General features: G+C 38.4%; 8 protein-coding genes across 11 annotated transcripts; all 8 read right to left on the minus strand.

Annotated features, from left to right (window-relative positions):
• Window positions 1-14,195: 14,195 nt before the first annotated feature.
• On the minus strand, window positions 14,196-15,999 carry LOC118366494 (homeobox protein Hox-A1-like). Its single transcript, XM_035749116.2, has 2 exons — window positions 15,305-15,999; window positions 14,196-15,201 (listed from the first exon to the last, which is right to left on the minus strand). The coding sequence occupies exons 1-2, from the start codon at window positions 15,867-15,869 to the stop codon at window positions 14,861-14,863; spliced, it is 906 nt and encodes a 301-aa protein (XP_035605009.1). The 5' UTR covers window positions 15,870-15,999; the 3' UTR covers window positions 14,196-14,860.
• A 2,837-nt stretch (window positions 16,000-18,836) lies between these two features.
• On the minus strand, window positions 18,837-40,653 carry hoxd3a (homeobox D3a). 4 transcript variants are annotated; one of them, XM_035750029.2, is made up of 4 exons: window positions 40,402-40,653; window positions 23,473-23,535; window positions 20,719-21,262; window positions 18,837-20,497 (listed from the first exon to the last, which is right to left on the minus strand). In XM_035750029.2, the coding sequence occupies exons 3-4, from the start codon at window positions 21,170-21,172 to the stop codon at window positions 19,758-19,760; spliced, it is 1,194 nt and encodes a 397-aa protein (XP_035605922.1). In that variant the 5' UTR covers window positions 21,173-21,262; window positions 23,473-23,535; window positions 40,402-40,653; the 3' UTR covers window positions 18,837-19,757. The 4 variants fall into 4 exon arrangements, with proteins under 4 accessions (XP_035605922.1, XP_035605921.1, XP_035605923.1 ...); XM_035750028.2 differs by lacking the exon at window positions 40,402-40,653 and adding an exon at window positions 27,844-27,963; XM_035750030.2 differs by lacking the exon at window positions 40,402-40,653 and adding an exon at window positions 27,840-27,963.
• hoxd4a (homeobox D4a) lies at window positions 28,808-33,400 on the minus strand. Its single transcript, XM_035750031.2, has 2 exons — window positions 31,887-33,400; window positions 28,808-31,460 (listed from the first exon to the last, which is right to left on the minus strand). The coding sequence occupies exons 1-2, from the start codon at window positions 32,353-32,355 to the stop codon at window positions 31,159-31,161; spliced, it is 771 nt and encodes a 256-aa protein (XP_035605924.1). The 5' UTR covers window positions 32,356-33,400; the 3' UTR covers window positions 28,808-31,158.
• Window positions 40,654-43,693: 3,040 nt separating the features above from the next.
• hoxd9a (homeobox D9a) lies at window positions 43,694-47,345 on the minus strand. The gene is made up of 2 exons (XM_035749117.2): window positions 46,563-47,345; window positions 43,694-46,260 (listed from the first exon to the last, which is right to left on the minus strand). Exons 1-2 carry the CDS (start codon window positions 47,116-47,118, stop codon window positions 46,016-46,018), a joined length of 801 nt encoding a protein of 266 aa, XP_035605010.1. The 5' UTR covers window positions 47,119-47,345; the 3' UTR covers window positions 43,694-46,015.
• A 2,605-nt stretch (window positions 47,346-49,950) lies between these two features.
• Window positions 49,951-52,260, minus strand: hoxd10a (homeobox D10a). Its single transcript, XM_035749118.2, has 2 exons — window positions 51,439-52,260; window positions 49,951-50,708 (listed from the first exon to the last, which is right to left on the minus strand). Exons 1-2 carry the CDS (start codon window positions 52,172-52,174, stop codon window positions 50,434-50,436), a joined length of 1,011 nt encoding a protein of 336 aa, XP_035605011.1. The 5' UTR covers window positions 52,175-52,260; the 3' UTR covers window positions 49,951-50,433.
• Window positions 52,261-55,679: 3,419 nt separating this feature from the next.
• Window positions 55,680-58,371, minus strand: hoxd11a (homeobox D11a). Its single transcript, XM_035749119.2, has 2 exons — window positions 57,639-58,371; window positions 55,680-56,972 (listed from the first exon to the last, which is right to left on the minus strand). The coding sequence occupies exons 1-2, from the start codon at window positions 58,255-58,257 to the stop codon at window positions 56,740-56,742; spliced, it is 852 nt and encodes a 283-aa protein (XP_035605012.1). The 5' UTR covers window positions 58,258-58,371; the 3' UTR covers window positions 55,680-56,739.
• Window positions 58,372-62,102: 3,731 nt separating this feature from the next.
• Window positions 62,103-63,849, minus strand: hoxd12a (homeobox D12a). Its single transcript, XM_035749120.2, has 2 exons — window positions 63,279-63,849; window positions 62,103-63,051 (listed from the first exon to the last, which is right to left on the minus strand). The coding sequence occupies exons 1-2, from the start codon at window positions 63,847-63,849 to the stop codon at window positions 62,813-62,815; spliced, it is 810 nt and encodes a 269-aa protein (XP_035605013.1). The 3' UTR covers window positions 62,103-62,812.
• A 3,150-nt stretch (window positions 63,850-66,999) lies between these two features.
• Window positions 67,000-68,308, minus strand: LOC118366500 (homeobox protein Hox-D13). The gene is made up of 2 exons (XM_035749122.2): window positions 67,651-68,308; window positions 67,000-67,380 (listed from the first exon to the last, which is right to left on the minus strand). The coding sequence occupies exons 1-2, from the start codon at window positions 68,228-68,230 to the stop codon at window positions 67,121-67,123; spliced, it is 840 nt and encodes a 279-aa protein (XP_035605015.1). The 5' UTR covers window positions 68,231-68,308; the 3' UTR covers window positions 67,000-67,120.
• Between the last annotated feature and the right edge of the window lie 3,482 nt (window positions 68,309-71,790).

Raw genomic sequence — 71,790 nt, forward strand, 5'->3', positions numbered from 1 at the left:
TCACCTACAGAGAGATTAACCTGGAGAAGCGTCCCCTAAGCAAGCTGGTCCTGAGCCTCTGTTCACAAACACAAACAGACCCCACAGAGCCCCAGGACAGCAACACAATTAGAACCAACCAAATCATGAGAAAACAAAAAGACACACTTAACACATTGGAAAGATTTAACAAAAAACCTGAGTAAACTAGAATGCTATTTGACTCTAAACAGAGAATACCTGGCAGAATGGCAGAATACCTGACCACTGTGACTGACTCAAAATTAAGGAAAGCTTTGACTATGTATAGATTCAGTGAGCATAGCCTTGCTATTGAGAAAGGCAGACCTGGCTCTCAAGAGAAGACAGGCTATGTGCACACTGCCCACAAAATTGGGTGGAAACTGAGCTGCACTTCCTAACCTCCTGCCAAATGTATGACCATATTAGAGACACATATTTCCCTCATTACACAGACCCACAAAGAATTTGAAAACAAACCCAATTTCAATTAACTCCCATATCTATTGGGTGAAATACAACAGTGTGCCACCACAGGAGCAATATTTGTGACCTGTTGCCACAAGAAAAGGGCAACCAGTGAAGAACAAACACCATTGTAAATACAAACCATATTTATGTTTATCTTCCCTTTTATACTTGAACTATTTGCACATCATTACAACACTACATATAGACATATGACATTTGAAATGTTTTTATTATTTTGGAACTTTTGTGAGTAAATTTTACTGTATATTTTTTTTGTTTTTTTCACTTTTGTTTATTATCTACTTCACTTGCTTTGGCAATGTTAACATATGTTTCCCATGCCAATAAAGCCCTTAAATTGAAAAGAGAGCGAGACAAAATGAGGTGGAAACTGAGCTGCACTTCCAAACCTCCTGCCAAATGTATGACCATATGAGAGACCCATATTTCCTGCAGATTACACAGATCCACAAAGAATTCGAAAACAAATACAATTTTTATAAACTCCCATATCTAATGGGTGAAATACCACAGTGTGCCATCACAGCAGCAAGATGTGTGACCTGTTGCTACAAGAAAAGGGCAACCAGTGAAGAACAAACACCATTGTAAACACAGCATATATTTATTTTGATTTATTTTCCCATTTTTACTTTAACTATTTGCACATCATTACAACACTGTATATAGAGATTGTATATAGACATAATATGACACTTGAAATGTCCTTATTCTTTTGGAAATTTTGTGAGTGTAATGTTTACTGTACATTTTAATGGTTTATTTCACTTCTGTTTATTATCTATTTCACTTGCTTCGGCGATGTAAACACATGTTTCCCATGCCAATAAAGCCCTTAAATTGAATTGAAAGAGAGAGAGAGAGAGAGAGAGAGAGAGAGAGAGCGAGACCTACAGAGATGGGGAAACAAGCAGTCTCTACATAATTTCCATCAGATTAGATTTAGTGTAGTCGTCGTTTCCACTGGAGAGCCAGTGGAGTGACCTTTTTGTAAAACAGTGCTTAATCACTCTAAAATCAAATCACTAATAGCGATTATGTGGGCCATAGCATTTAGGATTTTGCATGAGGTTTTGAGGTGAGAGAATATAGTAATATAGACCATATCGCACCGGACGTAGGTGTCCTTTAGGGAAAGGGGGAGACCTAGTCAGTTGTACAACTCTGAATCAGAGGGGTGCATGCAGGGGGCTGCCATAATCGACGTCCACGTCTTCGGCGTCTGGGGAACAGTGGGTTAACTGTCTTGCTCAGGGGTAGAACGACAGATTTTTACCTTGTCCTCTCTGGGATTCGATCCAGCAACCTTTCGGTTACTAGTGCACAATGTGTAGACATTTAGATGTATCCTTAACATTCAAACGGATATTCTACAGAGATAAATACTTACAAAACTCTACGCTCCCTATTTCTCCTCTATATTGCATCCTGATTGCTGAATAATTAACCAATGTTTTTTTACCTGATGATTATATCTCATACTGTCTCCAAGGTTTGGAAGGTGGCCCATGTACTCCCTCTTCACAAAGGTGGTGACCCTTGTGACCTATATAATTAAAATCGTCCTATTTCTAAACTTTCTTGCCTAGCTAAAATATTAGGATCCTTGATTCATTCTCAGCTAATATATTTTTTTAATCTTTGAAAGGTATTCTAAATGTACATCGGTCAGGTTTTAGTCCAGGTCACGACACTACCTCTGCTGCATCCCTAGTTATACATTCTGTGCTTAACTATATGGATAAAAGGAAACATTGTAATGCCCTCTTCATTGACCTGTCAGAAAACATTCAATACTGTTGATCACTCACTGCTAGTTCAGAGACTTTCATCAGTTGGCCTAGACCAGGCTGCGTGTAACTGGTTTACAAATGACTTGACAGACAGAACTCAATGTGTATCTACTGATGGTGTTAAATAAGTTTTCCTGGATATTATGAAAGGTGTCCCGCAGGGGTCGATTCTGGGTCCTGTTCTTTTTACTGTTTACATACAATATCGAGTTGTCTGTAAGAAAAAATTGTCACCTGCACCTGCACTGCCGAAAAGCCTGGTCAACAGTATCAATCTGAACTACAGTCTGCCTTCATTGTATTACAGAAACACTTTATTGACCTGAAATGAGTACTGAATGCAGGTAAAACTAAGTATATGTTGTTCTCTAGAGGGCATAAAAATAAGTCTGATTTAAGCATATGTACTTTGGATGGTATCCATATTGATCATGTCCCTGCTTGCATTTATCTGGGTAGATGAAAATCTATCTTTTTAAAAGCATATTGATGAGTTAGTTAAGAAGCTGAGAATAAAAATGGGCTTCTTCTATAGAAGTAGATCCTGCCTCTCGCTATATAGTAGAAAGCAGATTATTCAGTCGACATTCCTATCAGTTCTAGACTATGACCACATCATCTGTATGAATGCAGCTGTCACTTCATTAAAGCCCTTTAGATGCAGTTTATCATAGAGCACTGTTCTTTATTACGGGCAACAATTATAGAACTCATCACTGCATTCTCTACCAGAAAGATGGTTGGTCCTCTTTGATGTCACGTAGGTTGATACATTGCTATGTTTTATAAAGCCCTTTTACAAAAAGTCACACTGTACCTAAGATCAATACTAAACTTTAGACATATGAGTTACCACACGGTCTCAGGGATGGCTAAATTCCTTTGGTCTCTGCTGAGTTAGGTAAATCAGCTTTTAGTTTTCTTGCACCTTATTTGTGGAACAATCTTCAAAATGTTCTTAAATGTGATGTTCTGGTGCCTCTAGTGTAATTCAGAAACCTGATTGGGGACCTTATTTCTGATGAATGGGTTTGTTTTTTACGACCGTGTGTTCTTTCTGCTTGCATTTTGTATTTACATTTTGATGTGTGTATTTTCTGTCATTTCTGTAATTCAGGACTCCTCTGTTATTAAAGGGATCTTGGTTGTGGTATGACTCCCTGAAAAAATAAAGGTTAAATAAAAAAAATAAAAAAATTCAAATATGATAACATGCTACATATCAACACAAACTACAAGGCAAATGAAAACGCTGGATAGAGGTTGTAAAGAAGTAGTTATGTATTTTGATATATATAAAAGTCTGATCGATTTGTGCTCCAGTGTGGCTGGGCTGAAGATTGATGAATGTACTGTTGCTATGTGCAGTCTCTGCTGCCTGCCTGTTCATATTGAGGTATGTTCGTTTCTTGCCGTGCCTTCGCCTCAGTAAGCTAGACTATTGGTCCAAGTTCAGACACAACTTGATTTTCTCTGTGGATGAAGGGTACCTTAGGGGCAGTGGGGGAGGGGTGGAGGGGAGAGTGAGTGAGTGAGAGAAGAGGGCAGAGAGTGTTAGCATTTGTAGCTCACAGAGATGCTCAGTTCGAGGCAGAGGCCAGGGCATGAAATAAATCCATTGTAGCCGCTCAGCCTTACTGCTGACAGAAATTAAATTGTGTCCAATGACTTTTTATATAACACCACAAGGTCTGTGTCAATATTGCCACAGGGCTTCGGTAGTACTGGCCAGGCACAAACGGCTTTCAGTTGCTTCTGACATATTTAAGCTCTCATATTCTTCTCCTTCTCAACATCAATCCGGGGGAACAAATGACATCAGTGCAGCAATAGCAAACGGTGTCCTTGAAAAAACACTGTAAATAATACTTGCACAACATGCAGAGTTTTATGAAGGTTTGGTAGGATAAGTGATAATGACAGGAGTTGTCTTCCCTGGTCATTGTGCGTTTTCAGGGGGCATTGTGCCTCCCTATCCTTCCCATCACGGTCCTCTCCTCTCCCATCATCAGCATGTGTCACACCGGTTTCTCTGTCTGCAGCTCACCAACGCCCTGCTCAATCAGCTAACCAGATCTCTGAGGCAGCAAATCTACTTTCTCTTGAGCAGAAATTAATCCATTCCTTTATAGCCTGTGAACGATGGCCTATTTTATATGAGGGCTGGAACAATGTGCTCAGTCTTCCTGGAAGGAAATGAAATCAAAGTCTAATTGGATTTTGAATGCTACATTAGAAACACTGCCTCTGCCTGACCCGACACTCACCTACATTTAACAGAAGATATATGCAGGTATACTAACAACACCCAGTGGCTATTGTTTCCATACAACCCCCTCGCTGTGAGCTGGAGCCCTAGCTGCAAAACGAGAAAGCCATCAAATCCCACGCTTAGTCACCGTTTGATGGAATCTACCAAGACAGATACAGTGCTCCGACAAGTCGAGATTGACAGGTTGATACGGGGGCTACGTTGAATGTGTTCATAATAGCTGGCTGGATGGAATGCAGGGCAAGAGCAGCGAAGATAAATGGCATCTTCTTTTTCTGCTGTATGGACCCTGCTGTTGAGCCTAGTTCACAGAGAGTTCACTTAAACAGCAGGTTCTGTCATGGTCCTTTTCATTGGATTCCCTCTCGACTATCTCTCTGGCAGCCCTAGGGTAATGGATGAGGTGCAAGCCTCCAACAAAGGGCTCATCTGCATCCACACGATAAAGTGTATTACAAAGGAGAGGCAGGTTGCTTTGAACAGGGACTCCTCTCGGAGCTTCCCACACATGGTCCTTATAAACAGCCAGTGTCTGTGATACACACAGAGGTACCCGTTCCAGAACACGGCAAGAGACCAATCCATTTGATATTTCATCATGAAACGTTGAGAGGACCTCCTGGATACAGGCTCATGTGACAACAACAAAAAGCTCATCCTTTTTCAATGCTGCAGAATGAACTATTGACCTATGGAGGACAGAAATGTACTACTCGGTTACAAACAAGATTATCATGTGTAAACCAACACATTCCCAGATTTAACGTTTCAAAATCCAATTTAATGACGGAAGATGAACAGTATGGTCAACTTGAAAGGATTGGCAACGCATGTATATTATGGAGTGCAATGCACATTTATGTACAGTCTAAGATGATATGGTTCTTGCCTGGAGTCTGATATTGACTAGGGATTAGTATGGAGAGTGGACTGCAATGTGTAATTGACTGGATAGCCCTGAGGCCAGTGGATATGTTGGCCCTCTCAGCAGTCACACCTCAGCGCCTCCCAGATGACAAGGCTGGGCTTGTAAAAAAAAAATCACACTCCAGCAACGACATGTTCTAAAGCCATCCCCTGCCTGTGGAACAACATCAACATTCAGCCCTGTGAGCAGAGGACACCACATTTAAATATTAATCAGCTTAAGCCTTTAGCCCAGCTGGCTCTGCAAATAAGGACCAACCACTCCAGATCAGGAACAGTGAACACTGTGGTATCAGTTACCTTGTCTGTAACCCTAGGAACCCGGGAGAAGCCCTCTTGCCGCTCCAGCAAATGGGAGAGTCTGGCGGTGGAGAGGTGGAGCCTTGTTGCCACACCGCTTAGGGGAGAGAACAGATGGGGACATGCACTGGTTGTTGGGCCAACAGGACACTTGGACTGGCAGATTGCACATTTACATTTACGCTTCAGAGCAGGAAACACACCAGCCAATCACATGGACACAGACCACATGTTTCACTGCGTCCAACATATTCAGCATCCATAGCAGCCTGGTCAATTGCTGCAGGAATCTAAAATGGGGTCACTTATTCACTGAAGTGGGAGTTCAAGTTAGATGTTTATGGGATGGCTGTTCTATTCGACTACGTATGAAATATTAGTGCAATGGATGTAGTTTCAGCCGTTAACACAGACAAAATACATGGACTGAAAATGTGTACTATTCATCCTTTCAAAAAAAGTACATGTATTTCTGGATAAAATACCATGATACATAGTATGTCTGATCTGGTGCGGTAAAGAATTGCAGGTCAGACACTTTAAAACAAAAACAATCGGCAGCAGTGTTTCAGGGTAGAACAAATGTATTCAGATTATGTCTGGTGGGCAGGACGCATCCCAAAATCCTCCGGTTTGATTTAGCCCCATCTATCACTATTCTCTTTGGCAAACAGAATGTCATTGGTTCCCAGAAGAATTATAGGATTGCACTGCAGAAGACAAACAATTTACTGACACTTTGCCTCACTGAACAACACTGTCAGGCTGCCAGGAGCCATCCATTCTCAACAATACGTCTTACTCCCTCCAGCCCACAGCAACATATTGGTGGAGGCACCAACCCATGATATTCTGTAAAGACTGTCCATGATATGTCTAATTTTAAAGGGCTAGCATCTCCTCAAACACTGAACTCTCCCAAAAAGCAATTTTTTCTGTACATTTTCATTTAGGATCCAACCGTGTAGTATAAGATGAACATCATAATTACAGACATAAATGTACGAACAGGAGAATGGCTGAAGTTTGCTTCTACATCAAAAGAATCAAGAATGTTTGAAGGGATTCTATCTCAAAATCTTCAACCTGTCTAATCAATATACTCCAGACTACTTTGTCCTAAAAGAGAAAACAGATAAGATCCTAGTTGGCAGCAGGCTTTTCTGCATTAAGGCCCTCTCCAACAGTGTAAATTAAGTGAGGAGCCGGTGGAGTGTGGTGGAGGGAGCTCGTGGAAGGAGGAATGTGGGCCTGAGGCAGAGCTGAGTAGCAGAGCTGAGCAGCAGATCAGCGAGATGCTCTAGGGCAGACATTGGAGCCCACGTTATACTGCACCAGGGCCAGAGAGCCTCGCTGCCTGACAGCCAGGACACACCAGGACCACTGCCACCATATTCTCAGGACATTCACATTATTCAAAGATAAATGCATTGTCAATTTTATGTCTCCAATTACTAGATATGTGTGCTGCTTTACTCTTCCCGTAGCCAAAGGTGGGCTCAACTCCACCCGCCGCCAGACACAGACACACTACAAATGAAATCAAATGTATATGAATTATTTAACCCTGCTTCTCCCGTGCTTTTGGATTGGAGCGCAGCATAGGTTGGGGGGGTATTGTATTGTACCATTGTTTGTCAAGCCTACCATAAGAATACAGTAGCATTGTATTATGATTTACCAAAAAATGCCTTCAAATGGACTTAGATCCCATACATGCTTCTGTGACACATTACTCCAATGTTTGACACACATACCACTCAGGCATGTGGACAGATGGGAGTCTACCTGTGCCTAGCACATGCCCCTTTGCCCTCACACTCGCCAAATGCCCTTTTGGTTGATAGTATAGATGTTGTTCTGAATCCACTGCCCGCAAGTCAACGTGACGTCGTCAAGTTCGCCCCCCCCCCCTCCCCCCTGTCCGTTGGTTGTACCTATTGGTCTGTCCGGTATGGAGATTGCACCTACCCGGTATCCAAACAGGCATGGTTTGAGATGCGGTCACCAAATGACAGTTTCGAGTGTGTGTCGTTAGCTACCTATATAATATTACTGATTTGCAGTTCATAAGGAAATCAGTGAATTTAAATAAATTCAGTAGGCCCTAATCTACAGATTTCACATGACTGGGAATATTGATATACATATAGAACTTTTTTACCCCTTTTTCGTGATAGTTAGTCTTGTCCCATCACTGCAACTACCGTACGGACTTGGGAGAGGCGAAGGTCGAGAGCCATGCGTCCTCGAAACATGACCCCGCCAGGCCACATTGCTTCTTGACACACTGCTCCCTTAACCCGGGAGCCAGCCGCACCAATGTGTTGGAGGAAATACCGTTCAACTGACTGTAGTCAGCGTGCATACACCAAGCCCACCATAAGGAGTCGCTAGAGCGCAATGGGACAAGGACATCCTGGCCGGCCAAACCCTCCCCTAACCCGGACGATGCTGGGCTAATTATACGCCGCCTCATGGGACTCCCATTCGCGGCCGGCTGTGTCACAGCCTGGGATTGAACCCGTTTCTGTAGACCACTGCACCACTCGGGAGGCCCTTGGCCTTGGTATGTTCTACCAAATTCTCTAAAACGACATTGGAGGAGGCTTATGGTGGAGAAATTAACATTTAATTATCTGGCAACAGCTCTGGTGGACATTGAATTTCGCGCTCCCTCAAAACTTGAGACATCTGTGGCATTGTGTTGTGTGACAAAACTGCACATTTTAGAGTGGCCTCTTATTGTCCCCAGCACATGGTGCACCTGTGTAATGATCATGCTATTTAATCAGCTTCTTGATATGCTACACCTGTCAGCTGGATGGATTATCTTGGCAAAGGAGAAATACTCACAAATCACAAATTTGTGCACAACATTTGAGAGAAATAAACTTTTTGTGCATATAGAACATTTCTGGGATCTATTATTTCAGCTCATGTAGCATGGGACCAACACTTTACATGTTGCGTTTCTACTTTTGTTCAGTGTAGTTTAAATATCAACAGTACTGCCACAGCAGCATGACATTTGACTAACACTTGATAACACTTGATTCACATCATCATCAATATGTGCAGCAGAGAGCGGCAGAAAGACATAGAGAGGATCTGCTGCATCAACGACCCTTCTGACTCAACTCCAGCCCTTCTTCAATGTGTCAGGGCAGAACCAACACGGGTAGTTTAGACTCTAGCTAACCACCATATGCTAAAATATCCAAACAAGCCACTAGCCAGCCAGCCATATATCATGAGCTAGGAGACTGTGAATATTATGTTAAGTTATTATTTAAGAATTTATGAGCATGGATAAATCACAATCAGTAAAAAATGTAATCAAGCTAGCTAACTAGTAGATTTACATCAATCATCAACATCAATGATAAGCTGACAGTCCACCCTCTTTTCTCTATGTCAATCATAGTCCCTCACGGAGTGATGTTAACTGCGGTCACATGGGTCATACTGGGGTACGGAAGTAAAAATCCCTGAAAATGTTCTGTTGGTGCCCATTAAAATTGCGCCAAGTTTGCCTTGTTAAATCTTGTTCATTTTCTTCAATTAAATACCATGACTGTGTTCTCATTAGCTGGGAATGTTGTTTGAAATGTCTGATACAACATACTTCGTTGATATCATCATAAACCTACTGCATACCCCTTAAAAATATAGGTTTTTGTGTGCCTGGTGTGCTATTAGCCTGCTAACACTCATTGAGACAGACTGGTAGAATAGCTAGCATCAATATAGCTATCGCTAGCATTCACTGGTTGAAGTAACTTTTGAGTGCAATGGCGTTGACCGGTATCTTTGACATGAATATACATACAGTGCCTTGCGAAAGTATTCGGCCCCCTTGAACTTTGCGACCTTTTGCCACATTTCAGGCTTCAAACATAAAGATATAAAACTGTATTTTTTTGTAAAGAATCAACAACAAGTGGGACACAATCATGAAGTGGAACAACATTTATTGGATATTTCAAACTTTTTTAACAAATCAAAAACTGAAAAATTGGGCGTGCAAAATTATTCAGCCCCTTTACTTTCAGTGCAGCAAACTCTCTCCAGAAGTTCAGTGAGGATCTCTGAATGATCCAATGTTGACCTAAATGACTAATGATGATAAATACAATTCACCTGTGTGTAATCAAGTCTCCGTATAAATGCACCTGCACTGTGATAGTCTCAGAGGTCCGTTAAAAGCGCAGAGAGCATCATGAAGAACAAGGAACACACCAGGCAGGTCTGAGATACTGCTGTGAAGAAGTTTAAAGCCGGATTTGGATACAAAAAGATTTCCCAAGCTTTAAACATCCCAAGGAGCACTGTGCAAGCGATAATATTGAAATGGAAGGAGTATCAGACCACTGCAAATCTACCAAGACCTGGCCGTCCCTCTAAACTTTCAGCTCATACAAGGAGAAGACTGATCAGGGATGCAGCCAAGAGGCCCATGATCACTCTGGATGAACTGCAGAGATCTACAGCTGAGGTGGAAGACTCTGTCCATAGGACAACAATCAGTTGTATATTGCACAAATCTGGCCTTTATGGATTTCTTAAAGATATCCATAAAAAGTGTTGTTTAAAGTTTGCCACAAGCCACCTGGGAGACACACCAAACATGTGGAAGAAGGTGCTCTGGTCAGATGAAACCAAAATTGAACTTTTTGGCAACAATGCAAAACGTTATGTTTGGCGTAAAAGCAACAGAGCTCATCACCCTGAACACACCATCCCCACTGTCAAACATGGTGGTGGCAGCATCATGGTTTGGGCCTGCTTTTCTTCAGCAGGGACAGGGAAGATGGTTAAAATTGATGGGAAGATGGATGGAGCCAAATACAGGACCATTCTGGAAGAAAACCTGATGGAGTCTGCAAAAAAACTGAGACTGGGACGGAGATTTGTCTTCCAACAAGACAATGATCCAAAACATAAAGCAAAATCTACAATGGAATGGTTCAAAAATAAACATATCCAGGTGTTAGAATGGCCAAGTCAAAGTCCAGACCTGCATCCAATCGAGAATCTGTGGAAAGAACTGAAAACTGCTGTTCACAAATGCTCTCCATCCAACCTCACAGAGCTCAAGCTGTTTTGCAAGGAGGAATGGGAAAACATTTCAGTCTCTCTATGTGCAAAACTGATAGAGACATACCCCAAGCGACTTACAGCTGTAATCGCAGCAAAAGGTGGCGCTACAAAGTATTAACTTAAGGGGGCTGAATAATTTTGCACGCCCAATTTTTCAGTTTTTGATTTGTTAAAAAAGTTTGAAATATCCAATAAATGTCGTTCCACTTCATGATTGTGTCCCACTTGTTGTTGATTGTTCACAAAAAAAATACAGTTTTATATCTTTATGTTTGAAGCCTGAAATGTGGCAAAAGGTCGAGGGGGGCGAATACTTTCGCAAGGCACTGTATGTATCATTCACAACATTGGTACGGGAGCTATAACCCAGTTATAATAGTACAAAAAAGATCTGTACCCTGCTCATCTCCGCTTGCGTGAATTTCGTTGAAAACATGACTTAGCCGTGTGGGGCTATGTATTTATGAGGCACTGTAACTTGCTTTCTTCATTTTGAGCACCTGCCCCCTGAAAGGTCTGTGTACTGCCCTGATACTACTACACTTTGAACCAAACCATTATGACACATTCCAAATCCCCTGTCCTTGAGGGGGCTGAGTACATGCACTTAGGTACATGTTCTTACTGAAGGCAATCAGATCCACTCTTGGGATCTCTTCCGACGGATGGGGGTTTATCACAACCGTTTTCAGTGTTTTGGACTTTGATGATAATGGGTGCGGCCTTCACACCACCACACATTAGAAACCTCCGACTTAGAGGATTACAGGCTCCCGCCACATCCGTAACCACACCAACAAGAGACAGGGCGAAAACAATTGTGAATTCATCCATGGTCTTCAGCAGCATCTCAAACCATTACCTCAAAGTTCACGAGCCACTGAAAGTAGCATCATGTTTGCGAAACCTCTCAAATTTAGAAAAGCATCTTCACTCTAACTATAATTCTGCTGATACTGTTTTGCTTTGGCACTGGATTGTTGAAATGACTCATCAAACAGATGAAATGCAGCCTTAAGCCTTTTAAAATGCTGGTAGGCTAATTATTTCTGAGGAAGAGGTTTGACCAGCATGACCACCTAGATACATAAATCAGGACGGTAGAGATCTACTGGCCTGGCCAGAACAGGTAGATTCTCTAACCAGAAGGCTCAGCTAATACTGATACTTAAAATGTCACCAGCCAGTGTATGATAAGTTATTTGATTACCCATTATTTAACTTGCTTTCGTGGATGGACTGCTAACTTAAAAAAAAAAAAGCCAACTCTTGAATAAAGCTGTCCGTACACTAATCAATTTCTCATATCTAATGGTCACAGACTATTTTACTGAAATAATGTGTCTAAGATTACAAATGAAAAGCACACAGGGTCATTCTTTATCCCGCAGACAGATTAAATTCCAGACCCTGTTACTGTAATAGGCACACTTGTAGCTCTCCATGAATTACAACTCTAATTACATTAGGGACTATTTTAAACAAAATAACACATTTCTCAGAATCCATAGGTGTAATTTATAGCAAAGCCAGGTTCATTTTCCAGAGTAATCCATTTCTTGGTGTGGTAGAGGACTAATATAATTATGGGAAGAAGAGCTGAGAGCCAGGTATCGCAGTCAGCACAGAAGGTTTGGAAGATAAATGAAGATGCAATTTATTCAGTCATAATTTCATACCGAAAACGCCATCAAGGAGATCCATATTGGCATCAGCAAAGGGAAAGGCCCTTGTAATAGGAAGCATTATAGACAAGGCAAGCGTTATATATTAAGGCTTATACAGTATATGACCCCCATTCCTGCATTATCACTAAGTTATTCTCCAGGTAACTGTGGAATGGAAGCGCCTTTTTGGTTATGCACTTTAGATTTGCCCTGGTTGGGTTACATATAGCAATAGTTTATCATATCAGAACTATCAAATAAGAGATTCATATATTAGAAATCTCATGAATACCTGTTTTATTAACAGTAAAAGATCAGTGGAAATGCATAGATTGACAACTCTATTATTTGACAGGGATGTGTAAAAATTTAAATAAGTGCTCATTGCAAACCTTGTCCAAAGCTGACATAATAGAGGAGGATGTTTGCAGTATAGTTAAAAGATCGAACTATAGGCTAGGCTTTGGCCTGTAACTATTGGTCTTCATTATTTGCATTTCTGACAACTACATCATGCTACAGAGTGAAACTGGTGGCTATGTGATCTTAAGATACATGAATATGCACCCTAACTCAAATCACACCAGTCATTTTGACATTGCATGCTGTGTTTCTTTTACCACAAAAGGAAAATGCAGTCAGTGCATCCTCACAAAAAGTTTGATCATGCTACAGCCCATTGTTGAGTAGCAAACAATCTATTACCTCACCTAGGCCGTTGTGTCCCAGCATCCCAACTCTAGAAGAGTGAATATAACTCCTATTAAATCAAATTCTTGACTAGTTGCTGGGTGGTTATATGGTGCATTACATGTCCATCCCTTGGTAGGCCTATGGCTTCCTCGACGGGAAATGGGCTACAGCTTCGTTGGTCAGATTTCAACTTGATGAATTTACCAGAGTAAGGCAGACCTTTGACACACTGTTACCTTCTTTTTACGTTCTATTTGTTTTCGTGTATGTTTTCTTTCTCAATTTGGTCAGTTTGCAGAAGAAAGAATTACTTATCTGACGTCATATCCATAGTCACTTGCTCCTCGATGAGCCGGGAAGAACTTATTCAACTCTCACACAATGCACACGTGCTTGCGTGTGTTTTCATTGGGTTTGGTTGAACTTGTGGTGACCCAGTACCCCTAGCGAGTTCCCCACTGTTCGATCTACACAAGCTTCCTCCTGGAGGGCCACGGTCCTTCCGTTCCTCAAATGTGAGTACCGGATATCAAAGAGGCTAAATGTGGCTATGAAGAAAACCCTGGGTTGCCGACTACTTTTCGCTCAGTGTTTGCATGTTAATTCTAGGTAGCTTAATCCTTACCACAACTCCAGTAATCAAAGACTTTAAAATACTTTATGTTGTTCTGACAAGGGTCAGAAGCTTTCATTGTAAAATAAAAGATGGGTAGGGGGTGTAGTCCTAACATTAGCCTTTAGTTGTAATGCGTTTGCCACACAAACGCTGCGTGAGCAACACAGTACAGGTTTGTAACGAATTTTGACACACACGGAACTTTGTTTGTAGTTGAAAATGGACAAACCATTTGCAAAATTGACATTCATGAAAGGTGCGTTTTCAATCTGAGACTAAATACAACATGAATGTCGACATGAGTTATATGTATTTTATTAATTGCTGTCACTTCAAATGGTATAACTGCAGTGACTCTTCAATGATGCTATTATTATGCTCAACAATCGTATATTTAAACCTGAGCGTTAGTGCATTCTGCAGCAGACTGAAGAAATATCCTGAGCACAACCTTACACCATGGCTTTTAGATAAAACATATTTGGTTCATTCAGGGTGACATAGACATACAGTACATGGGTAGTTAAATAGACTGTATAGCTCATGATAGAAGTCGGAGAGTAGGTTGAGAATGATGTAAACTTAATTGACATTTTATTAACAATTGCATTGCATCACTTCTAACACTTCTGGGCTTCCCCGGGCAAATGTCTGATTCACACTTGATTTTATAAACCTAATCTTTACATAATAAGGCATTTGGTTTAATAGTTGGTTAATTCAGTGTAACGCTTCGATCAGTCATCAATAAGTAAGGCAATTATAGTTCAAGACACAAACAGTGGCCCTTGATTGAAACTTCACAAACAATTTCATTCACAACATGTTGGAACTTTCCCTCAGTCAGATAACTTAACAAAAGGCACCGTGTTAATTCTTAATATCATAAAAGGCATTAGTGCAATTAGTGGGTGTATCTTATTTACAACAGATACGAAAAGCCTAAGGTGACAACAGAAATCTGAGTAAACCACAATGATGTGCTCAACCCCTCCAGTTATCCGCTGTGGGAGAGCGTGATGGGGGAGCAGGGAGGGGATGAAACTGGAGAGTTGAGTTCTGATGATGGGGACGAGTCCGAGTTCTTCGATATGGGAGGCACGCACATCCCAGTAAGGCCTTCTTTCTCTCTCTTCTTTTGTTTCATTCTTCTGTTTTGAAACCATATTTTCACCTGGGTTTCATTCAGGTGCAAACTATGAGCTATCTCAACCCTTCTTGACCTGGTGAGATACTTGTTGAAATGAAATTCTTTTTCTAATTCTGTTAACTGCTTGGTTGTGAAATTTGTTCTTGGAATTGATCCGGCGTTCGATAATCCATATTCAATAGCTTTACCTGTAAAATAGTCAAATAACAATGTCAGGTTGAGTCTTTATAGTCAGTTAAAGTTAATCAATTATATGTTTTATTTTTCAATTATAGAGTAGCATTTACTTACTGATTTTGGGGTTGCTTCTTTTGATTTTCATCCAGTCGAATGTATTTGCCAAAACTTGCGGCTCCTCTTGCCTAGGACCAGTTCTTGGACAATTCTCATGGGATGGTGATGTAGTCTGATGACTGGCATTGACGAATCCTCGCGATATCTTTATGCTCTGCCACTGCTGGTTTGTTTCTCTAATATCGTGGTAGTAGGTCTCTGTGGGATGGCTGGGGAAAGGACCGTTTGCTGAATATGCCGAGTTCACGCACTGGGTATGCACTCTGTTCTGTTCCACGTCGTTGTAGCATCCATACGCCAAATTATAAGCAAGTCCCTGATCCACGTAATTGCCATCAGATACAGATGCGTCGCTATCGCGTGGCACCTTAAACACACCTTGATGATGCACTCCTCCTGATATCGACCGACTGCTGCTCTGGTGGTCCAGCATACCTGACGAAAGTCTCCCAACTATCTCCCCGTGGTACTGAAGTATCCCTGGTTTGTGTTCGTCGTGACAGAATTTCACAGGCAATGGCATCATGTCGCCTTCCGAGTATAAGTCTAAATACGAGCTCATGTTGGCCCTTGTAAGTCGGCGTTGTAAATCCACCAGAGGTTAATGATTTCCAGCGCCCCTTGTCCTCATTAGTTAGCCTACTGTACTTCCTGGCCCAACTTGTAAATATGACCCACTACTGAGCAGGCGTGGTCTGGGCCCCTTTTATCCAATCAGGGCCACAAAGTGGAGCACCCAAGTGAGCTGCACTTAACTTCGTTCCCTACGGACCGGCAAGGATGTGCATGGACTATAACTGCCAAGTACTTTCCACATAAATGACGGATATACTGTGTACGTCATAACAATCATCATTGTTTGTGTTATAATGTGTTTATAAGCTCATGTTTAAAGTTATTGTGAAGTAAACAGGAATGGGTTGGTTTTAGACATCCAATGTTTTGTAATTGTAATCATTATTACCCGTTTTATGTGTGAAAATGTAAAAGACGCGCTGGCATGCCTCTACCACCACTACTACGATTAGGCCTACTACCATAACAATAACAAAAAACTACTCCTACTAGGGCCTGTACTACTAGTAACGATAATCAATAATGACAATATCATATTTATTTATAGGCCCATATGATACTTTAACAGGGAAGCAGTAAAATGTATATCTATTATATATTGTATTACTCGTAAAAGCTATACTAAACAAGTTAACGTTGGCAGTGTTTCTGTGTCAAAACAAACTGTTTGACACATTATCATGTTAACAATACATGTTTTATTGTTTAAATACATGCCGAATTCCACACACAGTTTTTCTGAAGTAGGCCTAGCGACCACAAAGCATGCACAGGCCTGCACCGCAAATGCCGACAAAGTGACTTGAAATGATGGGGGTCCACGGATATATGACTAGCCATGCACAACAACAAAAAACATTTTGATAGAAGGATACTTAGCTATGTATGTTCAAGTGATAATGTGCCGCCCAGATACACACTATGCTGACAGCCAAGTACTCTAAATGCCTCCTGAATAGTACAGTTTCTGTCACCAATATCAGATAGGCCTACCAAATACAATTTCGAGATATATGAGAATATTCTAAAATAACATAGTGGGACTTCTGTACACTAACTAATTGGAACGTATTTGAACCATATGGAGACAGACCTTAGTTTACAACCATGTGAGAGGGGGACTGGCGGGAACTACAGAGAAAGTTGCTCTTGGTTGGTGCTGTAGCGTGACCAATGATAGGCTCCACCTGCACATTCTACTGCACACTCCACTGTAAACAAGAAATGTATGTCCCTCTTAATTTCCTTTGTAGTAGCTATAAGCATATTGACAAGCATATTGTTGACTAAATAAAATATATGGACAAACCATCCCAGGGCCATTACCCATCATAAGCCTATTAACGTTATGGCGCACGTGGGCAATCTGTTTCACCTTTATGGTGTGTCCATGTCATATATAAAACGAAAATATCACTGAAGGAATCATATGTGCCACGTACCCTTTATGGAAGGATCAAACGTACATTTAATCTTAATTCACTCTTTGAATCCTTATTTGAATTGGCTTCCTTCTTTGGAGAGAGATTTATTTTTGGCTTTACCCCCATTATAATAGCTCCAGCGTTGGTTGTGTGCTGTGCGCAAAGTCCATTATATCAAGGTATCAACGTCATCGTTATCTGGATGGAGAAAATGTATGAGGAAAGATGAAAGGACAAGCTCACCGAGGGTTAAAATGGCCGCCATCTACTGTGTCGAACAAGATGGTACTTCAGTGCCTCTGATGTAGGGCATACAATCAAAGTAATTAAAAGGCTGAGATTCTATTTTAACATATTAGAAAAATGCAAATTATTAATCATGTGCTATAAACAGCTTTCGCGAATTACTTTGGTTTAATTTCATTCAGACGTTGAATCAGTCTATAATGCTTTTCTTATCTGAGGAATTGAATTGCATTGAACACATTTCCAGACCCACTTACTTTCTCTCGACGCCTCTAATGATACCTTCGGTGGCTCAGATTCGTTGTCTAAGCGCGCCCTCGTCCCTCTCATTCCGTGATATTTATTAAGCCAGGGCTATGTGCTCTTTGTACATCTACCAAAGTTTGGCCTCTCAGTTTGAAATGTGTTTCTAGAATTTGGAATGCAAATGCTTTGTTCACAAGGAGGTGGACTCAGTGTGGAGTCTGAAAGCGACGAGTTTTTGATTAATGAGCATTGAAATGTTCTCTCCGGGAGGAAGAAAGGATGCGGGGCACTCTGCTATAGATGCCTAGCTCAACATAGCCTACCGCTGCAGCATCCATCCTTTGTCACTCACTAACGTTGAACAGACTATTGTAGAATATTAGGCCTATACTGTGGCCTATGTATTTTTCCGATTTACGAATATTTTGTTACGCAAATATATTCTTTGTGCTTCTCAAACGTTAAAGAACACTCCAAGTGTTTTCTGTTGTTATACGCCTACACAGTATGTGGACTTGTTTAGCCTACAGTTTAAAATAATGACATATTGATCAAGGAAAATCCTCATAAAAAATGAGGAACGTGTGGTCTGCTTCACGATAGACTGTGGTAATAAATCAGCAACTTTGAGATGAAATATACGTTTGGGAAACAAAAAATAATTGGAAAAAGCAAATTAATTAGCCTTCCCTGTCAAAAATGGAGCTTACATTGTGAAGAATATAGTCTTACTGCGCAATTTGACTTCAGGCCTAATAGGAGTGTCTGTGTCTTGGAAAATGTGCATTTCTTCAGCATCAAGCAGACATACACGGTATCTGGTTACTCTTTCGATTCAATTTCACTCTCCCCTCATATGTGAAAAACGGATAGTTTTCCTTGTGTGTCTGATTTGAGCGACGAGACATGCCATTTCTTTGTTAAGGCTATAAGCCTTCTATTTACTATGTCATTATACTTCAAAATGGTGGCAATTTCACGTTTCTACGTCTGTTATGTGTATCAATAATGGTGCTTTTCATCCATTGTGTAGATTTAAGTACTTTATTTACAAAATGTTAAACACAATAAAATAGAACATTTTCATATCATTAGCGTTTCATAAATGTATGCATGGACAGTCCAACTGATGAAATAACAATGACGTGATATGAAAATTGGCAATGACGACAAAATGACATGCTGGTGTGTTACATTTTTATAATATTCGGTATTTCAAAAGGCTACATATAACTCTGTTTTTCATAGAGGCATTGACACAAGATAAATCATGAAAAATGCCCCAATACTCCAAGATTTACACACAGGGGGTTTCTACTACAACAACATAAAACCACCAGCCATTGAAACCATGTCTTAAAACTAGCATTCACCAAAAACCTGTGTACCTATTGAAGGGCTATGATGTCAAAGTCTCTCGAACTATGTTGCATAAATTCTAGATGTCCATATAAATAGGCATATATGTAAATGATAAATAATGTGTGATACAAAAAATCGTTAAATAATACATATAGGAAAGGAGATAAATGCCATACAATCTTGGAAAAATAAATAAGACGCTTCAAATTTAGAAAATTTGAAATTAACAAACAGACACCTTAGAGTTTTTTTTCTATAAAATCCATCCCTATAAAGATGGGTGACTACTGTCAGATCTACAGGACTTACCTTCAAGTAATGTTATGACATTTTCAGTCCCCATACTGCGCATTGCACTTCAGAAAACGAACAACTGACAAACAAACGGTCTCCCCTACGCATCCTCAACAGTCAAGAAAAATGTACCACAGCTATTCTTAGAAAATAATTACACAATAGCATTAATAGTAATATCAATAATAATACTGGGTAATACACATGACTCACTTGTAGTGTAATCATATAAATTACTTTAGACTAGTGAGGTAATAAAAGAGCGTAAGATAATTTGGGCACACAGATGGAATCCTCACAAATTACAAATGTGTTAGTTTAGGCGCTTCCTGAATCCTTCCCTGAGACGCATGGTGAGAGGTGAGGTCTGTGTATGTGGGATGGGGGTCACAGGGTCCATGGTGGTGGTTGCCTGGAATCTGAGCGGCACAGCTGTAGTCCACGCTGGCGGATGAGGGATGAGGGAGATGGCCGAGGTTGAACATGGGGCCCGAGGCTGGCATGGAATCAACGAAATTTCCCCCAACGTACACCGGACTGCCTTGCAAATTAGCGTTGGCAAAGCCGCCATTGCCTTGCATGCTGTGGTGTTCGTATTCGGACCCCGGATACCTTTTTTGTTGCGGTATGCAACCACCTAATGGTGCCGTGTACGCAGCCAAGCCGTACATGTTTTGCTGGGGTTTGGCGAATGACGGGGGCGAGGGAGCATCATAGCTGAGGCTGTTTACATTTACAGAATATCCAATGTGATTTGGGCCACTTAATGGTGGGCTTCTGTCCGGGGAGTGTCCGATGGGAGAGTGCATTATCCCCTTAGCCTTCTGATCCTTTTTGTATTTCATCCTTCTGTTTTGAAACCAGATCTTTATTTGGCGCTCAGTGAGATTCAATAAATTAGCCATCTCCACTCTTCGGGGACGACACAGGTACCGGTTGAAATGGAACTCCTTCTCAAGTTCTACAAGTTGTGCACTGGTGTAGGCAGTTCGGACCCGTTTGGAGGCTGGACCAGGTGGACTTTTTTCATCGCAGGACTCACCTGAAAATACATAGTAAACACCATAAGTCTCTATGTATTATGAGTGATTTCACTTAGGCCTACGCAGTTGCCTGAAATGACCCATGCGCACAGTAGAATAATCGCGCTTTTACGCACGCATTACGCACCACCATGTCCAGACACACGCGCGCGCGCACACACACGCGCATACACGCACGCGCGCACACACACACACACACACACACACACACACACAGTACCTTCTGCAGTTGTACAATTGTTGCTGCTGTTGCTTTTCTGTTTGGCGTTCGATCGCGTCTCCTTCATCCATGGGAAAATTTGCTTGTTAATGACTGGGGTGGCAGTATTTGAAGCATTGTTTGGGGGAGATTTCTTCTTCTGAGATGAAGTGTTGCTGGAGTTAGGGGAAGATGCCGACAATGGAGGTGCCTGCGGCTGTTCACCAATACTCGACTGTTGGGTGTTTCCTTGGCTGCTACTTGGTCGCATGCAGTTGCCATTCATGTCATTGTCTTTATGAGTTGGTGGCCGTACAGTTGTGGTTTGTATTGGACAAACTGGACCCTGATAATCACTCTCAAGGTTAGAAGTGGGGTAGGGCTGGTGAGATGGGCCATACATATATGAGTCGGATTTGGGGTAAGAGTAGCTTCCAAAAAGTCCAGAATTATCGTAGTATGTAGCTTTCTGCATTGTGAAGATTCAAACCAAGGCCCTATCCAATGGCATGGGTGTTCTTGTATCACGTGATTGGAGTTTCCCACCGCCTCTGTATTCCTTGACCTAGGAAGAGAAGAGTTGTTAGGCTCATAATGCAGGCAATATGAATTGAACGTGTACTAAACCATGATTGAGCATACACTGTACTCTGGATTGAAAAATAACCTTCCATCAATAAACCGAACATTTAGTCATTTTCTTAAGATTCCTGATGTCTGGTGTTCGTTTCAGTATAAGTCCAGGCCATATTACAAACAAATATAATCATATTTGATCACGTGATCTATTATGAAAATAAAAACAAAAAAATGCTGTTTTGTAATAGTTATAACTTCACTTTCCAAACGATGCTTTCTTTAACTATCAAATCATCAATAGGCCTCTTCTTAACCTCTCCCCTTTGAACCATTTGGCATGTTTGGCACAAAAGAGTTAACGTTTAACTTTTGCCAAAAGATCAAAAGATCTTCTTGAATGACTTAAGACAATAAGCTGAATCAGCATTTGGTTACCCACACAATATTCCTTTCAGTAGCCTAACTCATCACAAACCACCATCAGCTCTTACTTTCCTATTTAACACGTCAACATGTAATACGACTTCTCTCGTTTGATTTGGAAATCTGATTTATAAACGAAATCTCGTTCATATGTTTTGTTTATTTGTTGTTAACTTATTAAATCCATCTCGCGCTCCTGTTTTTTTTAAATATTTTAAATGATAATTCCATAACCTTATTCAAAAAGCAATTATTAAACCATGAAATTATTTTAGAAAATATTATCACAATGCATGTGTGCTAAGGGGGGTTATGATGCTAAAAGAAGTGCCATCCCCTCTCCCTGTTTCTCACCAAAAATATTGGGGTGGTCGGAATGGGTGGGAACCCTATATGCTAATTATGTGCATATAAAACAAATGCATCGGTGTCAAAACTTTGCTCTTGAATTCTGGCACCCTCATGTAGCCTGTAATCAGTAAGCCTATATTTAGACTGTAGCTACCAATCTACCCGAGCCTAGACTACATATAAAAACGATATTTTTTTCACCCAACATATCTCACTGCTTTTGGAAACGATTTCACATTCAATTCTTGACATAAGTAACACACTGAATGACCAAGGCATGCATGGAGACAAACTAATAGCCTACAGTAGTTGAATCAGTCTTCCCTGAATGTCCGCGCGTGCATATCAATGCACCTGTCATTGTGGACCGCAGCAAAATTTATGACTGCAAATGTTATGGTCGTAAACGCCTTAGAGAGGAATGAAAAGAAAATCACTCCTCAAGACTTGCTACCCTCAGAAGTGTAAAACTAAGCGTAGGAGGAAGGCAAGCTAAAAAAATGCCATACTCTGCAAGTTCTGCAGCAATAATAGAGAGGCCGTTTATATAAATCGAGCCTCAACAATCATTCTGCATTGCCGCTACTACGCTCTCGCAAACGCACGTTTGAAACCGCAAAAATGGAATCGTTTTGTTTATAAAGAGGACCATCGTCACTGATGCAAAAGTGGACATATTGCTGTTTGAAATTCGTATTGAGGTGATGGGATGACTGGTGAATTATGTTTTGATTTTAAATGCTACTTCTGAATATCCCACTGGGCAAAAACTGGTTGAATCAACGTTGTTTCCACGCCATTTCAACAGCAAAATTATATGTGATGACGTTGACTCAACTTGGAAAACTTACTGGAATTGCAAAAAGCATAAGGGAATTTCGTATTTTTCCAAAAACCCTACTTTTAACCTAAATCCTATGATATTGAGACATTTTTTGTTGATTTCACATTGAATTTACGTTAGTTGACAACTCAACCAAATGTAAATCCAAACTAAACGTTGAAATGACATCTGTGCCCAGTGGGGTATGTATATTTCATAACCAACTAGTGTATGGATATGTTCCCTATGCTCTGTTTAAACAAAGAAATTATGTTCTGTTGCAACTTGCATCTGGCCTAACTCTGCATTCTTGCATGTCAAGATGATGAACATTCTTCAATGTTTTAAACGAGCCTCTGGTAGACTTGGCTATATTGGCCTACAAGGGAAACTGAACATGCTAATCCGAAGAATTGAATTAAACAGTGGGATTTATCATCGAGATCATCTGTTTATCTTTACATTTTACTTAACTTTACCTTTTGAACACTGTTTTTTTAGAGTAAAAAAAATGCCAATATAGGCATGACACATACAGGCTTGTTTTCTATATGTGATGTGAATATGTAACGGAAGTTCATTAAATAAATGCTGCTCACCGTATTTTATGCAGATATGTGTCGTATTTTTCTTCACGTGCTCATCATTACATCCACCTCGACCTGAAAGCGAAAACAATACACGGAGTTTCACAAAACTGTTTGAGCGCCACCATTTCCTCATTTTATTGGAAGGACATTGGATTACTGTAGGGTAATCATTTCATATAACAAACTGCCCCATTTCTATTGCTTAGATGTTCTGTTGAAATGCCATCGTAGGCCTACTGGTTTTATTTGTTTTACAGTGAGAATTTGATATAGCATCATAGTGAACTTCTATGAACAAGTATCTATTCTAATCATCATAAGAGCATACGCGAGAAGAAATGGGACAATTCAGCAACCACAAATTCCAACACAATATTCTTTATTTTAAGGCATTTTAAAACCGAAAATATAGTTCAGTGATGTGGAGAAGAAAATCTTACACTGAAGATTCTAAACAAAGAAAGAGCTGGCCAAAATATTTAGCAGTCATAAGCCTTTTGGCTGACCTTTGGCTTGTTCAGCAATAACTCATAGATTAATGAACAACGAGCGGAAGGCGTTCAAGAAAGTCACAATGAAATCCTAACCACAGTACTTTTCACCCGTTTTTTAAAAAGCTGAAACACTGCCTGACGATGGGACACATGGCCACATTTGAGGAGATAATCATCAGAAATAAGAAACTAGTCTGTAGGCTACTTGATGTAAGTTTTAACTATGCTTTACTTAGCTATCTGTAAACTAATAGAACATGATTGAGAATAGTGTCTCTCGGCAAATAGCAAATGTTATCATTGACATATAGCCTGGCGTGTTTTAGAAATGTGCAGAACTCCAAAATGATGTTGAAGTCGAAGTCGATATGTTTTGAGTGGATTTGAAAGTGTATTGTGACCACATGTTGTTACTACTCTGGCCAGACATGACTTGTCTTTTCAGACAACAATGTTTCTCGCCTACGCATTGCTACGGTAAGTTTGGTATATACAATGTCTGCTTGTATTTCATCGTTTTCTTTGTGTCCATTGTGCGCTTTGGATATAAAGTTTAAAGATGGTTTATTTTGAACGTTTACTTTAGTAGTCAAAAATAACCAATAATATCCATTTTGTGCATCCCTGGGCTGGGAAGCAAGATATGATATAATTAACTAATTGTTCATACTTAAACATGTGTATAAAGCAAAAGGCCTATAGCTTTTATAAGATTGTTAATTTGGCTACATTTAAGACGAATTTGAGAGTAAATCCTCCGAATTATTGGATGTGTTGTTTTTGTTATTGTCATTTGATTCTTATCGCTAGTTTGGCAGCTCTTTATAGCTTCCAGGCATATTTCCATTAAAATGTGTTGCCACTAGACGCACATTCTAAACTAAGAATACTTTGCAAATATTTACTTGGAATACAATTGGTTTAAATTCAGTATTTGTCAGCCAGTCATATTTCGTTATCAAAGCGCACTATAGTCAGACAATAGTGAATTAAAAATCATTCATAATGACTTGAACATATATTACAGTCAATAACATAAAAGGACAAGTCAACCTGAGCAGTATTCGAACAATAGCCTATTGTTTAGACCTGTTCTTAATTCATATTTGATTCTCAAAGGCATATAAAAAAAAAACATTTGCGATTCAGAATTATCCAATAACTTCACGAAGGAATCATCTAAGCCTACGTAAAAATGAGTGCAGAACGTCAACTGAAAGTGTTTCATATAGCCTATGTTATTTAAATAAAAAATACGTCTATAATCTATTTATATATTTCTTATTTACAAATGAAGAAATCCTGAAAGTAGTTCTCTAAACACAAATTAAAACAATTGAATACATTCAAAATATTATAACATTTGCAGGTTTAACAAAGCCATATAGCTGAAACCACATAAATCATGTCTAACATCACTGTGACGATAAGACAACAAATTAATGTGATTTACGATCTAACAACCGAGGAGTCCGAATGAAAAGTTCCTCTGCTTCTTTTTCCTTTTCTTTTGGTCAGTTTTCATCAAACTGCAAAATCAGCTGAAAACCAATTGTCAAAATACGTCTGTCCAAACTAACCTTTCAAAGTGGTTGCTCAAAATTGTGAACCTGCCTTAAAATCGTATCTAAGGTCCATAAGACTTAAGCTATAAGCGTAGTTACCGACAAGAGCGACATTAATAAAGATCAACTCCTTTGAATGGAATAAATCATATTTATTCTCTAGCATTGTGTAAAGCTATGGTTAAAGGTTGTATTTTGCCATACAATTTCTTACCTGTAAATCAATTTATCATATACTCGTGTTTCTTAGTCTCAATTCCTTTCCTTGCAGTCTCTAGAATATATCCTTCACCCTTTGTCTGTAGACAATACTGTCCTAAACCTGATCTTGCGGTTTTTCAGACATTTCCATATACCAATGCAGACAGTATTCCCGATAGAATGGAAAGACTCACGCTCAACTACCAATAAAAAACCAAGGCATCCTTATTCCACCCAAAAAAATCTGGCAATCATCTCCCATTGAAAAATACAGGTTTTCAGACACAGTCACCGAAATGAAACTATCATTAAGATTGTTGGTGTTTCAGGAAACCTTTATGATGACAAATAAAGGCACGGCCTTAAAATACAAGCATATTTGTTCACGTGATCGGGATGTTCTGATTGAGGCTGCTTCTGCAAGCAAGCCTTGACTCCCAAATCCTTTTTTTAAATGATGGCGTTTACATTTCTTTATCTGACCTGTGTCCATAGTGAAAATGCTCAACTTGCGATCAACTTGGATTTCATTCTGGTGATGATCTTCTTTCCATTGTAGAAATATAATTAGATGTTTTATTCGGTCAGGTCACTGGGCATACTATGCCAATTTAATGACACGGGTGGCTATTTAGTCATCTTTAAGAGATAATACATACATACAAAGTGCATTTCATGTTTACCTGATTATATAGCCCTTATACGGTATTTTGGTAATATTTGATTTATCATAAAACTGCTGTTGAAAGAGAAATGAATTCATAAAACTACAACCTTGATTAGAATGTAGTTTTGAGAATTCTGTACAAATGTAGGGTTCTGAACATAATTTCTGATACAGGATTGTACATTTGGACGTGTATTTAGATGCATTATTGGTACTTGAAACTGCTATCACCATTGTTATCACCATTGTTTAAAAAAATTAAACGTTTTTTATACCTCTACAATATGAGATGTGATGTGTACATTTTAGAATGTTATATTGACCAATATTAATGCATGAGAAAAGGCCGGTGGAATTGTATACAAATAAACCAATTTGGAAACCCTCGTCTCTTCTGTGCTATTTCTCATGGTGTTCGGCCGTACGATAACCTGCTTTTGAGCCTGAACACATTCAAGGAAAGTCACATTTTCTGTTTCAGTCACTGTTTTCGATGTAAATAACAAAACGCCTGCAAATGACAATTCGTGAGCTCAAAAATCAACTGGAAGATGGAGATTTAACGCCATAAAAGACAGCGGGGAAGCTGGCCGAGAGGTAGGCCTATCTCGTACTGAGGAAAGGACGCAGGACTACTAGCGTCGCAGCATATGTTCATGGGGTAATAAAAGTGAAAGATTTACAGTGTTCGCCCGGCCCCCCAACAGCCTCGCACCCTTTCAGGAATTACTGAGAATGATTTACAACGAGGCAGATAACTGTCAACCTGCTCAAACACTACTTTTACTACTCTCAGAAATACATTTCAAATTATGCCCCATCAACAATATAAACAATGTTAGCAAAGGGGAGTCATCCGAGTTCATTCCAAATAGATATATTCTTACAACGTTTCCGATTTTTTTTTTCTTTCCATTATGCAGGTAGCTGGCGTGTTATCCAAAGAATAGTCTAATATAAGCTTTTGTATTGTGACATATTGCACTTGTATCACTTTGAAATGTTTTTCATCTTAACACACTGTTTACATTTTGTAACAGGCAATCTGGTGTAAACCAATAACTGAGTTGCTCTCTTTGGTGATATTATAAATCACAGAGGCCCGAGCATACAGCCCTCAAGAACGAACTAGAACTGCCCAACAGTGCTGCATTCATTCTGCCCACACATTCATAATCACAACCATTTCACACAGTAAAGGTGGCTGAAAATATTTACTTACTCACTTGCTAAGAAACATAACACGGATCTTAGTTGTAAAATATTACCACTTTATAATATCGACATTGTCCTCTTGGTCTATTGTTTTTCATGAAAACCACAGCACTGAAGAACCCATAACAAGTTCAGCCTGTCCAAGGCGCACTCATCAAAGGGCGCTATTTATCAAATATCTGACAGATATGGTCCTTTACCATCTTACTCAAAAAAATAATTTAAAATATTTACCTACCAAACTTCCATTGGTTGAGATGCTGTGCTAAAGTGCTGGCTACAGTTGCGTTGGGTATCGGAGCGTTTGGATATTATTTTCTTGGGATCTCTTCAGTTTTCAAGTCTGATAGAGTCCTCGCGATTAATGACGACGCCGTGTTTCTAGGGGACGTGCTGCATTAATTATTTAGACAATCACGTGGTCAGAAAAGGAGAGAGGAGCGGTATAGACTCCGAATTATATCTTTGAATGCAGACAGCACAGTTTAATATATCTTAAAGGGCTGTCTCGCTTGGCGAAGACAGTTTCTGCGAACAGCAGGAAATCAAATATGGCCGTTTGAAAGCCATTGTGAGCGCGGCAATGGTGTATACCATATTCGGTGCAGTGTCATTGAAAATGGCACTGCTTATGGCTCTCATTTATTGTGTTCAGACATGTAGGTCAATGCACACTGCACATTGTCGGGCAAGTACTGAAATATGATTGCTTTTCTCAAACTCTGTGTTACATAAAAGGCATTTTATGATTATTCCCATGGTCATTTCAGTGAACAAGAGAGACAATTTACATGTTTACATGCCTCATAGGTCCACTGTGGAAAAGAAACATGAAAATATAATATTCAGCAATCCATTGGGATAGTCTTGAAAACCCACGTACAACAACATGGGTTGCATGTGGAACTGTTGTTTAGCCTATGTTGGTCCGAGTGAAGTTGGTGCAGTTTTCTTTCTTTTGCAATGACATCATCATGCTTTCACACTGAAATATATATAGTGGCAAACTGAAGATGAATAAGTGTAAGTGACACAAGGCTTCCCCAGCTAAACTTATAAAGGAGTGCGCGCAAATGTGAGGACACATGCACACCCGTGCACGCACGCATTGCACGCGCGCACACACACACACAAAGAGAAACAGATAAGCACTCAAATGAAACACGTTTTAATCCAAGCATGAACATTTTATTTGATCACAAATATAATCCCACTGATCCTGCATTCATAAAACCTATGGCACTGAATCTAACATTGATATGGGTTAGGGGACATTCATGATTCTTGCTATAAAATGTAACTTACCGACCAATGAAACACGTTATGTTAGTCAACTATGCCATCATTTTTTTCAAACAAGCACAATTAAGTAAAACGTTGTCTTCGAGATGTGTGGTCAAACCCAACCCATAGGCTAAATCCTAATTTGAGGTATCGACTCGTAACCCTTGAGTAAATCATGGGTTGATGTCAATGAGAGAGACATGCATAAAGTTCGAGTTATGTGGGTGTATTGCAAGTAAGGCCCTATTCCATGTTATTGTATGCTTTGCTATGGAACCCAAATGTTACAGAATGCCTCATTTTACGCATTATGGACATATTTTGGCGGTATCTGATATTTCACGATCACGAAAGCCACCAAAGACCGTGTGTGTGTGTGTGTGCGTGCTCGTGCGCGCGCACACATTGATTATCTATTTTATCTGCTCAGTGGCCCAGCATGAACCTCTGAATACTTGATAAAGAAATCTATTGACAAACGTGAGTGCTCTGTGCCACCATAATGCATCAAGTAACAATCTTTATTTTTCCATGAAAGTTGTGCACGACACCTGTGAATGTACAGAGTAAAAAGCAGGTACAAAAATAAAGTCAGACAGGATTGCATATTAACATGGTGAGACATGAATACACAATCAGTACCGTTTGAGGTGCATCTGGCAGAATACATATAGGCTTTAAAAAGTTAGCCTGCATGTTTAACCGAGTTACATAAGCGTCCTATAGCAAACCAATACTAAGGTAGAATAGAAAAAGTATCTAAATTAAACTCAATGTGAATAGCGCCTGTAAGAGAAACAAGTCTGTATTGGTCGGACGGGTCAAGGGTTTAGAGGTCACTCCTCGCGGCTGAAATGTGTCCAAGGCGATAGAAACAGTGTCCTCTGGATGAACCTGCCTCTGGAGCTTTTTGTCGAACTTCAGTTGAAATAGCTTTTCAACTTCTCATCATGAAGACTCTTCAGAGGGAAGACATCTTCGCAACACAAGAGGATATGATTATTTTTGTCACGATGACGATGATTGGAGTAATACAGGAATATCTATCTTGAAACATGACATGAATGTGGCTTGGTTTGGTATAAATGAATGCCATAGTTAGATTTTAACGCCAGCTAAGCGCATGAATTAAACGATTTTACAATGCATAACAAAAGAGACAATTCTAATAATTCACAACAGTTTTGAACATATCTCATTAAATAAACGTTTGTGTCTCAAACATGTTCAGAACAGTTGTGGGTTTTAGGAAATGTACAGATATTGAATTAAATAAATAATCATAATGAAATTTAAACACTATATTACAAAATGAGTATAATAAAAATGGGGGAAACATATGACACCTATTTTTAGTCCTCAACGTCCTTCACATGTAATATTGAGTTTTAATAGTGTTCTGTTTGATATGGATCCAAATAAAAATAGCGAAGTATCTTACAAAATATAAATTCGATGCAAAGAACAAGGGAACTCATGAAAGAGTTTCAGATTCCATATGTGAGACCCTCTTTAAATGTACACTGTTTACAAAGATGTCAAGAGAGATTTATAACCGAATAAGGGCACTGGGAAAGGTCTGCACACAGGAATGTCTTGTTTCTCAATAGAATTTAACGCCATTTTAAAAACTTTATTGTATAAAAGATCAGAAAACGTAAACAGAAAAATTCAACCAGTTAGCACCCATAAATACGAGTTCACTACTTTAAAAAAACGAGGCTATATAAAAGTAACAAATATTGTCACAAATGTATGGATCAACTGATGCTTTGTGTGCAATGGGCATTTAATTTTTTTGCAATATATGAATCAAATATGGTTATTTTTAGAAGCTTGATTTCATCACAAGACAATTTCCTAAGTTTCACATAATTGTACGTTTTTCCCCCTTTTAAATAAAGATATAAATGTTCAGGCAGTACTCTGACTTGTGTGGTGGAAAGAGAACCATAGCAAGCAAGAAGAGTAGGCCTACCACATGAAAACCTCTTTAACAGGCTTTCGTCCGAAAGCGAAAGTTCTCGTTCGATCTACTGCTACCTCTTTGAAGCATGTGAAGCATGTAGTGACACACTCGTATCTTCTGAGCACCTATCAGTTACAATGTTGGAAGTTGACTCAATTCAGCGAGCCAAAACACATCGAGGGTCCTTCTGAATGTAACTGTCTATGACGAAAATGCCATGTTTGAGATCATGCAAAGTCAAATGGGAAATCGTTTTTATAGGCCTACAGTTCATGTAAGATTCAAAATTTCCCACAATATTCATAAAGTTGTGATATCAGTCTGGTTATCCTTCTGAATACTTTGTAAATGTTGGCTGGAAGCCGATGCAGATCTTCCCTTTGTGTTCGGTAGTTTGTGGTCTTTTTTCCATTTCATTCTTCTGTTTTGAAACCAGATTTTGATCTGACGCTCGGAGAGAACGAGTGTATGGGCAATCTCTATGCGACGCCGCCTGGTCAGATACCTGTTAAAATGAAACTCCTTTTCCAGTTCCAAAACCTGCTGTCTTGTATAAGCTGTCCGAGACCGTTTCGGTTCAGGTCCTGTGTAGTCCGGGTTTACTGTGAGAAACAAAACACCAATGTGAGCCAATTAGGTCCCAGTTAACAAAAATAACAGCCCTTCACGGGACGCTCCAAACTTCTAGCTAAAAACAAAACAATGAAAAACTTGATCCAGAAATGAAATTGGACGAAACTATGACCAAACTTTCATTCAATTTGTTCTATTTTCACCCTCTTCATCAGAAATATTGTCGACACACAATAAAATAAAACATAGTCATAAGGCAAGTGGACATTTCAAGAGCTCTGAGACCGCCACATAGACAGCGGCCTATTTCCTTAGCAATAAACATTTATGACTGGAGTAATTGACGGCCCCTTCAAAGAAACTCATAAATATTTCACGCAATAATTTTCATGTGGCTAAATTCCTGGACCTCAGCTTGTCCCAACGAGACGTGGGGAGGAGAGAGTCAATCTTACCCGTAGTAACGTGGTGTTTCTTCATCCAGGGGTAAACTACTGTAGGCTGCTTGGCTTGTATCCCATGTTGGTTCTTTGTGTTTTGTTGCTGTCCACAAGTCCGGGGGCCAGTCACTTGGACCGGGGGACACGGCTCGGTCTGTGTAGTGAAAGGGCTAGGGTGGCTGGCTCGCTCAAGCACATGACCCCGCGGCTGCACTGTAGAACCCTGCACAGTGGTACAACTGAAGGGTTGCTCAGTGTAGTTTGACCGTGGATAGATTCCTGGATGCTGGAAACCTGGGTCCTGCGCTGGACCGTAGTAGTCTGTCCCCTGGTCAGGTATATAGCTATTTTGCGAATATTCCTCACAAGGAGGAAATTTTGGGTCCACATACTTAGAGTCCACCATAAACGAACTCATGGTCATTAATTTCTGAAGGTAGAAAATACAAATTTTTCTCGAGTTGTCTTTTTTTCCACCCTCCATAAAGCCCTCCTACTTGCTGTCAACTGAATAAAGTTAGGGAACCATGTGACCAGATTGGCCAATGGAGGTAAAGCTAGTTCATTAACGGGTATACACTGCACACCTACAGCAGCAATTTCCACTGACTTTAAAAAAAACACCGAAATTATTTTGAATGAAAACAAATATTTAACCAGTTCCAATGCAGGATTGGCAATGTACTCGCTATACTGAAAAATAAAATGTAAAATGTTAGGTACCTAATGTCAACAGTTTAATATCAATTGTGGTCATCCCTAACAGTCAATGGAAGATAATCTGAATGGATTAAATACAAAGTTTGGGTATAGATGGACATTTAGATGGTTTTGTGTAATAATATGGTTAATATGCTTATTGTTCTACAATACTAAATCAAACTAAGGCCAGTGAGTCTGACAGATAAACAAACAAAAGATACAAAACGTCCCCCTGGCACAAAAAGAGGGGAATAAAGCCTGGGGACAATTGATGGGGACTGTCTTTGTCAAGAAGGGGTCATCCAAAAGTTACAAGAATCTCATCATTTCATCTACCCTATCCCTTTCAAAACTATTGAAAGAGCCTCGTGGCAACCAACCAATGCCAAACAGTCAATAATTCAATGATTGAAATGTTAAAACGTATGAAACCGTAAAGAAAAAAATGCATTACTTTGATGCCATGTTAAAATCTGTTTAGATTTCAGTCTCCTATAACTTTTGTTATGGCAAGTTACTTTTTGTTCACTATCAAAACGAAAGGACTGTTTGGCTGTAATGATACGTGAACAGGCCAAAAAGTGACTCGTGTAAAAAGGCTTCTCCAAAGCATGACTAGGACGATGTCTTTATGTCAACGTAAATCACCAAATGAAATGACAAGTGACACTGAAAGAGCATATAACTCGAACATTTACTTTCACTATTAGAACAGATTCTACTCAATAGAATATATATAAATATCATTTTAAACAACCATTAGACACAATAGCTGGTACAATCCAGCAATCAAACGATGTGCACTCCATCATACAATGTTATAAATAGTTATGATTAGAAATTCTATAAAAGCAGTAAAGTAAATCGAAGTTTTTGCATCGACCATATACTCCCCTAGAATCGAATCTGTGACTGTTGTTTTATCACACAAATTCGGTTCTACAGGGTATATATAGACGACGGAATTACAGGGGTCCCATCATTTCTCTCAATTCAAGAGTCCAGCCTTTAGATTCCGTTCTCAAAAAGACAAAATAAAAAACCTATTCATACTCAATACACTCTTATACCGTCGACAATTGTAAACAATGGATGTGTATCAAAATATCATAGCCCCTGATTTATCAGATCCTAAGTAGTTCATCAGTAAAATTAGCAATTCTGTTCCAGCTTCGAAATGCATTTAAAAAAATGTCAACCGGTTAGGCCTATTGGTTAGAGGTATAGGCAGACAACATAGGTCATTCACTATTAATTGGTATAGACTACCGATACTCACTTTGGAAGGATTCCATTTTTAAAAAACAAGTTAATCAGCCTACGCTCTACCCACAATCCGAGGCTTGAATATCGAGTGGACCCATAAGAAAAAAGGCTAAAGGCCACAAGGTCAAACTAAATGATTTGCAAACGTATCAAAAAGTACAATTATTTTTACTTTAGCGACAGCTCAAAAAGTACAAAAGTTCACGATTCCCAAACGACCCTTCAGTTGACTACCTCCGTTGGTCTAAAGTCTAGGGAATATGCCACTGTGCTATTGTCCTATAATAACATACATTTTTGAATTAAATTAATATTTAAATTAAATTAAATTGTTCGTTTTAAAACCCTTGATTGGCCAAGTGCTTTCTAAATTTGACTGAGTATTCACACAGGCCTTATGGTAAGATGCCCGAAGATGTGTCCTTAAATTATTTTCTCAAACTTATAGGCCAGGCCGAATTCATGTTTTGTTACTGGACAGTTTCAGTAGTCTAATTTCGGTAGTCTAATTCTAGTAGTTTAAGAACGAAGGTTATAGGCCGAACGTTTCACAACACTTCTACAACGTTTTCAAAAACTAAAATTGATCACATTAGACGCCTTTTTTTAACCTTGAGATAGTCGAAAGGTTTTCGTCCCATTTTCAAATGATCTTATTGGAAAATATTAATCACACTCTTTACACCTTTGTAATTACACGTCACAACATTTTAATATGTGTTGGACAGCTTGACCTAGGTTTCACCTTGCCCTGAGACTTGTTCAGACAACTGCTCGGTCAAAGCCGAGATAGGATACCGAGGAACAAAAGAACGATGAAGTCAGCACTTGTCTTTATCCTTCGTTTGAACCAAGAATGAACCAACTTGCTATGTTTTGTGATCTATTTATAGTTATGTTACTATACAACTGTTAATAGGTCATTGTTCCGATTTCAAGTAGCTATGTCACTAAAGCCAGATTCTCTGCCAAAACACCATCGACAACATGTATAATTTAGCCTATGGATTTAAGTTGCAAAAAACATTTGTATTTCTCCTGGAATCTTATTTGTGGGCTATTTATTATAAATAAAGAGACAATAAAGCTACTATTTTAAAAATCTTAGACTACTGAAATTCTTATAGAAATGCAGTTCTCATTTCAATAAAAAATACCATCGCGGTTGTCAGTGCATTGAACTTCGAAATACACTAATTGTCAAAGTGGCAGACAGGCTGCAGAAGAACAATTGAAAAAAAGACTCCTTTACATTGCTAAAAGATAAGAAAAAAGAAAAAACTATGCCTATGCCTACTGTAGTGTAGTCCTTTATAACACAATTCTGATTCGTGCATGTTGTCCTTGCCTCATGCTGCCTCATGTAAAAGTGTTTGTATTGGATAACAAACTAAATCATCACTTCCAATGTCATCACTTCACTTCCTTCATAACGTCAAGATGTAGGCCTATAGAAACACCCTGATATGGGTCAATTGACGATAGTACAAGGAATTATGATTCGATAATATTCTGTACACTACTAGGGGGCGCGATAGAGCATGGCTATTATTAAGATATTGTTGGGGTATTAAGATTCAGAAGGACTGATGTGTATTTAACTTAATTAATACAGTGTTGTAACAAGGCCTATGTCACCATAACGTAATTTAAGGAAACGCTAATAACTGTAAACGCCATTAAGTCTGTGACAACAGGTTGATATTTTTCCCTCCGAATTCAAAGACTTCAGATCCACACAAGCCTATTAGCCATTGTCATTAAAATATGTGCGTATTGCAGACAAATTCAAATGTTACAGGTTTTAATAAACCATCACGCAATATTAGTCTATTTGAAGCAAAAACGAATATGCCTATAGGCTACAATATTAGCCATTGTCCAAAATGCATTGTTTATCTAACGACTGATTTGAACGATTATTGGTTATAACAGCCGTAAACAGCCAAGTATTGACATATTCAAACACTTCCTAATTGTTTCCCGTACATCCTGGCCAATGCAAAATACACATCCTACTGTGGTTAAAGTCGTGGATTTCGAAGCAGGCAAACAAAACTGCAGGAGACAGACATGTATACCTGATGACATCAGCATGCGCACGCAGTAGTTTTAGTAGCCTATCAAATGATAAAACAGAGCTCACCGCAAAGACCAACGTATTGCATCGAATAGGCAAACATATCCATGTTCAGACAAAACCAGAGGTTTATACTTGCTTCCACCAATTCCAAGGTCTATTCCAAGCCATCTGCACGGCCTTACTAATACACAATGAGGATTATATTTTGGCTTGTCAACTCCCAGGCCATAAAACAAAGTTTAATGGCATCACGTGCTCCCCCCACAGCCATTCATGACACCGCACTGGTGCCATAAATAACCCTCAAAGTTGCACTTATTCAATAATGCCGATTAGCTTGATGGTATATAGAATAAAAGGGATGTATAATTATAATACATGTAATGCAATTTAAAAAAAAGGATATATATATTTTTGTTTCACACTTGCTATTTCAAGTTCACCTTGTTGTGGAATTGAATGTGCGTCGTTAATATGAATATGTGTTTTTAGGTCAATAGAAGACATGTCAAAAGTCTAATAAAGTAATCTGTTCTATAGTTAGGTTCAAAATGATTGACACCCTTGATAAAGATGAGCAAAAATGACTGTATAAAATAAATAATACAAATACTGAGCTATATTGTATGCTCAAAAAGATGGAGAAATTAAATTATTTTATACTAATACAATTACTTGGAGAAAGATATCTTGTCCAGCAAGTAATAATGTATATTTATTTTAAAGATAGGGGTAAAACATTTTGGCACCCCTGTTTTTAATAACTTTCAATAGCCTACCTCACTTACTTTCCAAGGATAATGAACTGAGCCTTTTATTGATGTATTTGATGAGTTAGAGAACACATTGGGAAGGATCTTAGAACATTCATCCATGCAGAATCTTTCCAGATCCTTGATAACCTTCACTTCTTCAATTCAAATCACAGGTTTTCAATGGGGTTCAAGTCCGGAGACTGAGGCGGCCATTGCAAAATGTTGATTTTGGGATCAATTAACCATTTCTTTGTAGATATTGATCTGTGCTTGGGGTTATTGTCTTGCTGGAAGATACACTTCCGGCCACGTTTCAGCCTCCTGGCAGAGGCAACCAGGTTTTTGGCTAAAATGTCCTGGTACTGGGTAAAGTTCATGATGCATTTGATCTTAACAAGGGCCCCAGGACCAGTGGAAGCAAAATAGCCCCATAACGTCAAAGATCCACCAACATATTTTACAGTAGGTATGGGGTTCATTTCTGCAAATGCCTCCTAATTTTGACGCCAAACCCACCACTGGTGTGTGTGTAGCCAAAGAGCTACATATTCATGTCATCTGACCATAGCACCGGTTCCAATCCATGTTCCAATGCCGTTTAGCAAACTCCAGCCATTTACATCTGTTGGATGACATGAAAATAGAACTCTCTGGCCACTCACACCAGTGATGTGTTTGGTGTTGAAATGAGAATGTACATGTAAAAAAGTACCCCATATACCTACTGTAAAATATGTTGGTGGATCTTTGATATTATGGGGCTATTTTGCTTCCACTGGTCCTGGGGCCCTTGTTAAGGTCAACCGCATCATCAACTTTACCCCAGTACAAGGACATTTTAGCCAAAAACCTGGTTGCCTCTGCCAGGAGGCTGAAACGTGGCTGCAAGTGTATCTTCCAGCAAGACAATAAGCCCAAGCCCAAGCACACATCAAAATCCATAGATACATTGTTAATTGACACAAAATCAACATTTTGCTATGGCTGTCTCAGTCTCCGGACTTGAACCCCATTGAAAACCTGTGGTTTGAATTGAAGAGGGCAGTTCAAAAACGCAGACGAAGGTTATCAAGGATCTGGAAAGATTCTGGATGGAGGAATGGTCTAAGATCCCTCCGAATGTGTTCTCCAATATCACAAACATTTTAGAAAAAAGAATCAGTGCCATTATCCTGGCAAGGTGAGGTATTGAAAGGTATTAAAAAAAGTAATTGCCAATAACTTTGAACCCTATCTTTTTGATAAAATTAAGTATAACCACAAAATCTCTTTCTGTGGGCAGTTGTATTAGTATAAAATAATATAATTTCCCAATTGTTTTGAACAAACAATATAGGTTCATATTTGTATAATTTACTTTATACAGTCTTTTTTGCTCATCTTAGTCAAGGGTGCCAATCATTTTGGACCTGGGAGAAACAGGTCAACATCTACCTATATATATACTTGTTCTGCTTGACTGCTTGCCCATAAAGGCCTAACTTTAAAAAAACGGATGATGACTCTGTGATCCCTGACGGGGTCTACACACATCTGAGGGTGTTTCGCTCACCGTTTCCTTTCAGTACAGTTTCATAAAAGATGCCCTGCTAGCTTGAGGTGATTCAGAAGCACACACGACTATTAAAACGTTCTAACCATCAAATGCATCACACGCATTGGTGTAGGCCAGTCTCATATGACTCCACCACTCTCCTTATTAACTATACCCTCTTAAAAAAATAGTTTGGGCATACGAAAACGTCACCTACATATAGACCGATATTTCAATTCAGAAACCACTTCCTTTCAATTTCTTAGGCATACTACGCATCGCTCGGTCATATTGTGTAAGGACCAATCATATTCCAGGTCGGTGACCTATAAGGTAAACTATGCGGAAAAAGAACCAAGGGATAACTGAATGTTGGACAACAGCGCCTCTTGCTGGAACATGATAATCATTTCCATTTTTCAGCGTGTTCAGTTTTTCTCCCAATCAATATGGCACATAACCAATTTGTTGCATTTTAGCATAACCTGGATTTTAGAATAAACTTGCGTGCCATTATATTTTGCTATATGTTTAAATGGTAGGCTTTGTATGCAGTTCATTCCGAGAAAAATCCATAGATGATCTAGGTTTATTATTCGTTCATCCCTTATACCGCAGATGATTGGATTAATATGCTCCCACGAAGTTCAATAATTGTATAATGTATAGGCTAAACTAGACTGGCAATCCCAAAAAAATCCTTCGTATGGCTAACCACTGCAACCGCAAAATGTATAACACTGCAATACAAAACACACACCAAACGTAATAATCAAGGGAACTGTTCTCTCGCTCTGTTAATTTTTTTGATAAAGTATATATCTATACGTGGATATACAGTGTAATATTGTATTTAATTTATGGGCGATATGATATAAGAACGAACGAAGAACGAAATGACAACGCTATATCCATATATATATTGGGACGTGATGTGATTTCCGATCCAGAGTTAAGACTAGAAGCTAATCGAGTCATTTAAATGCTCCGCGTTTTGTCATTCGCAGGCCCCACTTTTATAGGGTGCCTCGTTCCAGGCTTTCTCTCGTTTGCCGCATTGCAGTAAGGCTGTAAATACTTTCGCAGCTGCCTGTCAGGCAACAGTGAAATACTGTCTTTGTTCCGTTGCCCCCCATCTCAGGCAGCTGAAAACATCTATGAAAACTGCTTCTCTGGTGGGAAAGCTCAACAACTGCATTTCTGAAAGGTTAACATTATATGTTGAATTTTTTTTCCACACGTGTGTGTGTTACAACATGACAAATTCAAATGTTCTAAACATCCATATCTGAAAATACAATGCAAATGGTTCCCTTGTTTAGTTCAACTATATAACAATGTGTAGGTCTATTGTTGTTATTATATGGCCTATGGAGCAATAGCTTGAGTGTAACGATATATTCACAAGTAGGCCTACACAACGTCCTTGATAGAACGTGGAACTAATATCAAGACCATATCAGGTGACTTCATACAAATTCCATCATGCAGATATTCATTACCTCGCACAACCGTAATGACATCGACTTCATGCACCAAAAGAGGACTAATGAATAGAATTCACTTAGAAAATCGAACTGTCTAAAATCATCTGGCAGCCAGCTCCTTAAAACTCAATTAGGCTGCGTGTCACTTCAGAGACATTATACAATCAATTATATATATATCAAACATACACAAAGATACACATATATAACGAAAACATATAGACGGACAGACATACAGACAGACCGACAGATACTGTTCATACGTACAAACATCGAAATAACCCATCCCCGCAAGCACTTCAAAGTTAGTAAACATTCCTTTTAGTCTACTGAAGCTAAATATGCGTCCTAATATACATTAATCAGTTTGGCTAAACTAACACGAACACGTCAACCCATTGTCACAGCAAATTACAATTCAATCATACGTAGCCTATTGGTAAAATACCGATCACAGTTTTATGCGTTCAGATTCATGTTAAATGTAAACGTTCATTGGCGTTGACTCATAATACATGCATAACAGCAGTTTTAGTTATCTTAAACATGTGTCTTTTGGCTTTAGTCTATACATGTCATCTCGACTGAGCTTCTGATTAGCCTATACTGCTAATATCCCCTGGTGCAACGAGACAGGAAGTAGCATAGTAGAAATTCAATAAACAACCATTCTAACATGATGTTTGTAACGTTAAATGCTTACCTAATGCAGTTGGGTAATCCATGTGTTTTCTTGTGGTGACTCTGTATAAATAATACATGATGTTACAGTGAAACTATACGGATGATGAACAGCAGAGGCTCTCCTTTCGATGTTCGGTATGCACACAGGAAGAAACGCTAGCCCTGACAAGTCAAGTAAATAACTATATAGTTATCGAGGATCTGGTAGGTTCACACTTTCATTCAGGGAATAATAAGGCAACTTTTGAGCGAGTGTAGGCTGAGCGTTTTGGTTGGGGACGGTATAGCAGCAGAATGCAGAGAAAAAACCGCTTGGGAAATCAGGAAAAGGGCCATGGAGACGTTTGCCTCTTGCACATGACCAGTGGCATCCAATGACAGGCGATAGAGGCACATAAAAAGGTCTATTACCAAGTTGTAAATTCTCCTCTCACAAAAAGACATTTCGACTGCAGCAATTCACCCTGTTTTGCGCATAATGGCGGGGGCCATTCCCCATTTCTTCTCAGAAAGCTTTGCTTGAAAATCTCATTTGGAAAGTTAACGAACAATGCCCCTGCTTCTTGAATTGAAATTGTACATGTTAGATTTTAACCGCAGAATAACCAAATTTGCTAGTTTTGAGTCAGAAGATTCGTGCATACGGAATATATGATTTTTTCTAACATTATAATAACATAGATATTACCATGTTGACGAGCATAAACATCAGTTATACTAAACATGTTGAGTAAATGTCGAGCCTAAATATTTCATACAGCTAATAAACTATATTCTAGAATAGGTCAATGGTTGTAATAAAGTACATTTGGTCATATATAACAGGAAACATGAGGCCAACATAGTATTTTTTTAGTTCATGAGGCCAACATAGTATTCTTTTAGTTCATGAGGCCAACATAGTATTTTTTTGTTGTAAAAACAAGATACAAAATAATCATGAAAACCTTCATTGGCACTGGCACTATGCAATATTTTGACCACTAATCAAAGATAATCTTTTCATTAGCAACATTTCCGTTGTGGCTAAATGTATGTCTTGCGTTGGTTACAATGTCGCATAACGCATAACACATGTATTAACTAAGATATTTGAAACAAAAGAAATCGATAGAGGAAGATCTATAGGATCTTCCCACCGAAACAAATTCGACCAGGCTCAATGTGGTGTTGAAAATAGGGTACAACAAATAACTACACGAAATCAGCCCCAAAATAGAAATGTGGTATTTATTGAGAAGAAAAAAACTCTTTAGACCTACTAAGCTATGCATGCGGTTCGGTTGTAGTCCTCACACACCTTTTTGGCCAGACTATCATCCTTTACTCCTAGGATATTAAAATCATAAAATGAGGTGCTGTTCTAACTAACAAGTTATACTTGTGGGCCTATTTTTCATATATTGAATTCATAAAGGTGAAATAAAGGACCATGATTGAATATTTACGCAAATATAGGCTACCTAAACACATTAATACAGCACACATGCACGTATTATTAAGGCAAACCAAATGTATCCCTATTAGTCCAGGGAATCCAGGACTATGATTTTTTAAAGACTATTACGCATTATGTCATAAGATGTAAAAGATACAAAATAAAAAATACTATAATGTATTTTGGCGTATTAATCAATGCTCAGTATTTTCTTGGGGAAACTAAGCAACAAAGAAATTTAAACTTACATTACATGTGTATGTTATTATTATTATTATTATTATTAGTACAATTCATTGTAGCAGTCTTTCGTTCATGATAGTACCAATGTGCTTCGGGTCTGTGAAGACAGCGAGAAGGCAGTGTACACAAATGGCCTTTAGGATGTTTTCGTGTGTGTATTTCAGCGTGATTCGGCTGGGCATGGGTATGCGTAATGCGTGCGTAAAATGGGGATTGTATTCTGTTGCATTCTATTGTTGTGTTTCAGTGGGATTGGTACCATTGGAGACAGCATTTTTTAAATGGTAAACTCATTTTCTTATTGTGGGGTCGACACATCGAACCTTATCTCCCTGGTCACATGGGGTTGGAGGCAAAATTCTTTCTTCTGCTTCAGTTTTATGGCCTACCTACCGACTGTCTGTTTCTTCTCCTCACTAGGGGTTAGAAGACTGCATTATGCAATGTTCCATTCCAGCATATTATCATTATTTTCAAAGAATTGTGCAATTTTACGGCAAGAGAAGGATATTTTTGAAAATAGTAAGCCTAGGAATTGGGCCTGTACGTGATTTGAAAGCACATTTTACGAGAATCAACCAACCTTGAGGTCTCATCCAGAGGAGCGTCTGTGGAAAAGACGGGCTTTCATTTAGGCGCTCTGGTAGTTCGCCAGTATTACCACCGGACGATTTATAGTCAAGGTATTGTAGCAGCTCGGTCTCTTGCGGTGTCGTAAAGGCCTGCTGTCTCTGTAAATTATCGTATTTGTGAAATTTAGAGCAGTCGCTATGACACGTAATTCCACAAGGATTCGGTTGATAACATGCGCGCTGCTTTGCATGATTATAAAATTATTGAACTTGATGCAGAGGCTGCTACAGACCCAACAGACAAGCTTGTGGAAAGGCTGAATTGTAAGCTGCAATAAATGCCTTTTCTGTTTGTAGGCCCAACTGCAATAAAAAGGCTCGAAATAACAACACATTTCTGCCTAATTTTAAGGACAATTCCAACGATTAAATTGTGACTGGAGTAGGCTAGTTTTGTTGTCCAACAGTCTTACGGTTGGTTTAGTTTTTAAAATTCCAGAAGTCAGTAACTGTCGACTGCTGAACATTGATCAAGCACACCTAAAGACACATTTGCCGTTTCTTCTGATCCCAACGCATGAAATGAACCAGGGACGGGAGAATGTTTTGCTATAGGTCGACTTGTCCTGCGGTATATATTATTTATATGTTTGTTTTTAATGAGACTCATAGATAACTTTGTCCCCAAAATAGCGCAAAAAAAGAAACCTACAAAGAGGCAAGGTCAACAGATATGTTATGATACAACCGCATACCGTAGGAGCAAAAACATCCTAGAATTATATGTACAGCTATATGTACAGCAGTTAACATCACTGGATGAGGCTGAAAAAAATACAAGTGGAGGGAATTCAGAGTTCGGTGTTTGTCCCATGAATGAAAACAGTTCTAATATTTTCGTATATGTAGGCCTATCCTTTCCTTTTCATTAGTCTTCGCTAACATTTCAAGGACATTTCTGATAGGCCTAGGTGAACCAATAAATCAACTAATACAAATAAACAAATAAATAATCGTAATTAATGATAATCCTATTAATTATCATAGTAACTCAAATCATTAATTACAAACTATTATACCGATTGCTCTAATGTAAAAGCATATTTTCACTGTTTTCTGTTATTAATGTAGGTATGGTTATAGGCTAATTACGCTCATTATATTTAAGGGTTAAAATAAAAAATCTAGTCAGCGACACAATACTAAATGAGAATTTTCGCCAAATCTATAATTGCAACTATAACACTCAATATGTTATTTGATGTAGGCCTATAGGCTTATATTCTATCTACCGTTAAAAGCGATCTAACAAAGCCTCCAATCTTTAGAATGTTTTTTTTTTTATTAATTAATTGAATATTATATTTGAAACAAACATTTAGGGCCTATACCTCGATCAACCCATCGACCGCCATTGAGATGTAGTCTTGTGTAGAACAACGTCGCCCTCTAGCGCTCTTGATTACCAACAAAATGCTCCCCCAGTATAGAATAAGTTGTCTCTCTTCATTAACCAATAATACTATCTCGTAGACCACTTTAGCAATACTTGGAGAATAGGGGGAATTAATGTGTCAATCATCATCATTTATTTTCATCAAAGTAACCAGAGCGATTACAAATTATGCATCAAAATCCAACTGTATTCTCAGATGTTTCAACACCCCCTGATTAACAATGTACGTTTTTTTTTCACATAAAACGCAGGTCTTTTTTTTTTTACACACAGAACAGTAATTACATGTGACATTTCATGGAATTTCAGAAACAGGGTCTAAATCCACCCTTGCAGTGCCAATAGATCCACCGCTGTAAACGGCCTTCTAGGCAGCAGTCAAAGTGAAGTTTTTCCCTCTCAATAGGAAATGCAGTTGATGAATAAACGTGACGTTCTATCCATTAGGGGGTCTGATTTCCTCTCAGTCACGAAGACAGACAATTTATCGACCAGACACCCTGTAGAAAAAAATGGCTGCATTTCTGTTAGTCAGCAACAGACTCAAACACCCCAAGTAAGAGTGTTTCAAAGGAGAGTGCAATTATTGCCCTGGCTCATAAACTCATTTAGACCAGACGTCTAGCCATCTATATGGGTTTATTGGACCACGTTTCTTCCTGCTTTAAAGCAATTATACGTACAGGTTGGACAATAAATTGGAAATCCGTGCAACACCTCTCCCAATCATAAATTCTTTATTACTAGTCTTTTTAAAACATGTTCATTCTCCTACTTTTCAAGTGAAGTCCAACCACCTTGTAAGCCAAATTCATACTAGGAAAACAATCCTGAAATGGTAGTTCACTACACCAAGTGGCACCTTTTAGATGTTTCATTCTGCTGACCTTAAAAACATTTTTTTTAAAGACAACGAAATGTCCAATCATTGAATCTCCAGGCTCATACAGATTAACCAAAATAAATGTATTTAAGTGAAAGAAACGTTATCATTAACCCTACGTCGCCCCTCGTCAACCCATCTAATTATGTTTGCAATAAGGCGTTATTAGTCCTCCCTCTCAATTCTTACGAAGTACTTGCATTGAGGCGATGGGGCCTACACTAGCCCATAGCTTTATATTAAGAGTCGGCTAATACACGTTGTTGAATTGGTGTTCAGAGCGTCAGGAATAACTATATACAGCAATGCATCTCAAATTGAAATATATATATATATATATATATATATATATTCAAATACAATGTAGCTAGGCTAATAACAAGCATGTCTATATAGGGACAACCACTGCAAAACAACTGAGCAGAAAAGGTGATTTAAGAACAATTTAACGGTTAAATACAGCCGGAATTGGATTGTAAAAATGCATAAATATTAGCCTATGTAATGATTAAGGCTACGTCCAATAGCTTTCTTATCTTTTTTTCAAAACTAGCAACCTCAGAAAAAACACGATGACAATATCATAAATACTCAAAAACATGACCCTTTCGTTTTAAATTCTTGCCCTAGAGTAGGACAAACATACTCAGTTGGCCTCTACTTTGTTAAATCATTTCCAATTTGCGTGAGGATTCTTTCGCCGAAATATAAGCATAAATGCAACTTCTTAAAACATTCGATTTTTTTTCTAAAAGGCTACACGACTAAGAAAACTATATACGCAAGCATATTATTCCCTGGTCTCATTTTGGGCATAAATACTCGAGCTCGGGGTAATCAATAGAGTAATTCGTTTAAGACTCAACATTTACTTTGATTAAAACTAAAAAGAAAGACAGCGTATTTACGTGCATGTTGAGTCAACCTTTCCATTTGATACATCAACACAAAACTGCATAGCTTAAGCTCCAACCAACCTTTTATTCTAAGTGATCACAACAATATGATACATCAAAAGGCGAGGGACTACACCCGGGCTAGTTATAAGTGATCCTTACTGCCTCTCTCTCTGTTCATCTTTTTCATTTTCATTCTTCTGTTCTGGAACCAGATTTTCACCTGCCTTTCAGTTAAATTGAGAATTCGAGCAACTTCGTATCGTCGATCTCGTGTCAAATACATGTTGAAGAGGAATTCTTTTTCCAGTTCTAGTGTCTGATATTTCGTGTATGGACATCGCTTCTTCCTTGTTGAACGTGCATGAATCCAGTTTGCTGCAGGGTTGTCTGGAGAAGAGAGGGGACAAAGTTGAAACTCACATGAGAATAAGCAGGAAAACGAAATAAAATAGAAAATACAAGCATCGGAATGTAATTAAATACTGTATAATTGTGCAAAAGACTGAATTTGTGGATATAATTATTACCACACTTTTGTGTTAAATACCCACTTTACAGCAGTGGGTAGTTTTTTTCGGCCCGTGGTTATGAGCTAGACACTTTTATGGGTTAGTAAAACCTCCAGTTTTACACACCCAGCTCCTACAGTTCTTACGGTTGTAAATCAGGGGGCAATTCCGTTTACTTACTTGGGTCAAGTTGTTGTTGTTGTTTCTCTTCTTTAGGCTCGCTGTGACTCGACATATCACTGCCAACGCTCTCTTTGGTTACTTTTTCTGGGCATTCGGATACTCCACATGCGTAATCAGGGCCAGGGTCGACCACCGGAGTCTCTGTCTCAAAAGTGGCACTCTCAGTCCTTTTCGGTGGTAAACTTTCGGGCTTGGTTCCATAATGCCGACTGTTAGAGTGAAAGCCGGAGAAAGAAACGTTAGAAATTGGGTCTATCCAGGACCGAACATATCTGCTGTCTGCTGCGGAGAGATGGGACTGGTGGACGTAAGGATGGTAAATCCCTGACACTGCGGCAGTGGACTGCGTGTGAACAGAGGACCAAGACCCTGGGAAAACGGCTGACTTGGGTGCAAAACTGCAAGAGGAAAAATCTGCATTGTCCCCAACACCTGATGGCCTTGAGGTCGTAGTGTGCGGACCCTGGATAAAACGCGCCCCGTACACATCCTCCACTTCATGCCCCATTATAGAGTCCACATAATAGTTACTTAGAGTGCTACTGGTCGACATTTTTGGATCCCTTCGTAGTCATATAAAAGGTTACACTGTTACGGAAACCTTCCCTCTGAACAATCATAGTATTTTTGCTGGCTTAATCTTCAGGGATTGGTTACATGAATCACGTGATCATATTTACCAATACAGTGAGTAAATCAGTCCGCTGGTAACGGTAGGCCTATCTTTAATTTGCCTATTTATTCAAGAGTGCCAATAAAACCAAATGTTTGAAGAGAAAAAATGTAAAACCTTAAGAAATTCTGTGTTTCTGGGCCTTTTGAATGTGCATACATACGGTTGAGGGCGGTGCCGGACTATTTTTTTTTTACGTCAACAGATTAATACACACATTTATTTCACAACCACCACTCAACATTGATGCCATTGCATATTATGCATGTAAACTCTTACAAGATATCGTCATAAGGTATGTCATACACTCAATGCTTGTAAAACATTTTATAGACTTCTGAGTTGTAAGTCCTCGTAAAATAAATGTAATAACATGCTGTAAAATAACGAGACACCATTTCCGCACCGACTCTGTTTTGGAATTGTTAGTTTTTATTAAACGAGGAGTCACATTCACTAGTTTGGTTGGTCTTGTAAGTTTGAATCAGGAAGTATTATTTGTATACAAATTGTATGTATCTAAAGGAGAGCCATAGGCCTAATGTTTTTATGATCAATAAAATCTTTATGAGGTGCGTTTGATTATACATTAATGTGCCCTTAATAAAACGGACTCTTGGCGCAACAAAGTGGATCTGTGCAGAGTAATGTCTAAAAATCTAGATTTAAGAGGGCCTTTTAGGTTTTCTTACTTTTGAGAACACATAACATCTTGATTATGCTATTAGTCGACGACTCACCCCAATAGCATTGGAACTAGCCTACGTTTGCAAACTCTCATCAAGACACATATACAATGAATAGGCCTAGAAACGTAAATAAAATCCATAAATCGATTGATTTAAAATCCATAGTCAGGATGGAGCACAAACAAGGAGAAAGAAGGAACAGAACCACACCGCGGTGAGCTGCCAATGAATTTGTGCTTGAACGTCATTAGGTCCATACACGCTATAGGGACCCGCTTCGTCAGCGTTTGCTCGAGAGACATAGCACATTATAGGTCTTGTTATAAGACCGTATAAGGGCTCACATATGCTTATAACACGTTATAGAGCATTAGCCTATACCTGGATGCTTTAAGTAATGTGTTACCAAACGAATGATGCGGCCAAGGGGGCCAATGTTAAATAAAACCATACAATCGTTGTTGTTGGTGGTGATGGTGTGTGTGTGTGTGTGTGTGTGTGTGTGTGTGTGTGTGTGTGTGTGTGTGTGTGTGTGTGTGTGTGTGTGTGTGTGTGTGTGTGTGTGTGTGTGTGTGTTTCAGCATTCATTCATCTGGACATGAGGGGGTGATGTGTGAGTAAAAGTGAGGCAAAGGAAAGCGGAAAATAGGAGTACCGAGTTCAAATAGTCTGCACAGATATAAACTTGGGTTGGACTGTACACAGTGGCTGAAGACCAGTCTACTAGTGGGCAAACTATATGCTATTATAAGCCTACAAAACAAAACAAACCATCTCATGACGTTTAAATGCATCAACATAAGCAACATTTTGAATCATGACCGAATGTTGAGCCAATATTTTATTTAAATTATTATTGTTTTTAAATCAGAAGTAAACATTATTGTACACTATATATATATATATATATATATATGATCAGAGCCTTATATTTAGGTGGTATGGAAACAACCGTTTTGATCAATAAAGCAATTTAAATAGGCTATTGTTATAGGCCTATCCCTCTACACACTTAGAATAAATGGTTCTATATGGAAACCCTATAATGAACCGTTTTTCTAAGAGTGTAGCGCATTTATGGTAGCATATATCCAGACGCCAATGGCTGTTTTGTAGGTTGATTAGGAACCTTCCCAGATCCGTGTAAATATCGTAACATGTTAGCTACATAGTTATATAGGGCATTATTGGATATTAGTCTTATTTTTGTGTATTTGAATAGAAGTAAGTATAAATGTGTATTTTGTGTATTTGAATAGGTTTTACAGTCCACGAACGCCAATTAGATACCTTATTCACAATCAACAGCTAAAATTACTTAACCTTACAGGCTAACTTTCTTTTTCATTACAGTCAAGTTGCTGAAAGCTAATTGAAAATAGTCCTAATAACTAATTAATGATATATATAATCATAAAAAAATATTTCAATAGATAATAACTTAAGGCCTATAAGATCATTTGAAAATAGCCGGGCCGAAATTATGTTGAGTGTAGCTTAACGCTAAAATTGAGATGCTTCATATTTGGGACCCTGAACACAGACCTAAAGATAAAATACTTACATCGTTATTAGACTTGTTTTTCTCTTACTTTTCATTTACTTTGATTCTAGCACGATAACAATTTGAAGCTACGGACCAGTCCCTATGAATTTTAACGGAACTTTAAAAAATATATATATATATTTTTTATTTTACCTTTATTTAACTAGGAAAGTCAGATAAGAACAAATTCTTATTTTCAATTACGGCTTAGGAACAGTGGGTTAACTGCCAGGGGCAAAACGACAGATTTGTACCTTGTCAGCTCAAGGGTTTGAACTTGCAACCATCCGGTTGCTAGTCCAATGCTCTAACCATTAGGCTACCCTACCGCCCCTGGAACTGAATGAACGTTAGGGCCTATAGTGTACCAATTCCAGAAATAGTGCTCTACTTTACTTTAATGTATTTCTTACACACCTGCCCGATGAAAAATCCTTGGCTTACTGCAAAACAAAACACTGAAATAAGAAATTACATTTGACAATCAATTTATTGCAGGATACATGCCACAAACATGCATAAGATGTACACTCATTTACATTGCTCACCACATTTATAATACATAAACGTTTAGAAGATTACTTACGATTCAGCTGACGGTTTGCGCTTAACTCTTCAACGAATGTTTAACTATTCAACCACTATTAATGTGCTTTCATGTCGAAAAAAAAAAATCTTACAAACAAGTCACTGTGACTTCCTTAGACTCAAATCAAACCAAACAGTCCAATAATGAATACCTACTATATTTTAATAATTTAAGACCTAGCCTCCTGTATGTATGTACCCTGTGATGAAACATTCAAAATACACAATGCGTCACAATGTAAATGAGACAAAAATAGCAAATACAGTCACAGTTTCAGTGAAAAAAACAACAACAAAACAAGTCCAATGCTGCCACAGCACTACTTTGAAGAGAGAGGAAAGGGACAATTAAACAAGCATTTGTAAGCATGCTCACGAAAAGGTGAGATTTGAGGTAAGTTCCCGAATTCGGTTTTCCCTGCTCATTTTCTTGAGCTTCATCCTGCGGTTTTGAAACCAGATCTTGACTTGCCTGTCGGTGAGGTTGACGCCTTTACTGATCTCTAGACGGCGCTCTCGAGTCAGGTACATGTTGAATAAAAACTCCTTTTCCAATTCCAGCGTCTGGTGCTTTGTGTAGGGGCATCTTTTCTTCCTGCCGCTTTTTGCAGTCAACCAATTGCTCGTTGGAGGGTCAGTTTTGTTGTCTGAAATGAAATCAAACCAACACATGTTTTAACATGGCAAAATATGGAACTATCACAACTATGTTTTCTTTAGTCACACAGCTCTGATCAGAATGATAGAACGCTTCCGTTATATTGATTTAGTTTTAGCTTGTATGGGTATTATTGGTTAGTAGTCGTAATCTGCTACTACCATGTTGAAATATTACAGGCTGTAAACTCTAACTAACAACACTTGCTCTAAATTACACGAGTTTTTAGACCAAAGTAATATTTGACATGCATATTAGGCATACTGATGAAATCCACTACAATACACGTTTGTTAGAGCCTGCCGGAGTATTTCTGTATTATCATTTCGGAGGAAATTGATAATCACAACACTGAGGATGAAGATACAAAACAGACTACAAGCCTTATGTCTACTAGATGTTAATAATATGGATTACACTTCACTAAATAAATAACATTTTCCCATATAATTCTTACCAAAATATAAAATGGAATATTCTGTTTTGCTACAATCAATAAAGTAACACATACATTATAAATATAGAAAAATATAGAAGAGAATAGACCTCAATGCAAATATGTGCGGGTCGAACAGTTTCCTGTAGCATTTTACTGCAACCTGAGTAAGGCTCTCATTAAACATTACGACTTTAGGGCTGTTTGTGTTTTATATTGGGTTTTATGATGCTGGAGCGTTCATATTACACCATGACACGATTCATCCTTGTATTGTACCTACCTTTCGCTTCCTTCTTTGGCAACTCTGGGCTGGAGACTGAGGCTTCAGTGGAGCAATTCTTCTCCTCTTGCGCGCTCGACTTTGGATCCGGGCTTTCCGCGGGGATGGGTGTCCTGCTTATCTCCCGGTTATGCGGTATATCAGCTGTTTTCTTTTCCACTTCGACAAAGGAAGACAACTGCGGTTTGGGAGTAATTCTGTTGAGCTGCATCAATGTGGTGTTTGGACTCGTCATCTCGTGGCCATAGTCCTGGTGTTTCCCACTCGCGTAAGTTTGGCTCAGTCTGAAATAGCCCGGAACAGGGATCTCGGGGCCATCAACTGAACACGATTCGGGGATTATATTAGAATATACAGGGACATCGGACGAGTTGACCTTTGCTATCTTGTCTGAATACATGCAGTAATTACTCTCCTCCTTAATGTTTTGTGAAAATGTGCAATTGGGCATCTGGTTGGATGGTTGCTCTATTCTGCAAGATCTATTCGGATCTGTCCAGTTATCAATTTGAGGTATGTAAGAGTGGACATTCATGCCCATATTTTGGTGGTTGACGTCCCCTCGTTTACCGAGAGACGGCAGGAGTCCACAGGTTTGCATTCCATAAGTTCCCATTTCTGCACCGGACGGCATGTACATGTTGGTGCTGGAGTAAAAGCTGTCTGTTCTGCAAGCGCCAATCAACGAATCAACTAAAAACGTATTTGCAGCAGGAGAGCTGTTGGGAAAGGACATTTTTGTAGAAGTTTTAAAAAGGAGAGAGATGTCCTTTGTAGGCTGACATATCTAGCACAACAATCTCCGTGTTGCTCAGGATGCCTCTCTACCACATGACAAGCTCACCAATGAAATTTGAAAATGGCCTTGAGACGCAGCCTCTTTTCCCATCACATGGACGAATTGACTCATGGCTGGGAGGCAGACGTGGTCAACAGCGACACCTAGAACACGGACTTGAAATTGATTCCAAGACTGACAAAGGACATCTTGAACATTTAGCCTGTTCTCTTTGCTTGGCATGAAACAAAATCAAAGCTGATGTGCATGGTCTTAACCTGAAAATAATGTACAGTTGCATCAAGCTCCAATGCCCATGCCTTGACAACTTTGAACACCTTTAACACCATTTCAGTTCACGACTAATAGGTAATCTACTCACTTTTACAGGCTATAGAACTACTAAAGCCAATCCTTTGACATGAACTAAAAATAATGACGGTGTAGTGATCAAAATCTGGATAGAAAAATCCATTTTACAGGAGGTAATTAAACAATTACGACCAAAATTAAAAACAAATATGACTATTATAGGCCTATATTTTTTTTTTGTCGTTGAATTCTTAATTAAACAGCGTCTGGTTTAAGTAGGATGTTATTCTCTCAAAATGAAAATGCAAGGAAAGCCTACACAGAGGTGATATCGATTACCCGGTTCAATTTTTTTCAGAACAATTGTAATAGCATTTGAATGCCTGCTCTGGGTATGGCGCACGTAGTTTCTTTGTGACCTATATGACGGAATAGGAAACTAATACATTTTAATAACAATCCACGACAGCTCAACACACACCTTTTCTCAATTCCGCATCTCACATCGGTTTAGCAGGTCCACGTTTTCAAATAGGTAGATGATGTGGTTTTTTTTTTTACCCAGTGAAATAGCAATGAATTCACAAATCAACAAGTATACAGAAACAGATTATTTGCTGAATACGACTACTAATTGTATTTAGAGGACGCCATTATTGACACTCTGAATAGGCCTACCTCAATGAGCCAAGTTTGTGCACGTAGATTCCTAAACAAAATAAATATGGGAGGAAAGTATCAGCCTATAGATTATATCTAATAGGCTATATATTTATTTGTGGCCTATGTACATTTGTTTCATGATGTTTCCTGAAATGTAAGCATCGATTTTTGTAAATGAACCTATGATAGCCTACATACCTGTAAATGAACCCAAATACATTGCATGCACGCGTAAGGGGAGCATTGTTTTTTAAACATGATTTCAACAATGAGAGCGCACATCCAAGGACGTCCAACAACAGCCTAGCCCTACGTCTGAAGCTTAACCTTCAAGGTTGTAGGCCAAAAACAATGCTTCAGGTCAACCCTAATATGAAGATGCTTCAAATGCACGTTTGAGAAATCTAACATGTAAGCTCGATCGAAAGAAAAGTGTGAAAGATGACAATATAAGGAATTAATTACAAGTGCGATATATAGGTGTAGGCTGCTCCAATATATGTCTAAATGAACAATAGCCTCAAATAGAATTTGCTCTCTAAAATATTTTTTAAGTTATAAATGTCCTATACGGATATACATGCCAAATGGTCAATTACGCAAAAAAATGCAGACATACAATATGCTTCTATTAAACATAGAACATGAACAACTCACGTTTTAGGATAAGTTACGAATTCACCACTGTGCCATGTGTTGTTTTTAACTTCAGGAATGCAACATCAAAACCATCCAGGTGTTCTGACCGTGATTATAGGGCATTTAATAATTAAGCAAATCATTCCGTCAACATACAAACCCATGGTCTATTCAACATGGTAGGTTTGCACGTCCCATTTTAAATCATCCTTTTGCCCTATCAGGTAAAATCGGTTGAAATGATTAGACATCATATTTACTAGATAAGGCTTTAACGGCCGTCCAAATCGAAATACCTAGTTTAATGCATCGATAATGCACACGACAATTTCAGTCTAACCAGGGTTGATTGAGGAATCCAGAGAGGTCATGTGCCTTATTCCATCATGTAACAAGGATTTAATTACTTTAGGGTTTCCTTGGAATGGAAACGAAGTTTAACCCAGCATTATTTCAAGTCATGTCCAATATATGCCAGGGTCAAGTTGGCCTTGGTGTCTTCTATAGGCCTACGATATACAAATCCACATAGTTAAAGCTACTGTTTAATCCACTTTTAAAATGGTGGCGTTAGGAACAGTGATATTGACCCTTTGATTGCAATGCATGGAATGCATGAACGAAACAAAGTCTGCTTGGGCTATTGTGTTTTCATTTTATTTTAATTAAGATACGTTTACCAGAAGGAAGTCAAGTCAAAAAAGACAGCCAGATCACCGAACGTATGCTATATTCTATCACCAAACCACAAACAAGAACATTTACAAGCCTTTCAATAATATTCCAGACCACAGCTGTAATTCAACCTATGTGTGTTTTCATGCACAAACTCAGACCGAAACTTGCTACACGTCTGCCCTCGTGTGGTTAGAATAGGAACGAGCAGTCCTGCACATTTGTCTGCATAAATGTTTTCTTCCCCAACTAGGCCTATTTCTTGAACCAAAAACCCAATAAAAATGTTAAATCAAAAGACTGACTGATATGTGTGTGTTTGCGACTTATTTCCTACAGCTAGGAGTACAATTATAATGATCAGATACAGTAACATGTCCAACATGGCATGCCTATTAGACCACCTGGGCCTACATTTTTCTGCGGAAAGAAAATCATTGCGCGATGCTAAAAGTGAAAAAAATCACTGGTCACAGAAATATTTAGGCTTATTTAGGATGACACACTGGTCGACTGGTTCACTTTCAGTACACTGCAGTGCACTGCCTCACTTTGTTAAATTCTAGCACACGAGGGACCTATCCGTGGATTCGAATTAAACCTTTGATTATGACACATGTTTTTGGTTTCAGTGTTGTTACTTAAGCTAAACTATATTATACTCTTGTAAGACTGTAGAAGTCGTGCGTAACTACCACATCAGAAGATTGCGGATGATTTCATGAATATTGCATTAGGCTAAATGTAATGCAACATCTTAATTGGTTAGTATGTATAAGACAGTTATCAACTTCAAACAAGAAACTGTATCCCTGAATCTGCTTACTTTTCATACAGGAAAACTCACTGCTTCGCAGCCATATTGGAATCCTACTGCAATGCAGATATCATTCAGGAGGCGTCGTTTTTCAAGACATCAGCCAAAAGGCGCCAATAGCCTAGTTATTAATAAATAAGTGATAGGTGACGACATTGAAGTTATACGGGAAATTCAAAGGCAGGGAAGAACATTTATTAATTCAATTAACAATAGGCTATTTGATACAAATAATTAAAACAATTATACTAAATACACCACTTTTTTAAAGCTGCCAAATCAAATCATAGGGTTTGGGTTTTCTTCGCTTTTATGTTAAATATGAAAAATAAAAAAATATATACTATAAATGCTTATATAAAGTAATAGATCGTTTTGATCGTGTACATTTTGCGTTCCTTTAAATTCAATAGCCTGACAAGTAAACAGTAGCCTACTGCATTCTTCTAGACTATTTTGGGGTAGGGCCGCATTTGGAGTGGCCAGAGGGTCCAATAGCCCCCAATTTAGACATTTACAGCTAGTTTTTAGTATACTGTCTAGACGGTTCAAGGTTTAGAAAACCGCCTAAGTGTAAGACAAAATAAAGGGAATAAAAGGTCTAGTCTAAACTTTGAAGTTGAAGCAAGTAAGAGGCGCTACTGCTTGGCTATAATAACAGGAAATGCACTGTGTAGTCCTGTGGCCTACTGATATAACTACTAGTGCCAGTGCAATTGGTCATTTACAAATATATCAGATTGCTTTGACAAGAGCATCCCTATAGTACAGTCTGAAAAACCTTGTTGAATTGTATGAAATTATGCATAACTGTTTTTCTATGCCAAATGTGGATCCTGACCAAAGTTATACGAAATTAGTTCGTTGTGATTGCAATTACACGAGGTAACGCATAACTACATTTGCCATGTGTACTTTATTTTGATATCACATAACCACAATATACATCACATGCTTCTACTAAATGCATACATAATTCTACTATTATAAATGACTTATTGTAGCCTACTTGACTGATTAATCTACTCAAAGTACGCGTTGCTTACTGCAATATTTTAAAATCCAAACGCCACCATGTAAACTTAAATAAATAAAAAAGATATGCATAGTCTAGAGATTATAATTAATTAGTATAATGATATACAAATGGACATTATGACGAGGTCTCCTGGAGGATTTCTTCACTAGATTGAATCGTATTTTAAATAACAGGATTCATGTGTTCATTGAGGTAAGTATTTATGTGACAGATGCCAAGAGCCTTGCATAGATAGATCCAGCCTGTTTGCAATGTTCATTATGCTGTGAGGTGTTTCACCTTCTGTTTTTTTGATAGATTATGAGATGTCCCCCAAAAAACTCTTTATTCAATCTGTTGTGAAGCATTTAGCAACTATTGACTCCAAATGCGTAGGGTTCAGAATAAGGGATTCCCAGTGAAATACTGAAGCCGGTCCCGGTTGAGCTTTTTCTCTTTCATTCTTCTGTTCTGGAACCAAATCTTCACCTGTCGATCTGTCAGGTTTAACATCCTTGACAACTGGAGCCGCTTCTCCTTGTTTATGTACACATTGAAAAAGAATTCTCGTTCAAGTTCTCGGATCTGGTATTTGGAGTAGGGGCATCTCTTTTTTCTGGACTTTGAAGAACCTAAACAAAGACCAAACACTTTATTTACTACAAACATGTAGTACAATGTAGTTCAGATCAAAGTTGGCTCAATGCTAGTCAGTAAAGAACATAATTAACAAGTTAGCCGAGTAAAAAGATCATCGTCCCGCATGCATCCACAAACACACAAGCAGATATGCTCGTGCACGCGCGAGTGAGTGCGCGCGCGCACACACACGCACACACTTTGAGTCAATGTCTGTCCTACACGGTTATTCTCTAAATTATAGGTAAACCATTAATGCAGTCAAAGAAAACCTCTTCACATAGCCTAGGCCTGTAGCCTACGTAGGCTATCCTCTATCTCGAATATTGCAGGTTTGCCTACATCTCTGTTTATATCATTATTTTATTACTTTGTAAATGCATTGTCATAAACAAATAGGCCTAATAAACATGTTTGCATTGTAATTTACACCATGCAAGCGAATCAGAGAACTTTAATTAAATCAGAAAACACAACACATCCGAAATATTGCAGTACAGCTCACCTAAACTGCTTTCCCATCGTAAATATTTTAACAACAGAAAAGTAAATCTTATTGGGGTATATAAAACCTTTGCATGCTTATAAAGGGGCACATAAAATCGGACCGACAAAAAAGTAGTGGACTTACTATAACCCCATTTAATGCTTGTACCTACTTGGGCCGTTGTTCTTGTCCCCAGCGCAGTTTGATATCGAATAATCATCTTCGTCTATGTCCTCAGTTGGGTCTCGTATAGACTCCTCAGATGTAGGCCTATCTGAAGTCTGTTTATTACACGCAGCATCTCCGGGGAGACTGGAGTGTGTCTTTTGTTTTGAGTCGTCAGGGTTGGGCTTCTCAGAGTTAACCGTCTCTAAGAACTGATCGAACCCTTGTGGAAGAACCCCATTTCGGCCGACATTTGTGAAGAAATTGCATGGCGAGCTCGTACCGCCGTGATGGCCGTACAAGGAATCATTTTTGAATATCATTTCCGCCCTGTTCGACGACTGGATTAAGTCTCGGTGCATTATCTCGTCCGTTGAGTAGTAAGACGCGTAATTGCCCCTGTAATGCCATTTGTTTGAGTGATCCAGTCCATAGTCTCTGAAAGACACTTCTCGAACAGGTTGGACTTGAGCTATGTTGGAAGAATAAGGAAAATTTATTTGACACGAAGTAGTCTGGGGTAAAAACGAGGAGACTGAAGAAAAATCAGGCGCCGAAACGTAATATGTACAACTCGGTAAATACATATTTGACGCACAGTTGCCACGCTCATCGTACTCCGCCATCTCTCCCCTTCACCCTTTTGCTATAGCGAAATAGAATTGGCAGCTTGAGTGTGTTAAACTTTGTCTATCTATTGCACCATAGGCGCGTGGAAAGGACCCGCGAGGGAGAAAAAATCGGAAACGTAGGCTGACGTGCAATTCATCTTTATCGATTCTCGAGGTAATTGTGTCATGTGATCCGGTTAAGGAATTACCATATATCAATATCAGTCATTAAGAACTGTCTGGAGCAACTCATGTGAGCGCACACGAGAGTTCATTGGTTGCCTGGATTCAGAAGCAACTCATATGTAGATCTGCGCTCGCCCTCCGAAATAGACATTACTAAACAATCCCTGAGATATTTCATCAATGGGTTATTGCAATAGAATTCGAGTTAAAGAATGGCAAACCCATGTATTCCATGCAAGCCCTATATGTGCGCACTATTATGAAAGTAGGACATTTATGCATCATGGTAGTTGAATACACATTAAGAAATACTTGTAGTTGACCTCCCCTTGGAGTCCAAGTTAAAGGGCACAGAATGTTCCCTCGTGCACAGTCTACTTCGCATCGAATACTATACACACAATTTTAACATTAGCCTACAATTACGCACAAGTTACGCGCGTAATAACTTGGACGGATAGATAAAACAAAAGTACATTTTTTAACGCTCGTGCCTCAACAATACAAACAAATACACAAAATGCACCAAAACAAACTTCACAAACCTAATCTCAAATTATATTTCATAATCCAGATAGGATACCAAAAACACAGAAAAGGTGAAAGGTAGAAAAGAAAAACATGAAGAGAACGAAAACAAGAAAGAGAGACATATAAAGACAATTTAATTATAGAGAAAGATTAGGACTAAGTGGGGAAAATATACTTTTCTGATTTCAATATCAACTATATTTTGACTCGCTTCCATTATATTTCCAGGCCCTATATTGTCTCCGAGCATTCATATGTTTTGTATTTTCCGATTTCAGAAACATATCCAGGCCTGAAAAAGTGATACATTGATTTTTTTTACCTGGTATTTCGCCCCAAATCCAGAATCGTTCATTTTCCTCGTACATATGTAATTAGTGGTTATCCGGAAAAGATATTCCAAAACGTAAATTAAAAATAGAAGCGTCATCAGCATGATTGGCTGCAGGAAGGCTTTGCACTGCCAAGTACAAAACATCTCTGCTGGCTTTGACCGTCTGCGGTCTGAGACGATGTGCACCAAGCAATCACCAATAACGTCGGCACTCAAATCATTTTATTGCACAGACAAAAGGAAGTGTTCTAGTTTAAGTGTATCTTGTAGCTGTTGGAGGAAAAACACTATGGTGGGTGGCGATTACTTTGTGCTTTAGACATTTTGAAACCGTAGCCTGAGAAATGTCTAGCCTACTTTCAACAGTATTTTAGAAGATAGTCTACAGGAGTTTCATTTTCAAGTTACACAATTTTTCACTTTACGCATAGAAATACATATTCCTATTAAATAATATAAATAACGTGAAAGGAAAGTAAACAGTATAGCATTCAAATCCCTAACTAATTAGATCTCTAATTATTTGCACGGATAAAAATCTACACAAAAGAATCTACGTTTTTTTCGACAGGCCCAGGTTTATTTTGTAGTTGAACAGGAACACAATACTGAATTATTTTTGGGGGGCACTAAAAGTAACAAGTTATATATTTAGATCCTCAAACACACACGAAAAGCATAGTAGGCTATAGCATATATAAATAACCCCGAGAACAATAATAACACATGATGTTTGAGCGTTGCTGTTTGGACTGAAAAACTTGGCCCAAATGCAAATGTTTTTACAATGACACGTTTTCCATTCAGTCTCCCGGAATGCTCGTGTTATTTTTCTATATATTGTACTACAGTGAATTATCATTATTTCTATTAATCTTCCAGTGAAAAATAAACCGTGAAAAACACACGAGTTAATACAATGTTAAAAAGTAATTACGCACAAATTACCCAGAAAGAATTTCCAAAAACTGGGAGCTTCACAAAGATGAGAGAGTACTGTACATGCTACCCATGTACTAACTATATCAAAACAACATTATCTAGTCCTATACTACCAACAGTAGCATAATGCAAAAGAGATTGCTTTGGCAATGAATACAGGTTGGTTGACAACGCAACAATGAGTAACCTGCCCTTGTAGACAAAATGGGCGATTTGGGCCTTGTTTTCACGCCCGTCTCATGCGGATGTGTCATCAAATAGATAGAGTCCTTCTTGCAAATACCACGTCTTTAAACACACAAAAACAAAAATCATTTGATTGTTGTTGTTTTCATGCCAAAATGAGTTTGAGTGCGTATTTTGCAACGCAAGATTACACACTAACTTGACCTTAACTTTGTTTTGGCGCCCTCCTATTTTGAGAGCATGAGCAGACGTCATCTGGCATAAGAATACCTTGCTGGACCAAAAAGCCACCCCATTCCCCTTTGATCGCATTAAAACAATGGGATTGTAAACTAGCAAATATGATTTCAGAGTCATAAGGTAAATAACGGAACATTAACAACAAATGTTTAGCTATGGGCCATTCTGAAGCATTTCAATGCTAGATTGTTTATAACAGTTAGGCCTATAGCCTCCTGCGTCCCTGATAGCCAACTAGAGATGACAATATATCCAGTGATGTAAAGCACTCAAGTAAAAATACTTTAAAGTACTACTTAAGTAGTTTTGGGAGGTATCTTTACTTTACTATTTATATTTTTAACAACTTTTACTCCGCTACATTCCTAAAAAACTGATGTAGGTTTTACTCCATACATTTTCCCCGACACTCAAAAGCAGTCCTTACATTTCGAATGCTTTGAAGGATCTGATATGGCAGACTCTTTGAAAACAAATGCTTAATTTGTAGATGAGGTCTGCGTTTTGAAGTGTGCCCCTGGCTACAAGTAAATTAGAAAAACAAGAAAATCGTCCCATCTGGTTTCCTTAATATAAGGAATTTGAAATTATTTATTCTTTTACTTTTGATAGTTAAGTATATTTGAGCAATTTCATTTACTTTTTATACTTAAGTAGGCTATATTTAAAACCAAATAGTCTACTTTTAGAATTTTACTCAAGTAGTATTTTACTGGGGGACTTTCACTTGGGTCATTTTCTGTTGAGGTATCTTTTACTTTTAATCAAGTGGTATTTTTTCCACCACTGAATATATCCTACAAGTTACTCCCTCGAAAACCCCAAAACCATTTATACATTTAACAATCAATTAATTCGTGTAAGGTAGGCTATTAAATTGAATATTTACAAGCAAACAAAGCGGTAAAGGTCATAGGCTAAGGAGTGAGAGCGATCATATTCAGTAAGTAGTCAATTCCTGTAGGTCTGTTTCGGGAATAGCCTAGCCTATATGTGTCGATGTGCCGCTTGAATAAATAGATAATACAAACATGTAATCGTAGCAGTAGGTACTGCGGTATACTAAGTGGAATCCACATAGGCCTAACTATGCAGTAAACGATACCCTACGTGTACGTGCTGGACAGATATGATGAAATTGCACCACAAGTGTTATAGTGGCATTTTGAGCAATGCATGTAGCCTCAAATGTCAACACAAATGTGCACATGTACCTGCATATACATGTACACCAAGTCGTCATGGAATTGTATGCGTCGATACTAATATCACACGTGATATGTGCCAGTAAACTGTTCTAATGATTCATAAACTGGACCCCCAATGCAGTTATAGGCCTACAGAGAATACTAGAGCCACCCAAGTGCCTTGAATGCAGCAGAAAAATGGAGGCTGCGTTATGCACCATTACGCAAACTCGAACACACCAAAAAAATAAGACAAAAACACATTTATTGTGTTGAATTAGATAGACATGCAAACACATTTAAAAAATAATAATAATCCAAAACACATTTCATGGTTCATTTTTCCAACGACAAAAACACGAACTTGAGCTTGGACGAGCAATTGTGAAGGCCTCGTAGAAGGACTGATCACAGATATGAGCAATATACATTTCTAACCGTATAATCATTGTGTATTTCGTCAACACAATAAGCCTACATAACTTATACATGTATTAAGATTCAATTATAAATAACATTCGTAGCCCAGAAACAAATTTTAAAAATGAACGCTTGCATAGCCTGCCTATATTAAAAACAATCATCCATTGACATTGCCATACCTTATTATACGCTCAGATATAGTGTGTGAGTCGTTGAATAAAATCATTAGGCCAAGAGGTATCCTATTGACCTAAATCGCATGCTTTACAAACACTCAAACACAAGTTCAATTACGTGACTTTCAGAAAATAAATAATGCTTTCTTCATCACCAACTACCTAATAATACAAGGCCAATATTAACAACAACTCACAAGCTCAGTTGTTTGTATAACCATCCAAAATATACAATAAATCGTTCTTAAAATTAAAATAAATGATAGGCCTATAACTATTATTGCCAAGATCAGTGGCTCAGGATTGAAGTGGCTGCGCTTGTCTGAACCGAAGCCACACGAGGTCATTATTAAGACCTAAGGCTCTCAGTACATGGAAAATGCATGGTCACGCATCATCAGCCTCTTCTTTTTCATTCTGCGGTTCTGAAACCATATTTTGACTTGTTGATCACTCAAGTCCAGTCTTTCAGAGAGTTCCTTCCTTTTTTGCCTGTTTATGAACTCGTTCATCATATATTCGTTCTCAAGTTCAGCAAGCTGTGGCTTTGTGTATGGTTTTCTCTTCTTTCTGGGTTTCACTTGTGAAGAGCACCAGGGTGCATCTGGAGAAAGATAAAAAACAGTCCTTAGCAACTTGTGGATACACTTGTGGATCTCCCACACTTGGTAAAAAAAAAACTAAATTATATTTTCGAGAATCCAGAAGCATGTAGGATTGGTCTGCAATTATCATTGTGTAAACATCAAATGTAACAAAACAAGAACTATGATTTGGAGGTGAAATAAGTAGTCTCGACATACAGTTTAGAAACCGTTAAAAGTATCTTACCAAGAGAAAATGACGCCCTGGCACCTGCATTACTTGAAGATGGTTGAATTGTGGGAATTGAATGGGCCGACTGCTTGAAGCCGGCGGCACTTGCCTGGTTGGTGGGATTCAGTTCGTGTTGTGCCCCGGAATTATGTGACCGTCTATCCAAGTTCGAAAATTCATATTTTGAGCTACCGAAATTGATAACTCCATGTTCACCAGAAAAGGCCTGCGCATGTCTAGCAGGTTCTTCTGGCTTGTGGTTTACATCCTGAAAGTAGTATTTATTGGACTCGTCAAGTGGTCCCTTGTTGTGGTTGTTGGGATTAGTATTTACAGGGACTGAATTTGATAGAAACGGCGGAGAGTAGCCACTGAAGGCGCGGCTCTGAGGCGGAGATGTGCACGAACTTGGGGAAGTCCACGGGAGCGAGCACACCTCTCGCCTGTTGTAGGAAATCTGATGCAGCCCAGAGAGATGAGCTCCATTGCCCCGCAGGTTGGAAAAATATAACGACTCCGGGGTAGGAAAATTCAACAAAGAACCAACATAGCCAGAATTCAGAAGATTGCGCTCACACATTTCCATGGAGCTCTCTCAAACGCTTCTTACAACCCTTTTTAGAGACTCCTAATGAATAAAGGGAAGGTAATTGTTGATTTGCTCATACAGTGTCACGTGATATGCAAAACATGTTGTTCAGTCCCACCCTTGGCCTTAATACTGCAAGGCAAGATATTCCATAAGGTAATGTTATGCAAGAGTAAAATAAAAAATACATAGCCTATATGAGAAATACAAATGGGAGTGTTATTCTCGTAGGGAAATTATATACAGTATCGTCAAATGGAAAGGTGTTGGTTAGATGGCTCTATCAAAATCAAAGAGATCGTTTCCAATGCCAATATATTATTATAAGGTAATGTTGCTAGGTTGCTAAACTATGATGATACTGATTATTGTTATAATTGAAAAACAATTGGCTATATGTTCAATGCAAGACAATGTAATTTACGCAAAACATGCTCAAGTTGAGAGATGATATAGCTAGCTAGGCTGGTCTATGTGAAGTGACTAAGATTTAGCTACAATTACAAGGCAGCAGTGTAAACAAAAACGTTCGATAAAATAACCAAGATTAACATAGACATATGGATACTTTTCTGTGAAGGCTATTCCTAAAACGATCTATAGGGCTCACAAGTCATTGACGATTGACAGACAGGTACGGCTGCTACAAGTCCAATAACCACCACTATATTATAGCCTATGCGGTATTATTTTTTTCATACAATCTCAAAGCCATAATACCAATTCTACTAACGAACGATTCTTCCCCTGTTCACAATTCATGGATATAGGTCTACACATACCACTCTATAGTTTAGTAACAGTTTAGTGTATTGCAAAGTAACACACAAAAAATAGGCCTGCAATGGTTCAAACAAAACTGTAGCCTCGCATAGGCCTACCTTTAAATGAATTGCTTCTGAGAAGACCATAGTATAATAAGGAACGAATAACTATATTGGAAATAATAATAGATAGCCTACTATAGTCTTATTTAGCCTACCCTTTGTGCCATCTGAAAAATACAAATTATTTTTGGGCCTATACGCTATGATTCATTTTTTATAAATGAAAAATTATATGAACGGATTTTTTGTTCAAACTTTCAGGCTATTATCTCTTGACATATAGGCTACAGTAAAGACATTTCCCCTTTTTGTACTTTTAATTTACAACCCTGGTTATACATATGTAAGCAACTGGATTAGACTAGACTACATAAATATATATTGTTATCAATTTCACAAGATAAATGACTAGCTTCCCGATTCCTATAATATCGATATTAGCATAGCATACTCTAAACTGTTGTTTTCATACTGGCCCTTGACACATATCTAGATCAGTCATCTTACCTAGGCTAACTAATACTTATCCTTTAGTTTTCCCAGCAAAGCTAGACAGTCAGGATCTTCGGACTCGAGAAATGACATTTGTAAACGCTCCGTCTCCGGAAAGAAAGGCGACAGCGTGGCCTCCCATCTTTTACGAGTCTAGTAAATTTAAGAATACCCTAAAACGACATTCTTTTTAGCCACTCATAGAAACTAAGGACCAAAATATGTTGTACGCATATTGCAAAAAAACAACGTTTTACTGAAAGCGTTTAATATTGGTATAGTTCAAGGTCAATGTCCAGAGAGCTCAGATTAAGCAAAAACAAGTCCAAGTGCATGTTTGGTGTAGTTTCTTGGCAGAGGCGATTGTTCGCGGATTTACAACAAAGAATCGTCTCTGATGTCCTTTCTTGAAAGATAATGCATGCAACTTTTCATGTGGGTGGATCACTCCGTAAGATAATAGCCAACAGCACTAAACACTTCAGTTCAGACGTATGTTTTATATGAACTCTCGTCGTTTTCTGTGCCTCCGTGGGTGGGTGAATGTTCAACTCACACCAAATGGTAGGTTGTTATATTTTCATTAAAAATGTCCCCAAACCGACTATGATTTTTCAGCATATAGAATATAACGATTTTCAATGAACTTGTTAATTTTATTCGCAATAAAATTGTTTTTCAATTCAGTTTTTTGTTTTAAAGAAAATCCCTCTGGTGGAGAAATTGCGTGATGAAACCAGTAGATGGCGAAACGAGTCCATGAATAGTTGCAATTGTATCGTTCATTCCTTTGAGTGAGAGCATAGTATTTACAATAGGTCAGAATGAAAATGTATATAAAATTGTCATAAACAATGATCATGAAAATGTTTTGATTGATTGATAAATGCTATTGATATAGACCTTAAGCCTACCTATTGATAAACACCCGCAGTTCTCGTGGAATTATGGAATTGGTTCCCTCGCGATGGCCTACATACCGATATGACTTTCTCTTAGACCCTATATAGTAGCCGATGTGTAATTAGTAAGACCTGATTGTAAACATTCAGCTAATTCTGCGTGGTGGAAATGTCTCTTTTGAGTTGAATGTTTGCTTTATATCCGTTACACAACAAATAAAATATTACTATATATTTGAAATGATATGATCAAAGGGGCCTAATCGCACAACTTTCAGTAGGCTTACGTGCAAGTATATAGGCCTATAGGACTGCATACCCTCACAGCCACATAGCTAAAATTGGAATGTTGTTAGACCATATATATGACAAGCACACTTAGTGTTTAAGAACGGACTTGATACGTCTTAGAAATATGAGGGAAAAAAACAATGATTGTCGGGAAATTATTATATTTTATTCACCCAATCATACCTAATTCACCATTTTCTTTGGCAAACATATTTTTACCTGATCAACACAAAATACGTAACTTTTTCGAATAAGCTTTGACCTTGAAACAAATGTTTCCATAACGGAGATTCTCCATTGAGACTGCTTATTAGTCCAGGACTAGCACTGTCAATGGAGAATCTACATTGAGAATCAATGTCAATAGAGATTCTACATTAAGAATGTTTTTTTGTTGTCCAGGACTAGGCTTAACCTTTGTCTGGGGAAACGGACCCCAAATGTAGACCAATCTTTAAAATACATCTAGGAGATTTTATATTCTTACAATATACTTGGAATTTGACCTACATAACCCAACCCTATAATTTCAACAACAAAAGTTTAAGTAAAGAGCAGGATTTTTTTTTCTTTCAGAATTGTACAAATACAATTTCAACATCAGAATATATGATTTAATATAGCTCTAAACAATTGACAGCAGCTTAGTCTATCAGTCAGCACACATTATAACACATGAATATAAATATTTACCTAAATATTGTGAGACTAATACCTGAGACAATTCAGCATTTCATAAATGGTGAAATTAAAAAATCAAGAGAAAGTTTCAAGGTCTCTATCTTTTGACATAAGCTTCTTGTTTTTGACACGACGATTTTGAAACCATATTGTTACTTGTCTCTCAGACAAGTTGGTGGAAGAAGCTATCCGTTGTCTTTTCTCCTTGGTAATAAACTTGCAAATGGTGTACTCTCGTTCAAGTTCCTTGAGCTGTAGTTTCGTGTAGGGCACCCGTTTCTTCCTCCCACGTAAGTATGAAGTGCAGACATCTGGCTGGTTCATTACTGCTTCCTCTACAAGTATGGAACAAGAAGACAGTTCATGTTTCGAGAAGAGGAAAACAAATTACCACTAAATGTAATTTACAGTTAATAGTGTGGTCTTTATGTGTAGGACATTCACTGACAAAAACAAAAAAACATAGGCTACGTGAAGACTTTGTTAATTATTCTTCTGGATTCCTCGGTTGGGTTAAACTGATCAAGTCAATTAAAAACAGACTAAAATGCAAGTGGGTGAAGTAATAGTTTAAAAAAAAAGAGGTTAGAATATATATAACCTACCTGTGAGGAATGACTTCCAGAATTGCGAGCCCTGCTTCTGTTCTCTGGCATAATACAGTGGATTGCTCCAACTATTAGCCCAGTTCAATTGCTGATAGGCCTCATGCCTCGGATCTCCAGGACCAGCCCTTGTTACAACAGGTACATCAATGTATCCAGGGATTCTTGGGTAAAGACCTTGGTAAACATTTCCAAAGTCTCTCAGTCTGGACTGCATTTCACTGCAGTGTATGTTGGAACTTGAAACCCCTGAGAAATGCATTGGTTTATCTGATGAGTGTCCAGATAGAGACGCCTGAGAAGTAGGTTTCATCACACCCCGTTGGAATAGATTGCTGTCAGGGATTGTGCAACCATAACAACTGCTCCCCAAATGACAGTCAAATGTGAGTGACGCATTTGTGGCTACTGTAGAAAGAGGTGAATATGGTTTAAGAGATTCTAAGCCAAAAGAGTTTGGTTTGTCCGAAATTGTGTATACCATTACTCCTGGTACAGACCGGCTTGGGTTAGTCCTGGGAGCAGTGGAATAAAAATTTCTGCGATGGACAGAAGTGATATTATCTCCCAAGCCCTCCATTTCAGTTTGACGAACTGCCAATGCAACTTTTCTCGGTGAAAACTTCACATAGTCCCCTCAGATCCAGAACGTATTGCTTTGCAGTGCATGAATGCAAAGCAAGGATGAATACAAATAACCCTTTCGGTTTTTTTTGTTGCCTGACTGATTACAGAACTGTGACAACTAAATGTGGTTGGTCGGTTGCTTTCACGTGACATGCAAATATATATGGCTCATGGCTCTTCTGAGTACTAGGCTATTGTGGTTTTGTTTTGGACAAGAATATTTGTAAAATATTGGAGAATGTTAAACATTTAACAGCATACGCAGGATTCCAAAATGATCAATGAAAGAAAAAAACGTCAATACACTTGAATATCAAATAGGCAATGCTTATAGCGTAAAAAAATATTCTTAACGACGGTTTTGTTAACAACTATAACAATAGCCAATGTGTTTGTATCAATGTCAGCTTTTATTTCACTGAAAATATAGGCCTACAATTCCATTTATAATGTTATCGTTGCCAACTCCTGAAAATTTCCCACGGGTGAACCAATCCAATCATTTTCACGGGTGAAATAAATCCTACATTGAACAAAAGAACAAAACCAGAACAGAAAAAATAGACATTATTATCTGACAACGTATATCTGTATACCTATGCCCACTTGTTAAACATGCAGGGAGGAGTCTATATTTGAAAACTGTTGCAGGCTTTGTATTGACTTCCTTAGTTATTCTTGAAATGTTTATATCAACATATTTGCATGTAATTATAATGAGAAACGTCACTAAGGTATATTCAAAATAATTCCATAATTTAGCAATATATGCCTTAACACCTTTTTAACTTCGTGTTAAATACAATTAATGATTGTTATAGGCTACAATGATCACAATATAGGCCTTCACATTTTTACGACTAATAATATATGTTTAACATAAAGTGGCTATTGGATATAGTTTTCTTTCGTTGGGGGTAGTTTTGTCCTACTCCACAAACCATGGTGCCAACATTTGATTGAAATAGGAGTCTAACAAGAATATAAGTCTACCACTCCTCTATAAATAGGCCCATATTCTAAAATTGTAGTAATATAATCATGTCATTTCAACAATTATTGGATCCTTATACAAACCTTGACATCCATGTCACTATATAATGAATAATCAGCAAATAATTTAAATTAAGTCTTAGAAATGAATTTAGGCAATATACAATTTCAGTAGAAACCAGTACCCTAGGCCTAAGTCTGCTCTAGTTTACCCCATATAGTAAATAGTCAGTAAAGACACCCAACTGATTCAAAAGCCTATTGACAAATTAGCACAAAATGGAAACGCTATTGCACTTGAACATCACTCTTGAACTTGCTGTCTGGACGTAACAATGTAGGCCTGATGGTAGACATTTCCCCCATCTAAAAGCCTGTGGACACACAAAGTTGCATATTTCAAATAAAGTACATTCTTAGAAAAAAAAAGGTTATTTGGGGTTATATATAGAACCTTTCGGTTATTTTGACGAGATGAAAGACCCCTTTACTAAAAAAGGTTATATATATTAACCTGAAAGCAAAGAAGCTTGAGGGTTTCATCCCTTTCCCAGAGTGTAATGTGGATTTTAGCCAACAACAGAAAACAAAAGCTAACACAGTCATATCAAACTCTGAAATGACAGCTAATTAGCTGCCTTTTCACTTGTTTTAGTGTTGTTGTTGTTTTGCATTGACAGGTATATCCATATTGATGATGCTGCTGCGTGATTTCTCCTGGTCAGAAAACAGGCAGGGGGAGATCGAAATCATATTTTGCAACATTGTTGCCGAGGTCTAAGTGGCAGACAGCAAGGTGCATACAAACCTCTGCTGTTGCAAACTAAATGCTACACAGAAGCAAGAGAAAATAATGCTTTTAATAAAAGTATACACTCTTAGATTAAAACAAAAATAATGGCGTTCTATATAGGCATCAACGGCCATTCCAGCATGAAGACGCAAGAGCAAGGTTGTTGCAAATACCCTAGCAATATGCACGTCATTTTTACATTTCTTAAGTTAAGCAAAGTTGATTATTTAATTGAAACACATTGGGCCATAATCATATAATGAACTAAAGGCTAGGTAGATAAGGTTATTTCAGAATCAGCTGACGCTAGACAGGAAAACGTTTATGGGATAGGCTTCTTTAATTAGCCACTTTAGAAGATAGCTAAGCTAGCTAACTATTACAAATAAATGTACATGTTTGTTATTGAATATGCCAAATAGAGCTATTGACTATAGCATGACATTATCAATGATCTAATTGTTACTTTATTTCAGTATTTCAGTGTTGAGCCAGATGAGGGAACTATGTTTCATGAAGGCATTATTGTTGCTGACCTCTGTTGCTGACCTCTGTTGAACGCATGTGGTGGGCAATGGGCTGACTGAAAGGAGGTACGTAGCTATCTGAATTATTTATAGTAAATTATTTAGAATAAGTCTTGGTGATTCAATTGCCTAGTTAATCATTAGCCTACATTACTTTTAAAATAGTATCTATGTTTTGCTGTCTGACAGTAACCCACCTATCAGAGACAGAGGATCTCTCTTTCTGCGGCTGCTGACAACAACTGCATGTAAATTGTTCTTCTACATCCTAATAATTATACTGTATCTGCGTAGCATTTTGTCTTCATTTTAGCAGATGAACACATGATTTTGCTCATTTTTTCTTCTTAGGAACCAGCCAGGCAACAACTCATAAGCTACTGTAGGCCTACTGTTCCGTAAAGAAGTCTGTCAGAGTTGGTACCAAGATTGACATAGGTTATCATTCAAACAAAGATCCCTCCCTGGCCATCAGTGAATATTTCCAAACTACAGTATGTTTGCATAGATGAGGTAAAGATGTCAATGGAACTCGACCAAAACAATGGAAATGCCATTTAAACGCATTTGGGAAAGATGCTGTGGGGGAAAGATCCAACATCTCCTCATTTCCCCCCAGGGGCATCATGCATACCAAAAATCTGAGTGGGCACAAAGTACTTGAAGATGACTGGGGGGTGGTCAGTAGGGGGGCTACACCCCCGGTCCGTAAATTTGAGAATTTTGAATTTTTCAAAGACCTGAAACAGCTTCTTCCTGCAATCTAGAGTCATACTCATTCGATTTAATTCTATGTAAAAACATTTTTTTTCTGCATATCTCTGCATACCTCTTGAGCTGTCTGTGTCCTCCTGACTGGTGTTTTTTTTTTAATAAACTAAATATGCTTCGCTGCATCTCTGCTGAAATCTGGGTAAAAGATTGAAAGGAATGTGAGTCTTATTCAGTACATTTAATTTTCTAAAGTCTACCAACCTTGCCAGCAGGCATGCCAGCTAAGATAGAGTAGCTAGCTTGTCTAACTAACTTGATTGATAGCCTGAAATGGCTTTTTGACAACTAATTATAGGGTTGGGAGATTGGGAACCTATCTTGACTAGCTAAAGCCAACTTCATAAAATTGCTAAGTGGCTAGTAGTATTCCAAACAGATATTGGTTATTATTATTATTTTAACAGGACAAATCTGAGGGGACAAGTG

The sequence above is a fragment of the Oncorhynchus keta genome, chromosome 34, assembly GCF_023373465.1.
Source record: "Oncorhynchus keta strain PuntledgeMale-10-30-2019 chromosome 34, Oket_V2, whole genome shotgun sequence".
Classification (NCBI taxonomy): domain Eukaryota; kingdom Metazoa; phylum Chordata; class Actinopteri; order Salmoniformes; family Salmonidae; genus Oncorhynchus; species Oncorhynchus keta.

Bases quoted from the DNA above. Each gene is read 5' to 3' on its own strand.
- hoxd3a (XM_035750029.2), bottom strand. From the start codon at position 21,172: ATGCAGAAAGCTACATACTACGATAATTCTGGACTTTTTGGAAGCTAC. The intron at 20,498-20,718 runs GTACTGTGTGTG...ATGTATTTTCAG, and splicing joins CAATTGTACAACTGCAGAAG to GTGAGTCCTGCGATGAAAAA.
- LOC118366500 (XM_035749122.2), bottom strand. From the start codon at position 68,230: ATGGAGGGCTTGGGAGATAATATCACTTCTGTCCATCGCAGAAATTTT. The intron at 67,381-67,650 runs GTAGGTTATATA...CCATACTTGTAG, and splicing joins CTGGAAGTCATTCCTCACAG to AGGAAGCAGTAATGAACCAG.
- hoxd11a (XM_035749119.2), bottom strand. From the start codon at position 58,257: ATGGCGGAGTACGATGAGCGTGGCAACTGTGCGTCAAATATGTATTTA. The intron at 56,973-57,638 runs GTAGGTACAAGC...GTCTTTGTTTAG, and splicing joins GGACAAGAACAACGGCCCAA to GTTCTTCAAAGTCCAGAAAA.
- LOC118366494 (XM_035749116.2), bottom strand. From the start codon at position 15,869: ATGAGCTCGTATTTAGACTTATACTCGGAAGGCGACATGATGCCATTG. The intron at 15,202-15,304 runs GTAAGTAAATGC...ACTATTTTACAG, and splicing joins AAGAAGCAACCCCAAAATCA to GTAAAGCTATTGAATATGGA.
- hoxd10a (XM_035749118.2), bottom strand. From the start codon at position 52,174: ATGTCCTTTCCCAACAGCTCTCCTGCTGCAAATACGTTTTTAGTTGAT. The intron at 50,709-51,438 runs GTAGGTACAATA...ATTTCATTTCAG, and splicing joins GCCAAAGAAGGAAGCGAAAG to ACAACAAAACTGACCCTCCA.
- hoxd4a (XM_035750031.2), bottom strand. From the start codon at position 32,355: ATGGAGGGTGGAAAAAAAGACAACTCGAGAAAAATTTGTATTTTCTAC. The intron at 31,461-31,886 runs GTAAGATTGACT...TGTTTCTCACAG, and splicing joins GAAACACCACGTTACTACGG to TAAACCCGGACTACACAGGA.
- hoxd12a (XM_035749120.2), bottom strand. From the start codon at position 63,849: ATGGAAATGTGTGAGCGCAATCTTCTGAATTCTGGCTATGTTGGTTCT. The intron at 63,052-63,278 runs GTAAGATACTTT...ATCTTTCTCCAG, and splicing joins CAGGGCGTCATTTTCTCTTG to ATGCACCCTGGTGCTCTTCA.
- hoxd9a (XM_035749117.2), bottom strand. From the start codon at position 47,118: ATGTCGACCAGTAGCACTCTAAGTAACTATTATGTGGACTCTATAATG. The intron at 46,261-46,562 runs GTAAGTAAACGG...TCTCTTCTCCAG, and splicing joins ACAACAACAACTTGACCCAA to ACAACCCTGCAGCAAACTGG.